The 72,089-nt window shown below is 41.5% G+C and overlaps 2 protein-coding genes across 3 annotated transcripts in view; one reads left to right on the top strand and one right to left on the bottom strand.

The window, feature by feature from the left end:
* LOC117541220 (activated RNA polymerase II transcriptional coactivator p15-like) overlaps positions 1–705 on the top strand; it is an 8,856-nt gene extending 8,151 nt beyond the window's left edge. For both annotated transcript variants that reach the window (XM_034208384.1, XM_034208383.1), the window contains exon 5: positions 366–705. In XM_034208384.1, the coding sequence (XP_034064275.1) occupies positions 366–445 (80 nt within the window). In that variant the 3' untranslated portion in view covers positions 446–705. The remainder of the gene's footprint in view (positions 1–365) is intronic.
* Positions 706–38,826: 38,121 nt separating this feature from the next.
* npr3 (natriuretic peptide receptor 3) lies at positions 38,827–69,237 on the bottom strand. Its single transcript, XM_034208388.1, has 8 exons — positions 68,237–69,237; positions 53,348–53,470; positions 52,443–52,618; positions 51,267–51,402; positions 40,840–40,934; positions 40,616–40,733; positions 40,435–40,519; positions 38,827–39,554 (listed from the first exon to the last, which is right to left on the bottom strand). The coding sequence occupies exons 1-8, from the start codon at positions 68,895–68,897 to the stop codon at positions 39,443–39,445; spliced, it is 1,506 nt and encodes a 501-aa protein (XP_034064279.1). The 5' UTR covers positions 68,898–69,237; the 3' UTR covers positions 38,827–39,442.
* Between the last annotated feature and the right edge of the window lie 2,852 nt (positions 69,238–72,089).

Raw genomic sequence — 72,089 nt, 5'->3', positions numbered from 1 at the left:
CCGCCCCCAAACATCGCATCGCGTCCGGTGTGAACGCAGCATTAGTAGTCTGATTTAGAAACTAGTCACCGTATTCACTGACGTATCTCATCTCGTAGGACCAAACATTCAAATCTCTCCAGCTTGTGTTAACCACACACCTTATTTCAGGCTTCTCTACAAATATACATTACAGCAATTGTTGACTCGGAGACAATAGAACAGGAAGTGGTGAAATGCTGACTCATTTCCAGGTTTAAGGAGGCATTCCTCCACCACTATAAACACCTAACCCAGTGATCTGACTTAAGCAGCACCCCTCTGGACCTGTTGATGTTTGAACGTGTTGCAGAGCAGGACTCGGTTTCACCCTCTGTTTCTCGTAGGTATCTCCCTGAATCCTGAACAGTGGAACCAACTGAAGGACCAGATTTCAGAAATTGATGACGCCATAAAGAGATCATAAGCATTCCTTTTGATGTTCTGTGTTAACTCATTATGTTAGTTTGCTAAGCGTTTTTGTAAATAGCCTGTTGATGTTTTCTAATGGGCTATAGTTTTGTAGATCTAGTGGTGTCTGGTTTCTGTGTGTATTTGTTTGTAAAGCAGCTGAAGTAGAGGGTGGGCGGCTGGGTAGGTGTGTGATCAATACTGGTGGGTAGAGTCTATGAGTACAGTGATGTTTTTGTATTGAATAAAGAAAGGAGGCACTAGCTACATGTGTAAGTTGCTGTTCAGTTTGAATATCATGAACATTTAATCATAAGATTTAGTTTTCACTGACCGTTGTCATATCTACCACACTATCAGTGCTTATATTTCCAAAAGCCGAGTCCAGTCATGGTGTCCCTGCAGCGGATATTGGTGGACCATGGGTTATGTTTTAAAATTAATGATTGTGATTATACAACAAGGTGACAAATGTATTTTTTTCAAGAATTGTATAACGCTTATATATACGTAATGACACGCCTTTAATAATTCCCATAGTGAAATTCACGTGTTATAGCAGCAACAGTAATACCAGTGAAACAGGAAAGAGTCCAAATGAAGATGTAAGTAAAAGTACAAATTAAAGTGGACCTATCATGCTATATTTGAAACATATATTGTCGGGCCATACCTATACAAAACATGTCTGTGAAATACCAAACAGATCACCCATTGTAGCCATGCCTCATACTGCTCAAACCCCTCTTTTGCAGCCCTGTTAGAGAAATACAGATTTTGGGTCCTTAGCTTGAAAAAAAGAAAGAAGAGGAGGCGGAGCTAATGCCTGATCAGAATATAGTATGGAGCTCAAATGCTTTTTCTCTTGCAGGAAGATTTTTTTTTAATGTTGAAGTTGAAAGCATCATTCTTGTGCACTTTGAGAACAACATTAAGAGATATGAATACATCTCTCGACACCCATAAATCAAAGAATCAGAAAAGTGTTTATTATTTAAAAACTCTTCATTTTCCAATTAAATCATAAAATGTCAAATTAATAGAAGTTGTTAGTAATCAGATTAAACAGAAAACAGGGATGAAAGGAGGAAATAATCCCTCATCTCTTGCTGCTTCCCTCATCTCTTGCTGTTTGCGGTTGAAATGATCTATTTTGCTGGCCAAACATGCTGGATGGAAAGCAGTGGTGTCTCACTTGCCTTGGCCCTGTATCTGCAGTCCCTAAATCAGTCATGTTACTCATTGACTCTTGTCTGTTCTGGTGTTCCTGTTCATTGTTGTCTCCATTGTCATTCTTGTCTGTTGTATCTCCTTCTTGTGTGTCCCTTTCTCCTGTTCTCCTTTCTTCATCCTCTACTCTGTTTGGCTCATCTGTGATGACTGTAGGTAAACACAAACAAGTATGTAAGTCAATCCGTTTCCAGCTCTGTCACACAAATGTGTCTTCATTAAAATGAGTGTCACCACACTGTCACAAAATGTAATTCTAACCAATTGAAAATAGTTACATTTACATCTCTTGTAGATATCACTGTTAGAGTAGTTATCTGCCAATAGGACAGAATCATTCCTATACAAATGCAGTTTGAGTAATTCACTTAATATATTCATTTAACACTTTAATATAGTCATTTTCACTTAATACTCTAATATAGTCATCTTTCTGATTTCAAAACTAAGGAAAGCTGTACAATTTGACATGATAATGAGGAAAAAAGGCCTCCGACAATGCAGATCATTTTTTGATTATATCAATTTTAAGATGGGGGTCAAGGCTTAATATTTGGGAGCATAGTGTCCCTTGCTCCCTTTCAGGAGCCCCACTGGATTGGCTTTGATCTGAAATATTTGTATAAAAAGCTTGTTAGCTGGCTGTCCATCTCATAATGTTCACACAGAAACTAGCTGTCAATAGGAATATCAATCAGAAGAATTATAATTTCATGCAAAGATCTGTCACAAAAAGAGGTTGCACATTTAAATTAAATAGCCTGGTTTACTCTGGCAATAACAAAGCATTTATTCAATGTTGGACGAGAGTGTTCAACACACTTATTGCAGTTTATTCCTTACTATATGATTTTAAACCAAAGCTAATATTGTGCAGTGATTTCAGCACATAAGGGAAGGTAGAGTTTGTTAAATAATCATTTTTATATTAGAATATTAAACAGGTCCAATCATGCCTTTGGGGATGTCCCTTTCCTGTAGTGTGTTATATATTTATTCTGAATATCAGCAGGAGAGGACTCTTTAAAGTAGAGACACTACATACTGATATACACCTGAACATCAGCAGGAGAGGACTCTTTAAAGTAGAGACACTACATACTGATATACACCTGAACATCAGCAGGAGAGGACTCTTTAAAGTAGAGACACTACATACTGATATACACCTGAACATCAGCAGGAGAGGACTCTTTAAAGTAGAGACACTACATACTGATATACACCTGGACATCAGCAGGAGAGGACTCTTTAAAGTAGAGACACTACATACTGATATACACCTGAACATCAGCAGGAGAGACTCTTTAAAGTAGAGACACTACATACTGATATACACCTGAACATCAGCAGGAGAGGACTCTTTAAAGTAGAGACACATACTGATATACACCTGGACATCAGCAGGAGAGGACTCTTTAAAGTAGAGAAACTACATACTGATATACACCTGGACATCAGCAGGAGAGGACTCTTTAAAGTAGAGACACTACATACTGATATACACCTGGACATCAGCAGGAGAGGACTCTTTAAAGTAGAGACACTACATACTGATATACACCTGAATCAGCAGGAGAGGACTCTTTAAAGTAGAGACACTACATACTGATATACACCTGACATCAGCAGGAGAGGACTCTTTAAAGTAGAGACACTACATACTGATATACACCTGAACATCAGCAGGAGAGGACTCTTTAAAGTAGAGACACTACATACTGATATACACCTGAACATCAGCAGGAGAGGGAATCTCTTAAAGTTAGAGACCACTACATCTGATATACACCTGAACATCAGCAGGAGAGGACTCTTTAAAGTAGAGACACTAAATACTGATATCCACCTGAAATCAGCAGGAGAGGACTCTTTAACGTAGAGACACTACATACTAATATACACCTGAACATCAGCAGGAGAGGACTCTTTAAAGTAGAGACACTACATACTGATATACACCTGAACATCAGCAGGAGAGGACTCTTAAAGTAGAGACACTACTATCTGATATACACCTGAACATCAGCAGGAGAGGACTCTTAAAGTAGAGACACTACCATACTGATATACACCTGAACATCAGCAGGAGAGGACTCTTTAAAGTAGAGACACTACATACTGATATACACCTGAACATCAGCAGGAGAGGACTCTTTAAGTAGAGACACTACACATACTGATATACACCTGAACATCAGCAGGAGAGGACTCTTTAAAGTAGAGGACACTACATACTGATATACCACCTGAACATCAGCAGGAGAGGACTCTTTAAAGTAGAGACACTACATACTGATATACACCTGAAACAAGCAGGAGAGGACTCTTTAAAGTAGAGACACTACATACTGATATACACCTGAACATCAGCAGGAGAGGACTCTTTAAAGTAGAGACACTACATACTGATATACACCTGAACATCAGCAGGAGAGGACTCTTAAAGTAGAGACACTACATACTGATATACACCTGCACATCAGCAGAATGTGTCCTCTTTAACATTGTTACAGCAGCAAAGTGGATAGAGCAACAAGAACAGGCGATAGTAAATACATGTAAGATATTGATAAAACAACAGCACAAAGCAAAATAAGATAAGTAGATTGACAGAATGGTTGACTTATTGCACAGAGAACAAAGACAGCTATAGTTATTTTTAAGATAATATCTGCTTTCCAGCAGATCAAAAATGATAAAGTAACAAATCAAGCAGAACTCTTTCCTGTTGGAGGGTTTTGTTTCACATCCTCTCCTCTCATGTGGCCTGTGCACTTTCTCTGAGCCATGCCTGTTTGTTAGATCAGTCTTTTCTTGTGCGGGGGGAGATGATTTCCCTGAACCATCAGCGTGTCCAGACTCTGGGTAAAGTTCACAGCATCTTGATGTCTGCAGAGAAGAAAAGGGTGATGGTAACTGTTTGAACAACTTTGACTGTTTACTGCTAACCCGTCAAGTATAAGAGCAGGGAGTCGGGAACTGTTGACATTTCCCAGGCACTTTCTACTGTGTGGTCAACAAGGAGGGACACCTAACAAAGCCCGGCTGAACAACATGCTCTTCAAACATTTCATCTCCTTGTTGACTCATGCAGACCTGCGCGGTCCACTCTTTGCTCTTTTGCCCAAAGTGACCTAAGAGTGAAAAGAAGTCCTGGCAGCCGCGGCCCAACGATGATCAGAATCAACGATGCTCTTCCTTCTGGCTCGGAGATGTGGAGGACATATTGCTTTCTCTTTATACTTCCATGTTATGTTGTTTAGGAATGATTGGCACAGATAAATCAAGTGCTTTGGGAACAACAGAGTGAAACTGTAGTGGCAATTTCTTATATTACTTTATATGGTAAAACCAAATGCAACGCTTATATGATAAAAACTGTCTTTAGTACATGTCTCCTTGCTCGCCTTATTGTTCACCCAGATGCTTCCTGCCAAGGTCACATTTGAACAGTACAGTTATTGTTCCTCAAAAGAGCATTGCAAGACAACAGTCAGAAGAAAGTGTTATCTCTCTTTGTCTGCACAGCAACAGTCCTCTATAAATCACACACACACACACACACACACACACACACACACACACACACACACACACACACACACACACACACACACACACACACACACACACACACACACACACACACACACACACACACACACACACACACACACACACACACACACACACACACACACACACACACACACACACACACACACACACACACACACACACACACACACACACACACACACACACACACACACACACACACACACACACACACACACACACACACACACACACACACACACACGTACCTCTGTGTGCACTCCTGCAGACTACTCTGTACTCTGTGGTAGGGGTTTCACCAACTAATCGACTAGTCGACTACCTTTACCACTAGTCGGCGCTGTAGGCCCTAGTCGACTAGTCGTGAAAAAAATGGAGATAAACGAGGTGCTGCAAAATGCTCCAAAACACGTCCGACATTCTTATGTATGGCAGTACTTCAACAAAGATGTAACCAACTCCACAGTGAAGTGTCAGTTGTGTACAGCTGTACTGAAGTACAACAAAAATACATCTGCTATGCGCAACCATCTGAAGATGAGACACCCGCTGCCGACAGCTAGCACTAGCAGTAATGCTAGCACCAGTGAGCAACGGACCGGCGTCAGCACAGGACAGAGGCAGACGAGCAGCAAGAAAAAACGGGTCTACAGTGATGCGGATGATGAGCTAGGGTTTACTGCCAGCGGACACCGCATATCCCCACAATGGATAACCCACTGGAGTGGTGGGCAGAAAACGTGCACCGCGTCCCCCGTTTAGCCAAGCTTTCGAGGAGCTATTCCAGCCACAGGCACCCCGAGTGAGAGGATTTTTTCCCTGGCAGGCAACACTGTCACCCGAAAGCGGTCAAGCCTCCTTCCCTCACATGCAGGGCCGCCTTAATGCACGGGCTGACCTGGGCTGAAGCCCAGGGGCCTACGGAGATCAGGGGCCTATCATGAGCCAATAAAAAAGTTTAAAAAAAAATGTAATTTAAAAAAAAAGTTTTTTATTTCGGATGTTTTTAAAAAACATTTAAATAAACAAAGTCTTGGCTTTCAGAATATGAAACTTGTATTTCCAAAATCACACGATAAATACATTCTTTAAGCTTGTAAAGGGAAGATGACAGGCACCTCTCACTCGCAATCTGCTCTTCAGCAGCGCCGCCCCCCTCCCTCCGGCTGAAATTATGAATGTAAGCGTAGAGTAATCATATAACACGGCAGGGTCCGTTACAGTTTGTTTTCATCTGGTTTCAAATAAACAAAGTCTTGGCTTTCAGAATATTAAACTTGTTTCGGCAAATTCAGATGATAAATACAACGTTGAAGCTTGTAACGGCATAATTACAAGCGGAGAACGGAGTAACTTGACGTCACAGCAGGCATAACAACAGCCGGTGTTTCTCGTGAGTGTTTTCACACACACACACACACACACACACACACACACACACACACACACACCACACACACACACACACACACACACACACACACACACACACACACACACACACACACACACACACACACACACACACACACACACACACACACACACACACACACACACACACACACACACACACACACACACACACACACACACACACACACACACACACACACACACACACACACACACACCACACACACACACACACACACACACACACACACACACACACACACACGAGCTTCCCCCAGACCAGTAATCCAAACGAAAATATCTTTCCTCCGTAGTATTTTGATCATTTGCTCCGCTAATCAATCAGATCGATGGATTCCAGAGATTTTTCTCACATATGATGACTCCGTAACAGTCAGTGGGCACCACTTCACAGCGAATCAGAATGAGAATATGTTTCACATGTGACTTATTCAAATTGCGAGTGATTGAGTGACAGATGAAGGTTGTTTAGGAGAAAAAGTTTGAGAAGAAAAAGTTTGAGAGTGGCGCTCGGGAAAGGAAATTGTTGAGGGAAAAGGAGTTTCGAGACAAGCAGCTATTACAAAAAATGCCGAAGCTTACAGGTTGTTTTAAACCTGTAGGTCAGGATGAGGAGGAAGGACAGATTAGTTCTGTACCGAGCGGGCCTCGGATCCAAGTAGGCCATCTGGTTCTGATAGCGATGGAGTAGCGGGAGAGGAAAAACAGACAGGAGGGATGTTGGAGGAGATGGAGAATACGACGAGGACTTGCTACGTCACTCATCTGGAGGAGAGGACCAGGCGCGCGTAGAGCAGAGTGGAGAAGTGCGATCACAGAGCCTGCCGAGGCTATAAATGACTTTGATTTGTTGTTTATATAGGGGGCCTACAAAACCTATCAGCCCCAGGGCCTGATGGCAGGTTAAGGCGGGCCTGCTCACATGTCGATGCGTTGGTGTTCCTCAACGCAAACCAAAAATCTGGAGAGGTGGACGTTATCGTGGAGGACAGCGAGTAAAGTGTTGCGCAATGCGCTGTTGCGCACTGGATTTACGTGGCATTTCAGTAAACAGAGTTTTTTGCTGTCGATTTTGGTGAGTCCAGTTACTGTTTGTTATTTACCCAGCCATGTAACACAAATTAAAATGTAGTGTTTAATGTAACTATGAGTTCCGATATAAAATACAGTTGTACACCTCTCTTTCTGTGTCTTTATGACGTATCGACTAGTCGACTGCTATTTTGAAAAACGTGTCGACTAGTAAATATTGGTAGTTGTGAAACCCCTACTCTGTGGGACATGTACCTTTGAAGCTTCAAATAAAGAACCACAAAGACAACTCTGTTTGCATCAGACCAGTTTTATTATTATTATTATTATTATTATTATTATTATTATTATTATTATTACTACTACTAGTACATCTCGAATCATTGACGAGGGAAAGTTTCCACAACTAAACCATAATGTAACTGTCGTTTTCTAACAAAAGAACAAGGGCATTACATTTGATAGTAAAACACATTTGGAATGTAGTTATTAGATAACATTCCTTGTTGCTGCCAAGATGTGGACTATTTCATCCCCCCCCCTCCTTAGTGTGGCAGCAATGGATTTAAACATTGAGTTATTTTGTCATTGGTCATGTGTATGACATTTAATGTGATTTGCTGCCTTTAATGTAATACAAAATGGTATTGGTTGTATGATTGTGTCCCACACATTGCAGTTATTGCAAATACACAAGGTTAAACCAGCTAGCAATAAGCAATGATTAAAGTGTGTTTAATAAACTCTATACTCCATGTTCTTATTTATCCTACTGTACCACTAAATTGTTAATCTTACATAATTATGTTTTCATATTCATCCTGCAACAATGTTATCCATTAGAGGGCAGCATTAACCAGCTAGTTGAATACATTCACAACTCTACCCAGTATGTGGATTTGGAGAGGCCAGGACTGTTTTACATCCCTTTAAAGTGTTGTTGGAAATCAGAGATCAGGAACTTGTCTTTCAGCTTCTCACTCAAACTGTACCTCTCTGTACCTCCCTCACCTCTGCCCCTTATCACCTGCTCATCATCAGTGGGCTGGTCTGTGATCAGGAGACCACTCCACAGCTCTGCATGTGTCCATAGCAACCGCTAGGCCATGTGACACTGGTTATCAGCCGGTATGTTCAAAACATCTATTCTAGGAGTGGAAGAGTTTGACCAAAGTACTGTAATTGAGTCCAATTTCAAGAGACTTTACTTTAATTTGTTCTACTTTGTACTTCTACTCCATTACAAGTCAGAGGTAAATCATGTACTTTTCCTCCACTACATGTATTTAATACCTTTAGTTACTTCACAGATGTGGATGAATGATGTGAAATCTAATCAAGTGTTGAATCAGACTTTAGTTCCACCTGGAGTAAATCCACAAGCTACCCTGCAGTATACAAAGTCATTCAAACTAGCTGCACCTTTACCAGCTTTGAGAACACTTTCATGATCAATCATTATTTACAAAACATTTGACATGAGTACTTTTACTTTTGGTACTTTTAGTATACTCTTAAAATGGACTGCATATATTTTATATACATTATTGGATTGTTAATATTTTGGCACCAAGTAGCATGTCAGTGTTGTAGACAAACAAAGTGCTGATACACAAATTATTCATGGTAATGACTTTCTTTTCATGACTTATTGTAATACATTGCATAATTTCACCTTTTTCAAACAGTTAGTTTAAGAGATGCATTATGTTAAAAGTGTATTATTCACATTTAATTAAAGTACTGATCTGAGAAGTAAATACAGTTGTAAAATAAATGTGGTGGAATATAAATAAGTTATTTCCCTTTTAAATGTAGTAGAGTAGAAGTTGACCTTAAGCACAGTACTTGAGAACAATGACTTAGTTACTTTCCACCACTACTCTACTTCAACTGAACCCAGACCTGCTAATGACCCCTCTACATGCTGCCCCAAATTCTACTTGTTTCAAAATCCTTCTTCTGACAGAGGGAACGTTTTTGGAGAGACTTCACCACATTCTACCGTAATCGATAGTTATAGTGCATATTATGTGTAAATATGTGTAATGTCTTTCATTTTTTGTAAAGCACTTTGAATTGCCTTGTGTTGAAAAGTGCTATATAAATAAACTTGCCTTGCCTTGCCTAAAGCTCCCCAGTTGTAGAGGCTGCTTTCTTATGAGCTGTTGACTTCTTAGTTTTGCTTTGAGAGTATGAGAGTAAAGTGAATTTCATATGCCACTTATTTATATTCATCCTCTTTGTTTGCACTTGTTAGTGTAGTTCTAAATTAGCCATGAACTGTGCTGTCGTCGACTTTCCTTCATGGTCCATTTTCTTTTGTAATTACTGTAGAGGAAATGGCTGTCCCCGAAACGTGTTTATTTAGAGACAGCACTTTATTTATTTTTGTTTGTTGTGATGGTAAGGATTCACTCATGTAATGCATAAGGCATGTCATGCATCTATTACCAGATGTGTACATGTTCTCTATTTAGGGTCTAGAGATGGAACAGGTTATTAGTTATACTGACAGAATTCAACCTATTTCTATATTTATTTGCTCCTGACCTGTTGCTTAGGTCAGGAGCAACAGAAAACACATCACTTTAACACAGTGTTAATACGGTTTAAAACAAAGATTTCACCTGAATATTCAATGTGAATCAGCTTGTTTGACAGTTAGTTAATGTTAGTTTATGGGTAAGTTAGTTAGTGATGGAGTGAGTTTTTGTTAGTTAGTAAGTCAGTACGTTGGTAGGTTAGTGAATGAGTGAGTTAGTGAATAAGCTAGAATTAGCTAGTGAAGGCTAGTTAGTAAGTAGTTAGTTAGTTAGTTGGTGAGTGGGTTAGTTTGCTAGTTAGCTAATTGTGAAGCAAATATGAGGACACAACAAAAAGGTCAAAAATGCAGATATAAGAACAATTAAGACAAAAAGGACTTATTACAGATGTATGTTGGCTCTTTATATTCTTTAAATAAATAGATTCATAGTAATAATAATAAAAAGGTAAAGTTGTTGCTATGGTTAAAAGATGTCTTATTTATTTGTTGCTGGTCTGTAAAATAAATGATACCCAGATAGATTCAGAGCCTTCACACTCCCTCCACACTGTTCTCAATACAGGAAGTCGTCTCAGACCAGAAGTCTTAGTTGCTGGCCGTCTTGTAGCGTGTATGATGTATCCATGGCCCACCTGTGGGCTCAGCATGCTGTGACTCATTGGTGCTGCAAGAAGTCAATGACAAGCCGTGAAAGGCAATTTTACAAAGGAATGTCACCTTATTAAGGAGAGTGGCATGTCAGGTCCCTAAGTGGTTAACAGTCTTCAGGTTTGAGTGAGTATCTGGAAATCCCAAAGAACTGTGTTTCATAAATCTCCTGAAGCATTCCCCCTGTGGTTTTAAAACGATACTTTGTTAAACCTCTGCATATGGCAGCTTTAACTATTTGACGAATAGATACATAGAACAGCTAGGAAAGTCACATAGCTGAAATCTCCATTTTGATGACACTAAGGCAACAAGGTTGGCTCAATTAGCAAAACCATTGAACAGATTGCAGATAAAGACATGCATGCAGGAGCCACATTACACATAAGCAGACATGTTGTCGCATCAAGTTGGAATGCATGTCTAAAGGGGGCGGTGTAACAGTGTTAATGAGAAACCATGTTGATTTACAGCAGCTGTTACTGCTTTTAGTTATAGCAGCTACAATCACCCTTACAAGAAGTGAGGTGGATGGGCAAACAAAGGCTGCTCAAACTTTTTCTTTGCAAGCACAGCTAATTGACATTCCTGTTGTCAAAGTAACAAGTCAAGAGGAAACTGCTAAGCTAGTAAGCATAATACACTGTTTCCTTGGTTACCATTGGTGTGGAGGCCGCTGTAGGAAATTCTCAACAATGGACATGTGACAACTCTCTCAAATGGTTATGAGAATGCTATGAGCTTTTAGAAAATTCCTGTGTGTGTGTGTACAGGCTTTGCTGACATCCTCCTAGATTATCATTGTTATGACTGATGCTGGGGTGTAGGGTGGATTGTATAGTAATAATAATAATAATAATAGGTAAAAGGGTAGTAATAAGGCAATGGGTACATGTCATTATGGTGTAGATCTAGACCACAGGAGAAAACTGTTGCATGCGCGTGACTGCGCGTCAGAGTGCTTAATCACTGTGCGCACGCGTTCCCAATGTCCGACTATTCTTTAAACTTTTTCCACTGTTCATTAATATGCGGCGAAAGAATGACTCCAGCACTCCAATAGTGAGGCCATTTTCCTATCAGCCACTGGAGATAATGTTCACATACCGCCCATGTTCCTGTGCCGTTGTTGAAGTCCGTCCAGAGCCCGGTGTGTCTTTTACAGTGAAATCCAATACTCCACTTCAAACGCGGGCAAATCCAAAATTCCACAAAAAAGAACTTAAAAAAACAAGTCCGCTTTGACGGCACGGTTTTTTACTTTGTAGCGGCCAAAATCATGTAGAAATAAAACAGATAATAAACTTAAAATAATATAGCCGCTGAGGCACTAGTTAACAGATCTTACGCAGGGCAATGACCCAGGTCCAGACAAGATTCTCCGTTGTGCATTTATTATGATCCAATATCATTGACAATGAACAGGTTTGGTTGGTTCCTTTAAGCCTTTCCTTTCTTGTGGTTGGAAAACCCTGTGGCTCGAAACACCCTGGTAAAAAACCGTTTGCCTACTAGTGCTCTGGCTCCCACCACCCACCTGTCTCCAATATATTCAATTACACCAGGTGCTCTAATCACCCAGTGCCCAAAACATGCCTTCAAAATAAAAGCATAGAAACTACTTTAACTTATGACGCTAACTAAGAATACATATAAATAAATGATAATAATAAACACTATAAACAGCAAGAAAATACATTTTAAACTAATAAATAATATAAAGAGATATATATAGCTCAAACACTCCTCTAGGAGGGTCTGGGGCAAGCGGCAAACTCTGGGGAACAGCCGGGACGCCAATACGGAAGTGCCACACACTGCGGTTCATACATGGGCCGCTAGGGACTGGCTGCAGAAAGGAGCAATTTCCATAGACCCCCATGTTAAAATGGCCAACTTTACAGCAGAAAAAAACATGTTTCTACCCATGGATGCAATAAATATTATTATCGATATAGTTAGATTCCACCTTCATGATTATGAATCTGTGAGTGAATTGTTTTCTAACACGACCCTTTTATTTATATTAGGTCTTAAAGTGTTTGCATAAATTAGGGCGTGGTCACATGGAGTGACGGCTCTGTCAAGTGACTGCTGCTGCTAGCTTCTTGTCTCTCTGCTAGCTGCTCCGTGAAGCTACAGGGTCTCTGCCTGCTCAGTTCATCCAGGGAACACAACTTGAAGCCGGCCGTGGTTGTTTGTTCTTCATGCTTATATATCGGACTATTGTGACTCGCTCTGCGGTTAAAACAGACGGTGCATGCATGCGGTTTTGCGGTAAGTGAAAATCGAGTACTTATTTATGTGTTAATAATTTTAATCAGCTACGTAGTGAATATTAAGGCTTGGTTTAGTGTGTAAGCGAGTGGTAGCTACATCGGTGCTAACGATGCTAATGGTAGCCTACAAGTTAAAATCATAGACTGTAGGAGAGTGGGGTAATTTGTGCCAAGGGGCAAGTAGTGCCACCCCTGTTATCTAGAAAACCATAGAAGAAGTTGGTCATGTGACCACATATTTTTGAAGAGGCATCCATTTCGATCATCCTGCAAAGAAGGGAGTCACATGGCTTGAGAGGTAAGCACATTTAAGTTAAAAAAACAATTTTTTGCCCTCCAAAGTAAAATTTCTATGATCAAGGTTTTTTGATTGCTGTGTTTGAACAATTTAGACAACTTTAAAAACAGTTCACACATGTTTTAGTGCTTTAGTAAGCTACGCCATGAGTCTATACAGTTAGCATGATGCTAGCTCAAAAAAGCTGGGGGATGCATTTTTTTCAAAATGGTGGGCTTGGGGTGATTTGTGCCAAAGGGCCTGGGGTAAGTTGTGCCAGTGGCACAACTTACCCCAATTTATGATTATTTACTATATATTACTTTATTGTATTTTATTGTTATTGTACATTGTATTCTTACATTTGATCACTAAAACTATGTGACATTCTTAATTTTAGACCAAAATCCATCATGCCATGCACATACAAAAGGAAGACAGACAGGGTTTCAACTCCTCTTGAGGAGTTGGAAAGAGCAGTGAAAGAGGTGCAACAGGGGAAGACCATACGTCAGGTTGGAAAGGAGATGAAGATCTGCAGGATGACCATAAAAAGACATATGGATAAGAAAAAAATAGGAGAAGTAACAAAGCCAGGCTATGAAAGAACAGCAGTCGCCAAACGAGTCTTCAATGAGAACATGGAGAAAGAGCTGGCTGACCATATTAAGACACTAGCAGCAATGTTTCATGGCATAGGTGTCATGAAATGCCGTGAACTGGCTTTTGAGTTCGCACAAAGAAATAGCATTGACATGCCTGCCAGCTGGACCAGAGACGAAAAAGCAGGTTAGATCAAGTATAGGCTATTGGATAGTTATTTGGAGCGGATAACTTCAACTTATCTGAATGTAAACTGCAATGTGCTGATAAACTTTTAACCTTTTCTAGGACCTGATTGGTTCAACGCCTTTAAAGCACGCTACCATTTGGCATGCCGCGTTCCTGAAGCAACCTCTCTTGGAAGAGCTACTGCCTTTAATAAGCACAACGTGGGGGAGTTCTTTGATAACCTCTCTAAAGTGAAGGACAGGTAACTTAATAATCATTTGACATGCTGATTCCTCTCTCTCTCTCTCTCTCTCTCTCTCTCTCTCTCTCTCTCTCTCTCTCTCTCTCTCTCTCTCTCTCTCTCCTCTCTCTCTCTCTCTCTCTCTCTCTCTCACCCACCCACCCACCCACCCACACCCTGACTAGGTAACCTGGCAGCCTGGCGAGAGGGCACAGCATCTCTAGAGGGTCTTCTGTCCTCTGACATTTACACACACAACCACATCCAAGTATGTTAAAACTGCTTTAAACGTCTCTGATCATCAGCACTACCTTTTATTTCATTTCAGGTACAGCTTCCCTCCACACATGATGTACAACATGGATGAAACTGGTGTGACGACAGTGCAGACACCCATTTAGAGAGAATGATGAAGGAGTCATCCCTAGAGGTGATGTGCTCAAGAAACTACCCACACCACAAAAACTTGGTGGTACAGCCAGAAGGGAGTATAAATTCACATTCCCCTGCAGCATTGACAAGTGGGATGTTCAGTAGTAGGCCGAATCTGTGAAGAGATTCAGATGCAGATGATTTGTTGCTCATTTTTAAAGTGGCCTTTGATGTTGTTAAAACTTTAAATAAACATTAAATAAATAATTTTGTATTGAATGTGTCTTGCTTTTATATAGCATTATTGTTTGTAAGATTAAAATGATCTGTTTTACTTCAATTATCAATGGCACAATTTACCCCAGTGTATTGTCTCTAATGGCACAACTTACCCCGCACCGGGGGCAAGTTGTGCCACAAAACCACTTTTTTTTCTAAAGCTATATTTCTCAAACAGTTTATTTAAGATCCGAAGTGATTGTTCCCAGGGATGCACAACATCCTAAACTATATGTACATATTTTAGTTGGAGGCATTACTGTAATCCCCTTGCTTTAAAGGCACTTTAAGTAAAAATTGGCACTACTTACCCCACTCTCCCCTATGTATAAAGGTTAAAACGAAATAGACAAGTGTTAAGCGTTAAGTGGGATAATACTGTAGAACAAACAGCTTCTGTTTGAGGTTGATAAAATAAGGTCATCCTTGTAACTTAGAGAGATATTTTATTATGTAGGTAGGAACTGTATGCATTGCTAAGGTTAATTTAAATTGGCTATGCTCAAGTATGTAAACAAGTTAACGTCGAAGTAGTGTATGTGAAATCAACCTCACAATAAGATGTGTGTATATTACAATTATTAATGTCATATTTCAAGATGATTACTTAGATATTACAATATGGTTGGTTGAGCTGGAGTTCATTATTGAGCTTACACGTTAACGTCAGTCATCTGAAGAACGAACCCAAACCTTGTTGTTTTTATTAATTGCATTACCAAATTGGTATCAAATAAACAGTAAGCATTGGTAACACAACTTCCAAAGTTACAGTAAAATAAAAAGGACCCTGACTCGGACAATACACAATCCAACATGTTCAACAGAAGAGAATCAGTTACATTGTTTGTACACATGGTACTTTACATATATATCTGTTTGTTTAAGGTGTCCAGGTGATGCAGACAGGCTGGACCAGAGAGTGAGAGACAGAACTGGACTCCTCACAGCAGTGAACTTCAGCACAGGTACAAAGACTATTTTTTTCATACTGTAGGCTACAAAGAATCAAGAAAGATATTGGTTTAAATAAATGAAGTATTGACTTTAATACACTGATATACATTCCATTAAACAATACTAAATACTAGATCACCTACACATCAGTTAAGTTGAGGGTTTTTTCCATGCAAAAAGTTACATTTAGATGTTAACAAGCAATATGACTTTGTCAGCTTTCTAATTTAATGTATTGAAGGCAAAGATATTTAACACATAGTGAGAACTGCTATTATTTATCTCTCAATATTGTCTGTAAAAAACGTGGTAAAAGTTATTCTTTCAGTGAGACAACAAAGCAAGCTTCTACAGTTGCACTACGTTTTGTAACAGTTCAATATTATTTTGATAATAACATATATTTCAATGTTGATGAACTTCATACTGTTCATTCATAATCTGATTGTCTTTGTAGCTCACTGTTGAAATAAAAAAAACATTACAATTACAAAATAATTATATCTACAGCCCCTAAACACACAAACACACCACTTTCATAAATAACACACTTGTTCTGCAATAATATGTTTTATGTTTCCTGTCATTTTTGTTAGGAAAGGACATGCCTGAAAGACACGACATGTTCTCCTTCTCTGAGGGTCAAGAAGAACATCCAAGAGGAACATTAAAAGCTGATGTTATGAGATTTTAAGACCAGTACAGGACATTCACTAAGAAACTACTTTTATTGTGAAAACACAGTCAGCTGATCGAATGCAGCTATTTCCACATCTACACTCCATCAGCTGATTATTTCTATTTGCCTCGTTTTATGAGCTTCACATCACTTGTGCCTTGTATCGCAGAGTTTGCAACGTCACAAATAAATGGGGCCAATCTTCAGTCAGATGTGAATGTGTAATCTAACATGTTCAGTAAGAATAATGGACGAAAGGAGTGCAAATACAAATACAATTTATTGAAATGTGAACCAAAAGTTAATCAAATGTTTTAAATAAAAAGCACATATGGACAGAAGGTGTAAACCTATTAAAAAACCGCCAACCAAACCGTACCCTGCAGGGGATTCAGTTCAATGTACAGTTGAAACGTCCCCACAAAAGTGATTAATCTACTTCTCTCTTCCAGGAAATGGTTGGAAACCGACTTCCAGGAGTTGGTGCGTTGTCAGCGTGCAGCTGTGGCTTCAAAGACCTGCCGTGCTGCTCCCATGTCGCTCGCTAATGGGATCCTTGAGGTCCTAAAGGCGTGGAATGGCATTTGTGGTCCAGATGAGATCTTCTCTTTGGGAGTGCTTTGCCCAGGTGACTATAATCTCCCAGATGGCATCGTCCTCTCAGTCCCGGTCATTTTCACAGACAGGAAGTGGTCCGTGCTGTCTGATGTGACACGTGAGGACAATTTGAAGAAGAGACTTGAGATTGTGGCGAGTGAACTCCGGCAGGAGAAAGAACTGATCGGTTGCGAGCGATACATAAAAAAGAGTTGATGGACGATTAAAACAACAGACTAAAACATGATGAAGTAATCCAGAAGAATCTCACTGCCACATCTTATTTTTTTTTCAGTTTGTTCTTTTATTCTCAAACTTTCACATGTGGTGTTGCAGTTTTATTTGACCAGTTTCATGACAATAAAGTGTTTTCCGCTTTGTGAAAAAAAAAAAAAAGTAAACCTATTAAATGTATAAGTAAACACATTTAGTAAAATAAAGTGACAGACTAGGCCTGTGCAGTTGGTATCAGCTGTGCCCAGCATGGGCTCCTCCATCAGGCCTGGTCCTCATCCATCAGGCCTGGTCCTCCTCCATCAGGCCTGGTCCTCCTCGCAGAGGAAAGACCCTCAGTCCTCTCCAAACCAACAGACAGGACGTCCATCACACGGAGGTTTCTCCCTGAAGTCTCTGCAGCTCTCTGGACACCACGCTGTCTCAATCCGTCCACACTGAATATGAGATTGGGAAAATGAAAATAATAAATGCTTTAGACAATAAGAAATATAAAGTTGACTGTTGAGTTGCTCAGTTTTTTTAGATTGTCAATACTATTACTGTATAACTAATATCTCAGGTTAAGAAGCACATTCAAATAAATATTGGTCTTTAAATACATGTTGTCTTTTGAATTGTTTGTCTAAAGTCAAGGATCTAGAACTGGTACTTAGTTTTAATGATACAGTCTGGTTATTATGCTGTTTGGAGGAGGCCTCACAGGTAAGAGCACTAACTAGCTACCATCACATGTACCTTAGCTTGACTTAAATGTATTAAACGTATAGTTAAGTACGGAGCCCTGGAGGGTTCATTGAGAGAAAAATAAATAAAACGTGGCCACGTTTTACTTTCTCGTTCGCACGAGTTAATAAAGTGTGCGCACGAGTTAATAAAGCGTGCGCACGAGTTAATAAAGCGTGGCCTCGTTTTATTTAAATTGAGGGATTCCTGTCCGTGACTCACAGTATCTGCTGCCCACAGCTGTTTTATAGAAGGAAAACCTCCTTCACTTTATGAAATCTCTGTGGCACCAGTGGCCTGTACTACGAAGCAGGATTTACACTATTCATTCATGAAGTATGACGCTGCGCTGTCAGCACGCGTCTCCATGTTTGTGATTGGTCAAATGTTGGTAACCCAGTCCCTTTCACGTGAATGCGCTCTCAGCCGGACAGAGAAACCCTGGTTGATTTGCTGAGTTGATAACCAGCTTCGTAGGACCGCTTAGCGACATCGCGTTTGTTAGGGTTAGTTAAGCCGGGTAAATCAAACATATCCAGGGTCTCTTGAACTGGCTTCGTCGTACAGGGCACTGGAGGCAGTAACGTGTAACCCAGCAGAATCTGAGAAGAGCAGCACCAGCTGCAAAGAGCTGTGCCGTTTACTGTTTACTTCACTGCGTTTCCCTTCATTAGAACCGCTGAATAGAGATCGAGGCTGCTACGTTTAACCACACACACCTCTACACACATCGAACTACCAGAGTATTCCCCCTCGTTTTATGAAGAAGATGTCCTGTCACCGGGGCGCATAGAACCGTCCTTCGGGCAGCAGAGCGTAAACGGTGGAAATCCAAACACCGTGACGACCTCCTAACCTATCAGGCTCTCCTCTCCTCTTTCTCTGCTTCGATCTCTCAGGCAAAAAGCACTTTCTTTCAAAATAAGATCCAATCTTCCTATTCCAATCCCAAAAAACTATTTTCCATCTTCTCCTCCCTCCTGGACCCCCCCAAAGCCCCTCCCCCCTCCTCACTTCTGTCAAGCGACTTTGTTAACCACTTTGAAAAAAAGGTTGATGATATTCGCTCTTCTTTTTCTGACTCACCTCTACTCACCGCTGGGTCACCAGACCCTCCTTTCACCCACACACTGACCTCCTTTTCCCCTCTCTCTCCAAGTGAGGTTCTTACCCTCATTACCTCTGCCCGCCCTACCACCTGTCCTCTGGACCCTATCCCTTCAAACCTCCTTCAGACTATCGCTCCTGATATTCTACCGTTTCTCACCCATTTCATCAACACTTCTCTAACTTCTGGTCACTTTCCAAACAGTCTCAAGGGGGCAAGAGTAAACCCTCTCCTAAAGAAACCCACTCTCAACCCGTCAGATGTTATAAACTACAGGCCTGTCTCTCTCCTCCCGTTCCTGTCTAAAACACTTGAACGCGCTGTCTTTAAACAACTCTCCTGTTATCTCAATCAGAACAACCTTCTGGATCCGCACCAGTCTGGTTTCAAGGCAGGTCACTCCACAGAAACTGCTCTCATTGCTGTCACGGAGGAACTGCACACTGCCAAAACTGCATCCCTCTCCTCTGTCATCATCCTATTGGACCTGTCTGCTGCATTCGACACGGTGAATCATCAGATCCTCCTTCGCACTCTCCAAAAACTTGGAGTTTCAGGCTCTGCACTTTCCCTCCTCACCTCATACCTGAAAGACCGTACCTACAGGGTGACTTGGAGAGGGTCTGAGTCCGACCCTTGTCAATTAACTACGGGGGTCCCTCAGGGCTCTGTTCTTGGTCCCCTCCTCTTCTCCCTGTACACAAACTCGCTCGGATCAGTCATTAGCCCGCATGGTTTTTCTTACCACTGCTACGCTGATGACACCCAATTAATTCTGTCCTTTCCCCACTCAGAGACCCAGGTCGTTGCACGCATCTCTGCTTGTCTAGCTGACATCTCTCAGTGGATGTCTGCTCACCACCTCAAGCTCAACCTTGACAAGACTGAGCTGCTCTTCCTCCCGGGAAAAGATTGTCCCACTCTTGACCTAACAATCAACATCGGCACCTCAGTTGTTTCCCCGACTCAGACTGCAAGGAATCTGGGTGTGACCCTAGATAACAACCTGTCCTTCACTGCAAACATCGCTGCTACAACCCGTTGCTGCAGATACACGCTTTACAACATCAGGAAGATACGTCCCCAGCTGACTCAGAAAGCGACTCAGGTTCTGGTCCAGGCTCTTGTCATCTCACGCCTAGACTACTGCAACTCCCTCCTGGCTGGTCTACCTGCATGTGCCATCCGACCTCTGCAGCTCATCCAGAATGCAGCGGCTCGTCTGGTCTTCAACCTTCCTAAATTCTCCCACACCACTCCGCCCCTCCGCTCCCTTCACTGGCTTCCGGTAACTGCTAGAATCCACTTCAAGACACTGGTACTTGCTTACCATGCTGCGAATGGATCTGGCCCTTCCTACATCCAGGACATGGTTAAACCGTGCACCCCAGCGCGTGCACTACACTCTGCATCAGCCAAACGACTCGTTGCGCCCTCGCTGCGAGGGGGACCCAAGTTCCCATCGGCGAAAACACGTGGGTTTGCTGTCCTGGCTCCAAGATGGTGGAATGAGCTCCCCATTGACATCAGGACGGCAGATAGCTTGCACATCTTCCGGCGCAAACTGAAAACTCATCTCTTTCGACTCCACTTCGAGCGTTAGAACTATTAACGAAGCACTTTTATACTAATAAAGGACTGGCTTACCTAAAGCCAGTTGAGTAGCACTTGAAATGTTTGGCTCTATGAAACCTGATGTACTTATATGATTCTGTTTTCTTCAAGGTTGTGTCTTCCTGGTCGAATGTACTTATTGTAAGTCGCTTTGGATAAAAGCGTCAGCTAAATGCAATGTAATGTAATGTAATGTAATGTAACTTAGGAGCTGATTTTTAAACTATCCGACCGCATGCACAGTCTATGGTTACTGTCCTATAGAGTGGCGAAGTCACGCCCATCTACTACCGGTCCATGGGACCTTATTTCGGAAAAATAATGTATTGAAGTCAATGGAGAGAGAAATGTGAATGAGAATTGTGCCATGAATTACACATATGATGTTTGTCAATCTTAAAAAATAATTTCCACGTCAAAAAGTCACAGTTTGTCGTAAAACTGTTGAAATATAAGACTATGAAAAGTACGCAACTAGAAAGACTACAAATCCCAGAGTCACGTAAGTGATGTCACTCATAACTGATGTCACAATTGTTTTCCTCCACTAAAATAGAGATAGCTAAGATAAGATAACTTTAACAAGATGCCTGTGTGCTTAGTACCAGGTTGTTATCATACCAGCAATGGGTCTTGCTCGTTCTTTCGCTTCCCGTCTGATGAAAGGACCAGGAGTGGCTGCATCAAGTTAGCTACCTAGCTAGTAGCTAGCACGTTAGTTAGCATTACAGCCTTGTCATTTTTATTAGGCTTAACATGAAGTAACATTAAGTAACCCAAAATGTTAAACAGTAAGAGTAGTCATATTTCATGAACCCTTTGAAGAGTACTTTCACCGGTGTGATCATTCTATAATACACCATTTAAGCCCGGGGGATAAATGCTAACACTAACGCTACATTAGCATCGCCGATCTTTTCTACTTCACGCTATCTGCACAAATGGTTGACATTAAACATTAAAAGACCAGGCAGTTCAGAGAGAATCAAAGGAAGGCAGGCAGGCAGCTTTGCATGACATTCTTCTGGACGTGTTTCATTGTGGTGATAGTGAGGGTAGTCAATCGTTTTGTTGACAAGACAATAGTGACGGCCATCTTGGTGACGTGTGTTGTTGTGCGAGACCAGCGATGTAGTTCATTGAGCGTTTCACACAAACAAATGTGTTACTTCACAGTTTTACGACACTTTTTTTTTTTGACTTGCAAAATTATCTTTTAAATTGATAAACATCATATGCGTAATTCGTGGCACAATTCAAACGGGATCGAAAGATAATCTTTCTCTCTCCATTGACTTCAATACATATTTTTTCCGAAATAAGGTCCCATGGAGGTCCCCCGGAAGGGGAGGGACTTCGCCACTCTATAGTATTTCATACCCGTTTTTCATTTATTCTCTTATTCTTTAATAACTATATTAATGATCATATAAAGGTGTTCCTCGCAAATACTTGTTTACATAAATGGTGACCAAACCGTTTGAGACCGACTGCGATAACTTACACTAAAGTTAACTATCTAAACACTGAGAGTCCTTTACCTCACTGAGCTGAGGTTATAAGATTCTCTCAGTCTGACAGGAGAGGACTCTCCTCCACCTTGGTGTAGAAACAGCTCTTTATATCCGTTAGCATAGCTAGCTAACCAGATGCTAACAACAACATTCCACGTTTTCGCTCGCGCACTCACAAAATGCGCTCGTGCCACACACACAGAGCCGAGCTTGAATGAAACACAGAGACCCAGAAGTACTTGTACTGTCTGTATCATATTATTTTCGATGGCTTTACTGTATAATCAGTATAACAGATGAACAGATCGCCACTGACTGGGCTTTCATCTAAACACAGCCACGTAATGATAACAAAACAAAGGTCGGGGGTCATTGGTCAAGCAACACACCAATCAGAGAGCAGCAGTGAGCACACCTCAGGCTGTGTTTTATATTTGTATTCTTTATTTCTGATTTATTTCACACAAAAAACTTTTAGTGGAAACGTTTTCACTTATATGCAAAGTGGCAAGGCTTGCCCACCCTGCGTTGTGGGGGCACAGTGACTCATTTGGGGGGGCCGCGAATTACCCCCCATGACGCCGACCCTGGCCAGGAGTCTTTGTGCAGGGTCCAGGGTATTGCTTTAACACAACAAAAAGCTCCCATGTACATATATTTAGTTACCACCAAGTGACGTTTCCAGCCTCAAGCTCTTCTGACACTCGACACTTGACCTGGTAGTAATGTACATGGAAGCATTGTCTTGTGTGAGGATTGTTGTTTCTGTCTGTTACATGTTCTTCTGTCCAGCACCACCATTTGTTGCCTGGATGTGCATGCTTTTGTAAAATAGATTCCAGGGCATTGTTCCCCTGGTGGGGGCTACAACATGGTGGTTCAATTAGGTCTTAACTTAATATCTCAGCATTAAACATTGAATATACTGGGAGCAATGTTCAGCAACAAGTTGAGTCCCCCTCTCCTCGTCCATCTAGAATCTTGCATTCTGAGGGCATGGAACATAAGCTACCAGTCAAGGTCCAAAGCTTGACCTGGGATATTGAGGTTCTGATTTCCTGTTGCTGGGTTACTCTGAGCCTTATTTAATCAATTTTACTTTCCTCAACCGCAAGGCTGGGTAGTGGAATACCGTACAACCTGGTTCACGATTGAACCCCCAGGAGACCAGCAGGGAGAATGAATGTAATCTTTTATAAAGTCCTTAAACCTTGAATGATTTGTATCTTTAATGTTGTCATGGAATACAAACAGTTAAGATCCTGTAGGGCTCCTTAAGGATCAATACTGTAATCCCAGGATGTTGTCTATTATTTTGTGAATGACAACTTTTTTTTTAACATTGATAGAAGTGTTAAATATCTAGAACATGTGAAAAAACACCATGGTATGCAGGAGAAAAGTAATACAACCATAAATCCTGAAAGGGACTAATGAGAGAGGAAGTATGAAGTAGAGGGGAAGGAAGCCATTTCTCCCAAAGCTGAGAGGAGATGCATTCCACTGCAAATTGTCAGCTTGTCCATGTATAGTGTGAGAATTCTATCTGATAACAGTTTTTTTGACGTCATACAAGTCAACAGATGATTGCCAAATGGATATTGTCCAAATCAACATCTTTCTGATAGGGTTATAGGGAAATGGCCAACATGTGCTTTCTTTGTTGAGGCTAACGCTGAGTGGCTCCTTCTGTGATGTTTACAACATCGATACCAATCAAACTTCAAGCATCGTTCCAAACATCCCTCCTGTTTTACAGCCCCACATGCAATTGCATAATGTCAACACAGAGTTTTATCTTTCCCTCCAAAATCTAAACACCATGTGAACTCTGCAAATGAATGACAAACAGTGCTCACAGAGAAACATTAGATGGATCTTGAATTCATTAGATGTAGTTAGTGCTGTATGATCCTGTCATTCCATGATATCTGAAGCTGGCAGCAGCCCTAGTGGATCCAGTCATGTACATTTTGAAGTCTGGGGACCATAAAGAAAATGCTAGGTCGGGAACTCTTGGACTAACTGCCAACCTAGACCATCATAAAAACATGAAATGCTTCTTCTAACTATCAAATAATGTCACATTAATAAACCAGGGTCATTTTTCTGGAAAACAAGTACTTTGACTTGTATCTTTAGTGAAATAATATTTTAAACAAAGGGCTGGAGCATTTTTAGATTGTTATGTAAGAACTTTCTGAATATTTCTCTCCCCGCTTTTCAAAGCACAGGAATGTAGCAGCTGATTCTTGGCCACGTTAATTTATTAAGTCAACTATTACTTTTTTAATGTTATACTAGAAACACAATCTTTCCCTAACAGTTAACCAAGAGCTATGTGTGTCTAAACAGAAGCACTATCATTCTTGACTTGCTCAAGAGACATGACATTTAACACATGGTCAGTGAACGTTTTTCAAATACATTCAGGATCAACATCATGCAAGATACATTTGTTATTAAAATATTTCTTCATAATGTTGATAACAATCTGTATGGCATTAGGTTTCTTACAAAAGTATCTGCTGCATCCAAATAATAGTATATAATACTTTCTGGTAGTTTACATATGAAAATCAGCTCTTGTCCTTCTCAGTTTGCAAAACAGGCATAGAAGATAGCAAAGTGCTTTCTGCATGCAACAAATGCAACTTCAACAATTTTTGTTACAAATATTAACATAGATTTTACTTGGAGTAGTTAGGCTGATTTATAGCATTCTAAGTCTTAGAGTATACAAAGGTAATCTTTATATTGTGAATTGTATTCCACGGCTATATTTCTCTTTCTTCTAGTGTTGATATATTTATTCAATTTATACTGTGTTTTTCAGTCAGTCGACTCCACGAGTGACAGACTGAAATGTCAGTCGTGGACTAGATTACACAAATTATGAACTTTACCTGGGGCTTAGTCAACTGTGTGTTGAGTGTGGCGCTGGGGGATGTAGACCATCATTGCTGTGGTTGAATTTGAGCTAACTTGCTAACTGAAGCTACTCCGTTTCACCGGTCTGCCAACAGCTCCACGCCCGAAATACGGCCTTCCTGCGGCACTGAGGACGAGTGAAGGGTGCTGGTCGTTTTCTTCTTTCTGCCACTTGAAATGTTATCCAATAAACACACAGACACAGATCATTGCTGTAATAAAGTGGTCTTACCCCATCCGTTAATATAAAAAACATCAGAAATACCCCACTTGTAAATGTCCAAAGCTTCTATGTGTCATGATAACAAGAGTTGCTAACAAGTGTCTAAATGAGTTAACCAAACATCATTACACCGAACATTAGCTGCCTTTAGCTTAGCGGTGGTGATGCGCCAACCCAGTCTCACGGCATTTCGTGTTATAGTCACAAAATTAATTGTATCTATTGATTCGTGTTCACCAACACGATTTCCCCCTTTTTTTCGTGTCACACAGAACGATTTTAAAAGCAATGTATTTCTATTGGTAGTGTGTTTCGTGCCTGCAACACGTCTTTTTGTCCGGTCCGGTCGTGGAAGACCGGAAGCTGTGGGGTTCATAAAAACATATTCTTACTCAATATCAAGCCGCGATTATTGTTTTTATTGTAAATCGTATAATGTCGGACTTTTCTTGCCGTCCACGAGGAAAATAAATGGGGCTCAGAGCCTCAGAATACTGAAATCTGTATTTTTTAAATATTTTTTTCCTTATAATTTGTTATTATTTGATGCAGGCACGAAACATACTACCAATATAAATATATTGCTTCTAAAATCGTTCTGTGTCAGAATACTGAAATCTGTATTTTTTAAAATCTTTTTTTTCTTCTAATTTGTTATTATTCACATTGCTTTTAAAATCGTTCTGTGCAACACGAAAAAAAGGGGGAAATCGTGTTGGTGAACACGAATCAATAGATTCATTTTGTGACTATAACACAAAATGCCGTGAGACTGGGTTGGATGCGCAGCCATGTGACCGAGATGTAGTTCCTTAGCCTAACATAGCTTTTCACTTCTTGTGATTGCATTTACACTTTAAAAAAACATAAAAGTGGTGTTTATATTTAGAGATTAACCAGCTGAAATAAACGTGTGAATATCATAAACATGTGTTTGACACAGGTTTTATTTTCTGTAATATTCTGAAAAGCAATGGAAAAATCCTATTGCTTTTTGTCAAAGGACCCCTTGCAAGGCTAACTTTCGGGGTTGGCCTCCACAAAATGCAAGTTTTGGACATTAAGGAGTAGGGTATTAATTGCCATATTTTACATCTTAGAACAAAACCTGAACATCTGTTAAGCATGTGTTTAACTACAGATAGCATCTAACCCAACACATTTTTAAAAAGCTGACTTTGAGTGGTGAAGCTTTCAACGCACGCCGCCTTGTGGACGGGCCGTTACGGCCCCTACACACGGCGGCGTGCGTTGACTCTTCAACGCTTCTGTCCATTCACTTTGAATGGGGTGACGTCACATTTCGCCGAACTGCATTGTGGGAGCAAAGCGTAGCTTCTCTCGCGGTGCTCGCTGCAAAAGTAGAGCAATATTCTACTTTTGACGCTTCGACGGAGGCGTCAGCCAATTAAATCCCGCTTATGCAAATCTGCCAGTACAAGCGCTAGCCAATCAAACCGCGTGTATGCTGGGATAACCAGACCACAGTTAATTTCCTCATATGCCAAAAAATGGAGGAGAAAATAATCGTAGCGGTAAGGAATCACCCGGTGCTTTATGATCAGTCCCTGTTCATCTACCGGGATAAAAACCGGAGGAGCCAGGCATGGAGGGAGGTGGCAGAGACAGTGGGTGAAACTGGTAGGTTTTCGCCTGTTTGGGGAGTTTATATCCAGTGTACTTCATTTGACAGCTAGCAGGCATAGACAGTATTTAGCCAGCATGGAATGTTGCGTAAAATAGCACCATAGACATTAATGTCATAAATGTTCATCATATAAAGTGTGACATGTAAAACCTTTTATGCAATTGACAGGAGAGATTCATGTGATTGGTTGTTGGTCACGTTGGTCGTTGTTGCGTCCCCAAGCTCAAGACACGCCCACTGCCAAGCGGCAACGCACGCCGCCGTGTGCAGGGGCCGTTACTGTGGCAGACAGGGGCTAGTCAGTTAGCATGCTAATTTCAGTTGATATCTCTAGTACAACACATCACTTTGATATCAACAACACTGTTGTTGCAGGTCTCCCTTGAAAAAGAGATCATTGATCTCAATGGGATTTTACCTGGATAAATAAAGGTTTTGAATTTGAATTTGTTATCTTTTCACATTTTATTGATCATGTTAGTTCTTTTTTTATGTATGTTCTGGCAAATTTTACACAATGTACCTTTAAAGACCTTTCCTTAAACTGCTTTCCCTCACTGGCACTTAACTAGGGAATATCTCTTCACATGAAACTACTGCCACAGCGGTGGATTGTTAGGCAGGAGGTATAAATAAACAAGTCAATTGTGGGATATTCTCACAGCTCTCAGGAAACATCCATTACCGCGGATACTGATAGACGCCTTGCTTCTGTTCCTGTCAGCTCCTGAGACCAGCTGTTGTGTAATAGGTTGTTTTTGCTGTTTCCCGGCAAATGAAAAAGATGAACAATGAAAAATCACTGGAGCCTTTATTAAAGGCATGAATGCATATCACATCAAGATTCAAAACATAGTTCATTGTTATTTTACCTGCATAAATAAAAAATGCAATTGACACGACTCATTTAAGCTGTTGCACCATGGAGCCTGACTATCACTACATGCACTCCCTGAAGATATGTTATCTAATTTTGGTGGGAAAAAACCCATTTTCTAAGAGCAGACAGAATTGTCTGCAATATGCCTGGGAAGGATATATATGTCTATGTTTCAGAACAATTCTGACAAGAAAATATCAAAAATACCAGTTAAAGGTCCCATGACATGCTTTTCTGGTTATCACCCATCCCCTTGTGTGTTATGTAGCTTGTTCTGCATGTAAACGGTCTGCAGAGTCACAAACCCTCAAAGTACACCCTGTAGCGAGTAAAACTCTAACACAGAAAATACCTGTCTATGCTGCTCCAGAATGCCTCGTTGGACATTTGTCTTTTTCTTCCTGGGTACAGTGACGTATTGGGTATATTGCCGTTACGTTAGGTGCGCGGAGCCGTTACGTTTGGACCAATCTGCGGACTTCCTCACACACACACACACATACACACACACACACACACACACACACACACACACCACACACACACACACACACACACACACACACACACACACACACACACACACACACACACACACACACACACACACACACACACACACACACACTCAATCTTTTCTCAGCTTCAGCTCCGCGGATTTCTCAGCCAGGGTGTGTGGGTGTGCTCCAACAAGCCGTTTAGGACAGAGAGTGAATACACATACTATACAGAGATGCTGTATGAGAAACCAATGTGATTTTGGAACATTGAACAATGTAAATCTATTCTAGTAGACCTCAACAATGGAATTATGATCAGTAGGGGAGACCAGGGGACAGTTGCAACACGGGTCGGTTGCAGTGGCGAACCGTCAGGACCTTCAAGGTATTCAGAGAATACCCTGGAACACTCAGATAAAACAAACAAAAAATCGATTTAATTATATAAATACACTGTAATAAAATGTATATAAAATTAATAAATGTGAATGGTATCCGTGTTGTTGATCTGTAATATTACAGTGTTACGTTGATTTGTTTGTCCTTCTCGGACCATGCACTACGCATTTCAGTGGTTTTGTGTTCGAAAAGAAAGCAACCAATCAGATCTTGTTCTGGGTCTGGGTAGAATATCCTTCAACCAAGGTATTCTACATCCTTGATCGAATGCCCTGGCCTTTGCACTGAATCAGAGCGTACGTTTGGACTGACAGTTTGATCCAGGGGCGGACTGGCCCGGGACTCTCGACCTACCCACTTTGGGTACCGCCGGCCCACCGCGGTACCGCAAGTAAATACCGCTAGTGAATTGTTGACGGGCCGGTGGACTTGTATTATCACTGGCCCCACCATTGTAACCTGGCCCGGAGCTTTCGTCCAAAAATAAAAATCGACTGATAATGACATTTGTTGCAATAGTAATTTATGCACTAACTACATTACTACTTGTACTACAACATTTGAATCATCAGTTCTTCCTCATTTTCCTCAATTGTTCATATTTGGTTTATTAAAAATAATGATATTGTGATCATTGTTAAACAATGTCTGCTATTATTATGAGTATTATTATTTGTATAATGCACTTTCTGCCTTCCTGTCATTAGGAGTTAGAAATGTAATGGCTATGTAATTGATTTGATTAGAACCTTCATTATCCTAAACTGCTGGGACATTTCGCCAATACCTTTATATTGTCTACTCTTCACTTAAGTTACTTGTCAGCATAGGTCGGCTTTGATGTACAGAGCCGACAGAAGACCTTGTTTATATTGTCATTAGGGGTGTAACAGTATCCGTATTCGTCCCGTACCGTCACGGTTCGGACGTCACGGTTCGGCACATGCAGTCACACGACGAATACGCCTTTTTTTTACGAGTGGGAAAAAGGTCTGTCATTCAGGGCAGTATCCACTACACTATTTATAATCCAGGGGGCGGTATTGTATGGGCTCAGAACTGTCACGATCTGTCTGTGTTGTGTTTTGTCTTGTTTAGATCTGTCTTTGGTTTTCTGTCTGCGATGTGTTTTGTCTTGTTTAGATCTGTCTTTGGTTTCCTGTCTGTGTGTGTTCCCTCCTACCTGTTCCCTCCTACCTGTTTACTTGATTGTGTTCACCTGATGCCCCTCTGTTTTCTCCTCCCTCCTCACCTGTCTCTTGTTTCGTTGATTAGTCTTGTGTGTATTTAAGTTCTGTTTTTGCTGTCTGTCATTGTTGGTTCGTCGTTTGTCTGTGACTGTGTTCACCGGGGAGTGTTCTGGTTTTTGATGGTAGCCTTGAAATAAAGGATTTTTTCAGTGTTATCTGCGTGTGGGTCCTGCTTGCTTCACTCACCGTAACAGAACGAACCAACCAAGAATGGACTCAGCAAACAGTTTGTACGAGGTGAAGTACAATTTAACATGCTTGAGGAATGACTTTAGATATGCCTCCAGTACTGAAGAGAGGCAGTCAGTTATTTCTGCGGCACTCCAGGAGGTAACCTCAAGGCCCTGGTTGAGGGAGTTACTACCCGAGTGGGTGGAGGACTTTTTGGGCAGCCTTGAGGTCAAACCTGTTTCCCGGCCTGCTAGCTCCAGGCATGCTAGCCCCCTGCCTCCCAATTCCCAACCTGACACCATAGGTCTCTGCGTGTTCCGTCTGGAGTCAACCTCTGCTTCTTCCCCAGTTCCTGCTCCTGTCCAGGAGCCGTTCTCTGGAACTCGTCTGGCTTTTGGAGGTCCACGGTGCCTCCAAAAGGCTCCTAAGAGAGGGAGTCGCAAGTCCAGACTAGCAGCCCGAGCCCCAAGAGTCATGGTTCCGGCCCCAGCAGCCACTTTTCCGGCCCCAGTTCTGGCCCCAGCAGCCACGGTTCCGGCTCCAGCAGCCACGGTACCGGCCCCAGTTCTGGCCCCAGCAGCCACGGTTCCGGCCCCAGTTCTGGCCCCAGCAGCCAGGATTCCGGCCCCAGTTCTGGCCCCAGCAGCCATGGTTCTGGCCCTGGTTCCGGCCCCAGCAGCCATTGTCCCTCCTCGAGTCCCTTCTCAAGACCCCCCTCTAGTCCCTTCCCAAGTCCCTTCCCTAGTCCCTTCTCTAGTCCCTTCCCAAGTCCCCTACCCAGTCCCTCCTCTAGTCCCTCCTCTAGTCCCCTCTCCAGTTTCCTTTCAAGTCCCCTCTCGAGTTCCCTCTCGAGTCCCCTCTCGAGCCCCCTCTCCAGTTTCCTTTCGAGTCACCTCTCGAGTCACCTCTCGAGTCCCCTCTCGAGCCCCCTCTCCAGTTTCCTTTCAAGTCACCTCTCGAGTCCCCTCTCCAGTCCCCTCTCCAGTCCCCTCTCCAGTTCCATCTCAAGTCCCCTCTCCAGTCTCCACTCAAGTCCCTACTCAAGTGCTGTTGGAGGTTCCACTGGGGGTCCTGCCAACTCTGTGTCTTGTCCCGTTGGGGCTCCCGCCGACAGCTCTCCTGCCGGGGGTTCTGCCAACTCCATGTCCTGTCCCGTTGGAGGTCCTGCCGACTACTCCTCTGCCGGGGGCCCTGCCAATCTTATGTCCTGCGCCGTTGGAGGTCCCGCCGACTACTCTTCTGCCGGGGGTCCTGCCAACCCTGTGTCCTGTGCCTCTGGGGGTCCCGCCGACAACTCTTCTGCCGGAGGTCCTGCCAACCCCTTGTCCTGTTCCGTTGGAGGTCCCGCCGCCACCTGTCTCGCCGGGGGTCCTGCCAACTCCTGGTCCTCTTCCGTGGGGGATCATGCCGAAGCCTGTCCCACCGGCTCCGGTTCCTGCCCGGCCTCTGGAGCTGTCCCGTCAGCGCCATCCTGCCCGTCCTCCGGAGTTGTTCCGTCGCCGCCTGCTTCGCCCTCGAGCCCGGCCCCCTGAGAGCCGCAGTCTTTGCCCTCGAGCCCGGCCCCCTGAGAGCCGCGGTCTTCGCCCTCGAGCCCGGCCCCCTGACTCTTCCTGTCGCTGCCTTCGCCCTCGGGCCCGGCCCCCTGACTCTTCCTGTCGCTGCCTTCGCCCTCATGCTCGGCCCCCTGAGTTCGCCCACTGTGGTCTTCGTCCCTCCATGGTCTCTGCCTTGCCCCCGGGTCCTCCGCCCCAGACCCCCTCCATGGTCTCTGCCTTGCTCCCAGGCCGTCCGCCCGAGACCCCCACCATGGACTCTGCCTTGCCCCCGGGCCGTCCGCCCGAGACCCCCACCATGGTCTCTGCCTTGCCCCCGGGCCGTCTGCCCGAGATCCCTTCCGGGCCCTCCGCTGTGCTCCTGGGCTGTCAGCCCAGGCCCGTCCTCCTGACCCCCTCCACCCACCCTGGTGGTCCTAGTTTTGTGTTAACAACCTCATGATAACCTCATATGTTTTTAACTTAGGATCATACCTGTGTTTAGTCTAGAAAAAGGTAAATGTGTGCATTTTATTATAAAGTTGTGTATATTTACAGACCGTTGCAAAAACTAAGAAGCTTATAAACATCAGGTTTAAAACTAAAAGAGCTTTGAAACACAATGAAAGTTTTATTTGAGTTATTCATTTAAACTTTTTGTCTAAGAGATGCTGAAACCGTTGTTACATACAGTTACGGCATTTCCTGTTTCTGCCGGAGAGAGGGGAGGCCGTCCCAAAGCTTGCTGCTGTATTTACTCCCTCCATCTGACAGGAAAGAGCCTCGTTGAGCTGCGAGTGTGGCTACAGACAGAGTTCACTGCATCACAGAGGGGTAGGGTCGAGGGAGTGGTTTGGGATTGGGCCTACGTTATGCTGGCCCGGGGTATCTAAATAGTGCTTCCGGGCCAGCGGGCCATTTATAATGTCGAGCCCTGGCCGGTTACCGGCCGGCCCACATCGTACGACCGGCCCACTTCAGTACCGGCCCATCGGGATTAGTCCCGAACGTCCTGATGGCCAGTCCGCCCCTGGTTTGATCTACCAATCATATATTGATTTGTAGCCACTGGGCGTATTCTTTCAGAGTTCCCCTCGGTTTCAGGGTACTCTAGAAGGCCCGCTAGTTAACTGGCTCGAGACAAAGGATCTAGATGAATGCGACGAAGCAATTCATGCCGTTTTATTGTTTTTAACGTTGAAATGACAAGTGCAACAGGTGAAGATGAAATTGTTACGGAATTGTTGTGAGTACCCTTTTCAAGACGACAATTCAGTGAAAATACGGACATTATAATGCCGCTGAGGGGGGACGGGGACGGGCGGCTGCGGGGGGTGTGTGTGTCTACAGAAGGTCCAGTTGTGATAGACACGGTTCGCCACTGGTCGGTTGTAACCAAGCGGCAAACTCTGGGGAAGAGCTGGGACGCCAATACGGAAGTGCCACACACTGCAGTTCATATATTGGCCGATAGGGACTGACTGCAGAAAGGAGCAATTTCCATAGACCCCCATGTTAAAATGCCCAACTTTACAGCAGAAAAAAACATGTTTCTACCCATGGATGCAATACATATTATTATGAATATAGTTAGATTCCACCTTCATGATTATGGATCTGTGAGTGAATTGTTTTCTAACACGACCCTTTTATTTATATTAGGTCTTAAAGTGTTTGCATAAATTAGGGCGTGGTCACATTGAGTGACAGCTCTGTAAAGTGACTGCTGCTGCTAGCTTCTTGTCTCTCTGCTAGCAGCTCCGTGAAGCTACAGGGACTCTGCCTGCTCAGTTCATCCAGGAAACACAACTTGAAGCCGGCCTTGGCTGTTTGTTCTTCATGCTTATATATCGGACCATTGTGACTCGCTCTGCGGTTAAAACAGACGGTGCATGAATGCGGTTTTGCGGTAAGTGAAATTCGAGTGCTTTATTTATGTGTTAATGATTTTAATCAGCTACGTGATGAACGTTAAGGCTTGGTTTAGCGTGTAAGCGAGTGGTAGCTACATCGGTGCTAACGATGCTAATCGTAGCCTCCAAGTTCAAATAATAGACTGTATATATAAAGGTTAAAACGAAATAGACAAGCGTTAAGTGGGATAATACTGTACAACAAACGGCTTCTGTTTGAGGTTATAAAATAAGGTTACATCCTTGTAACTTAGAGAGATATTTTATTATGTAGGTAGGAACTGTATGCATCGCTAAGGTTAATTTAAATTGGCTATGCTCAAGTATGTAGACAAGCTAATGTCGAAGTAGTGTAGTGAAATCAACCTCACAATAAGATGTGTATATTACAATTATTAATGTCATATTTCAAGATGATTACTTAGATATTACAATATGGTTGGTTGAGCTGGAGTTCATTATTGAGCTTACACGTTAACGTAGGGGTGGGCGATATTGAAAAATATATTATCACGATATTTTTCAAGCAGTATCACGATAGACGATATATATCACAATATTTTTTCATGTCGGTTATTATGGTTATTTTTCAAGTTACTTAACAGTACAAGCACCTACAAGGTAACAGAAACTAAAACAAAAAGGAGTAACAGACCAAAATAGCATTTCAAGCTGGTTTTATTTCTGAAATGAATCCCTGAATGAACAATTCAACATTTTGATATGGCTTCAAGGCACAGTTTCTCAGTATAAAAATGAACTTTCTGAGGTAGCACTAGCACTAGCGTGTCAAACAACTCTGACTGAACTACCAACACGAAAGCAGAGGTGCGCTGACATTGTGAAATCGATCGGGCTTGATATATGGTGAAATTAAAATCAGTAGGTGAGGCTGGGGGAGCGGGAGGGGTCCGCTGTCATAGCCTCCTGCGCCGCGCACGGAGAGCCTCTTCCCCTCCCGCTCCCCCAGCCGTTCAAATCCAGTTTTGGACAGTCTGCCGTGGTTCCATCCCATTTCAAGTGCTGTTCGAGGCTCGGCGTAACCCTCGGAACACACTCTCCAATCACAGAGCTTGAGGACTATCACGGGGTTTGTCAAACAGAGCACATGGTGTAGTCCAAATGATAGCTGGGGATTCTGGGTAGTGTAGTGTCTTCTGCCATCCTTTACTCCGAAAAAATATTTGTGTCTCCGAATCGAAGGGGAAAAATACAAAAGCATTGCACACAATTTAAACCAATCAATGTTGTGTAATTAACAAGGATAATCTGGTGTTTTTTAGTCGATGAGTAGTGCAGATATCACTGTAAAATCAATCGACAGTAAGGGGAATACTTACTTCCGGGTGTACAATTATCCGTTATCCAATGAGAATGGACGCTCACATTGCCTTTAAGGGCAGCCGACACAAACGAATGCCGTGCTTCTATGAGCGTCAAATCCTGCCGCAGATGTGAATACATTGCAATCAGTTGAAAGCTATTTGCGTCCCTTTATGAAGCTGAAGGAGCCTCGGAGCGTCACAACTGCACGCCACGGACACTGACCAAACGTCGCTCCTGGACGATTATGGAGTGAGAGTGTGTTGGCTAACCCTAACCCTAGCCGGACAGGGGATCGTGTCCGTCTCTGTGGCTTCAGGCTTGATCGCCGTTCAAATGACAGTTTTAATGATCTCAATGGGAATGGTTAGCGTTTCATATGCACGCAAATAAAATAAAATATAAGCCAACAGAATCAACCAAGACAATAAATGAAGTGCAATACTGTCTGAATCCTAACTAGACAGCTTTAGAGCATGTCTTTCACATCAGTTTTTTTTTCAAGTTTTTTTTTTTTTTTCAAGTTTAAGAATAAGTCCAATTCCAGTTTTGGAAAGTCTGCTGTGGTTCCATTCCATTTCCTAGAGCTGTTTGACGCTCGGCGTAACCTTGTCGCACTTCCACTCCCACATCCAATCACAGGGCTTGATGACTAATCACGGGGTTTGTAAAGCAAGGCGGATGTTGTAGTCCCAAACAATAGCTGGGGATTCTGGGTAGTGTAGTGTCTTCGGAAACTGTAGTGTCTTAACTCTGTAGTGTCTTTGTTTCTCTGAATCGAAGGTTAAAAACACAAAAGCATTGTACACAATTTAAACCAATCAATATTGTGTAATTAACAAGGATAAACTGATGTTTTTTAGTGGATGAGTAATGCAGATATCACTGTGTAATCATTTGACATACATCCGGTTTTATTATGAAAACTTCGAGACCGGAAAAACTGTTTTCACCCACGCTAACTTTACATGGAAGCTGCATACACGTTCTCCTGGCGAGACCTCAAATCATCTTCGTAATGTCTATCAAACTATAGATCCTACACATCGACTGGACGTGGATTCTAAGAGTACAATATACACTTCTCGCCAGAAATCGAATCAAAAAGCATTTTAATGGCTAAACTAACCCACAATTTAGGATTTTCCAGAGAGGGTTATTTGTGAATAAACGTCCCTCCGGAGCGTTTGCAATGAACGGACCGGGAGCATGTTGTTTCTTACACGACCACTAGAGCACCTCTAGTGGTCGTGTAAGAAACAACATACACTTTAAAACGGGTCGTAATAAGGGCACGAACAATCGGCCTATATGGTCGTTTTTTGTAGGAGGACAGGCTGTTCAATACTCTCATTAATAACATGATAGGCAGGAAAGGTAACACCTAACATCGAAATGATCTACACAGTTCACCTTGTGTTCCTCCCATCTCTTATGCTGACAATCAACTCCTGTAATTGTAACCTTTGCAATTGGAAATATACATGTTTTATTCTTTATTATTAAATCCTTGATTAGTGTATGGAGTCCTAGTATTTGTTCAGTGTTGCTTCTCAAATTCCTGACATTATCATGAAACTAATGAATAGGGTAATTTGCATGTTTACTGGTCTAGTTAAAAAATGTAGTAGAGAAACCCCCACATGTCACTATCAAGATGACACCCTGTAGCCATCACTGCTTTCATGTATTACTCCCAGTAATACCTCCTTTTTATTCATTCTTTTTGTGGCAGGACACTTCTTTAAGGGACTCAAACACCTCTTCCTAAATTCTTCCAAAGTGTGTATGCAATATGGTTGCCAATTTGCTTACCCCCAACAGTTATTTGAGTATGCGAGCAGATTTTTGCCACAAAGTTCATGTGTCCAAAAAATGGCACATTTACTTTTCATTTGAATTCCCAAGAAGTAGGTCAATGAGTGTGATTTAGTGCATATTTGTTGCCATATGTCCTGTGGTATGTCTTTGTCTAATTCAGTTTCACATCTCCCTTTTACGTGTGCAGTGTATTACTTAAATCAGGGGTGTCAAACTCAAGGCCCGGGAGCCAAATCCGGCCCGTGACTTCATTTTCTGTGGCCCCACAAGAGCTTGCAAAGAATATAATATGTTTAGGTTAAGTGCCGCTTTACAGAAGCACGTTGCCCATAAACTACATGTCCCACAATGCATCTCAGATATGCCTTTTTTCTCAGAATGTTGCTGTTCTTTCTTCAAAATGTGCCTTTTTTTTCAGAATTGTTTTTTTTTTCAAAATGTTACTTTTTTTTCAAAATGTCACTTTTTTTTTTTACCTTTTTTTCAGAATTTGGCTTTTCTTTTTAAATCATGTTGTGACATTCTCACTGAAGATACTTGCAATTATTTGCCCTCGACTTCTTCTTTCAGATGTAGTTAATTATGAAGTTATTATATATATATATGCACTTATTGTAAGTCGCTTTGGATAAAAGCGTCAGCTAAATGCAATGTAATGTACTATATTTAAAATAATGTATTATATTACATGATTGCCTCTGCATTGGATTAATATCAGATATATATATAGTATATATATGAATGTTGACAGCTTAGGAAGATATAACCATGATGTCATTGAGAACAACTGAAGTGTTGGTGAAATTGAATATATGAAGGAGAAATCATAATATAGAAACCAAATGATGTTTATTAACATATCTACTTGCACAATATCGAGATATACACTTTTTAAAATGTTTATGTTAAATAACAAAAATAATTTAAATACATTATACCCTATCAGATACTAAAAGTTATCATGTAATATACAGAGTTATAAAATAAAGCACGTGAATGTGGTCCTCCTGAATAAAAATGTTTTTTTTAAGCTGTAATAAAGAAATCAGCTTATTTCCCCAACACACAAACTGAACCAGCAAGTTCTTTATTTTGCGTGTATAAGAAACTCCCCTAAGTCCTGCCTGAGTAATGTAAAGACAGACTGAGCTATAATGCAGACTGAAATGATTCTTACATGCAGTCAGTAAAGTTGAAATAAATCATTGAAAGAGCATCAAACTGCAGAAATGTATTTATGATTTCAGATTCTCTTTCTGATAGGGGAATACCAATTGGAACGTATGTCTTTGGTAGTGTTGCTTAATCCTTTATTAATGTATGTCAGCAATAAGCATCTTTGAGTTTATGCTCTTTCACTTGAAAACTGGCTTCATGCTTTTAGCTAGCTCTTTCAAAAAGAGTCTTTCAAACTATTTACTATGGTTTCTTGGTTATGCAACATTTACTGGAGAAGGTAATCGGTAAGATCTCAGAACAAACATGAGCAGGTGAGCAAACCATAGCAAGATCAGACAGGTCACATGATCAAAGAACACTACGAACGAAAAACCAAGTAGCCAGAATGACCACAAGTCATTCTTACTACTTATGTGTTACTGATCTAGAAAGCACGAGTAAATGATTTAACAATTTAAAAAGCTTTGTGAAGTATGCCTTATCAGAAAGTAGCACCACAGTCTTTTAAACAGGTAGCAATTTCAATTTATTAGACACATTTAAAAACACTGTAAATTAGCTCATTTCAAAAGTAAAAGAGGTTAAATAGGACCCAGTGTTTCTGATTTTAGGAGCAATGTGCTCAGGTAGGAAGGATTTGCACGGAGGCTGCTGGAGTTATGGTACACTGAAAACCTTATAATATCAGTAGCTTAATATCAGTAGCTAATTTCCTATCCATATAGGTCCAACCTTAAACATGAGGCCTGTACAATTCCTGTCAACCTGAGAGCCAAAAGCAGACCTCCCCCCATCATTAATGTATGCAAGTGTAGTGTTAGATACACTCAATCGTTCACAGTCATGCTAACACCATCTGAATATTTAAACAACAAATTCTTTAAAAATCTTTAAAAAATATGATGGCCAAAGCTTTCTATACAATCATATACCTTTTGTATGCAGGACGATCCGAGTAAGTGGTGCTTTGTGATTGTTACAACTGTCCTGAGTTACAATAAGTCAAAAAAATATTAAAGGATACAAACACACAATGTCTCATTTTTAACAGCATGGCTCCACTGACAACCACTGCAAAGTCTTTGGTCACATCCAGGAGTGATTCTCTGCTGCTGGCATCACGCTGCTGAGAAGTTGGATCTGATGGAGTCCTCTCGTAGCTGACGGTGCTTCCCAGTGTCACACTCTTCACTCTGTGTGCGACGCTCAATAGTAATCCTGTAGTTTTTTCTGCAGAACAATGAATCATATTAAAAGGAACAATCTCGTTTGACCCTGTTTTTGGAAACAAAGCGACCTTGAAAGCATGAGTCTAAAACTGTCAGCATTGTACAACGATTCTGTGTCTACAGTAAAAGTAAAATTACTTATTTGTATTTCTGGCAGATTGGGCTTTTATTGCAGTTTGCACTGTACAACAAACATAATACGTTTTTCTGAAGTGTTTTAAACAGCATTTTGTTTTTTTTAACTATTTTTTGACATGTGCCACCATACTGTGCTGCCAGAATCCATGTGGAAATTACAGATAGTATATATACGTATCTGTTTTATACCATATACAGTATCTATAGGCCTTTGAGTCAGGTGGAGTTGTTTAAAGGGGCCATATCCTGCTCATTTTCAGATTCATATGTGTATGTTGTGCCTGGGACATGTCTCCATGCTGTTATGTTCAAAAAGCTCTTTATCTCTCGAATACTGCCTGTGCTGCAGCACCTCTTTTCACCCTCTGTCTGAAACCAGAGCCCAGTCTGCTCTGATTGGTTAGCTGGTCTGTTCTGTTGTGATTGGTCAACCACTTAGAGATGTCCCTCCCCCTTTAGCCTATCATGTACAAAGTGAGCGCTAGCCAATAGAGTGTTACATAGTGATGTCACTTAGCAAACAAAGGAGTCCAATGGAAGTGTTTCAGGCATGGGGGGGGGGGGGAGGGGAGTGTGTTGGACAGAAACTTCCTCTGGAGGGATCACAGGGATTTGACATGCACAAAACCCTATAGAACACACTACAGGAGAGGGAGAACCTCAAAAGGCAGAATAGGGCCTCTTTCATTGACAGCTGACTGTAGCTGCCTGGACAGATTAGAGCGTATACATAGATACAGTACCTGAAAAAGTAGAATGCTATAAGCAATGCAGTTCCCAGAACAGCTCCCACTATGACTCCAGTCAAAGCTGATACTCCTAGTCCGCCTGTTTGGGAGAGCAGTTATTGTTAAAAACATGAACTCCATCATGCTTAGCGCACATTCTGGCTCACATTTCAAAGTAACAGTTGTTTTCATTTACATGATTTGTCTGGGATCTCTGGCTGTGCTTTATGTCTTCCTCTCAGGGTGAAATGCTCAGAGTTGAATGCAGGCAGCAGCTGGAAAGTTCCATTTTCACCAAAGTAGTTGGCAACCACCTGTAAATTAGCATTCAATATGATCATCCAGTTGGATTCTGACAAGCACACGTACCATCTGCTACCTGTTAGAGAAGATTTCAGAAGGAATTTAGTTTCTTCTTACCTCATATGTTCCTGCGTCAACATTCGTCATCGCCATCAGAGAGAAATCACCATTTCTGTCACCATTGACATCCATGGATACCTGCCCAGCAATTCCTGTTCATCACCACAAAGACAATAAGAATATCAGTGAACAAATCTCCCATGATATAGAGGACTAAATATTCCTGCCACTATAAACGATAATTACATTTTCATACTCAAAATCAGTACTTTCCTAAATAAAGGCCAGTTGTCAAATAAAAGCCACATCAAAAGCTTTCCATATCATTTGAAAAGAAATGACACGTAATGTAATAACCCTATATTCAACATATTGTTGCTGTGGGGTCCTTATCTAAGGTGCTATTGTCCTATTTCAGTCGCTGGGGGCATATTTGTGTTAATGTCCCAGCCAAACAGTGTTTTGTAGTAACGTGGAATTGGAACCATGCAAGTCACTTCATTTCCCAAAAAACCTTCCTGCAAATATTTTACAACTAAAGGGATTATTTTTATTAGAAGTTAAACAGGGCTTTTAATATCAAAATGGATGTAGGAAATATGGGGAAACATATCAGGAAAGTTATACACTCAAAGTTAAAGTATATATACACCAACATAAATATAAAGGGGTAAATGAGGCATGTATACACATATGTTTTTATACTGAAGTTTGTTAGCAGTAGCAAACGTAGTGTAAGGAATAGCACAGTGTTTATGTGAGAGTGGTTGAGAGAGAGAAAGAAAGAAGAGAGGGCTTGTGTGTGTGAGACGTTCATTGAGTAACACTATATCTGTGAAGGTATGTGGTGTGTGCACACTTTATTTGTCAGTAAATACATCTAAAAGTCCTTAAGACCCGAGCCAAGCTCTCGACGTTCTTTCCTGCCACCTGCTGATTAAAGTGTGTGTGTGTGTGTGTGTGTGTGTGTGTGTGTGTGTGTGTGTGTGTGTGTTGTGTGTGTGGGGGGGGGGGGGGGTGACCTGGTGTGTCCTGTGTGAGCAGAATCTGATCTCTGTTTCTTATCCAATATCTAATAGAACTGCTCGGGTCTTGATAGATTGAGTGGGGAAGTTCATGAGATCTTTCTAGAGGGTTATCAAGAATAACTTGTATCCAATAACCTTTCCCCTCTCTGTCTGTGTCTGTGTATTATCTTGTTCCGATTAACCCAGCCAAATCTTTGTTCTTGTTTTGTATCTATATCTACGCCGGGATCCGGAGTCGAGGCTGATCCTCTTGCTGTAGTCCTGTGTCTTGGATCCTCTATCCTGAGTTCTGGATTACGTCGTGGACTTCGGGTCGTGGCTGAACCTGTCTCTGCGGTCCTGCCTTGGGTCTCGTCATGCTGCTTCCCTGATGGCTTCCACAGGATTGAAGCTGACATCCTCGTGGATTCATCTTCTTATTACAGACACATGCATTTCCTAACATTCGGTCTATATGCTGTAAAATGTATTATCTCTTCGATTTACACACGGCATCTATTGCACGTCTGTCCGTCCTGGGAGAGGGATCCCTCCTCTGTGGCTCTCCCTGAGGTTTCTCCCATGTTCCCTTTAAACTGTGGGTTTTCTCTGGAAGTTTTTCCTTGTACGATGTGAGGGTCTAAGGACAGAGGGTCTAAGGACAGAGGGTGTCGTTTTTCTCATACTGATATTCTGAACAATCTGTGCTGTTGTATTTGCTGTAAAGTGTCTCTACTGTAGGCTATTTTTATTATATGTACAGCACTTTGGCTCGACCAAAAATCGTTTATAAATGTGCTATATAAATAAAACTTGATTTGATTTGATTACATTTGTCTGTAACGCAGTAATGTAACGCAAATACATTACATTCAGCATTACAGTTACTAGGCAGGAAATGATCTCGTTACTTGCGTGACTTTAAGGTTTTTGACTATCTGTATAAAGGAGGACAGAAAATAAATCAAACAACCCTTTTGGTTTGCGCTAGACTCGTGACTTCAAGGATGAGGAGACGGAGCACAAATGTCTCTTAGCAGAGATAAACAGTCGCAGTAAACATCATGGAGGACATGTTGCTGTTTCCACGGTGGAATCGCCGTCTTCTGAGCTCCAGAAAACATGATGTTCAAACAAAGAGCAGAAACAGAGGTCTGTGAAGAGAAGGCTGAAACTCAGCTAAATGCTGTGGTGATTAAACACCATATTATATTCCAAACCACATCAAGCATTATTTCTGAAACAGTATGGAGCTCTCTTCTGGGTTTACCACAAGGTGAGAACCTTATTATTTCCTGCTTTTTTACACATGCTCTCTCTCCAGTACAGGTTAGCTCTGAGTGTTAGCGATGCTTGCTAATGTAAACACAGACCATGGCCCTTTCTCATTTCTCTAACTCCTATCCTCGATACTTAGTCCCTCCCGCAGGAGATGCGAGCGGAGGAGCCGAGGAGGGGAGTCGAGGAGAGAGGAGGGGAAGCAGCAGGCGGTTAGAGAAATGAGAACTCCTCTCCTCTGAGCGGTCATTTTAAAGAGACGTCCATTAATGATGAAAGGAGACACAGCAGCCCTCTGTCTGATGGACAGATGTGTTCATGATGACTTATATATTTACTTTGATTCATTGACAGTGCAGTATAATGAGACAATAACAGGCTACAGATGCAGACACACACACACATATTTATATTTATATAGGCTATATATTTATATAAATATATACAATTTCAGAATCAAACAGAGCACTCTCATAATAACGTAACACTATCAGAGACTGGATATATCCCCCCCCCTCTCTGGTCGCTACAATGAGGAAATTAAATTACAGGCCAAAGGTTTTATTTACAAGTATTGAAAGTAAGCAGAGGACACCAAACCAACTGAGACCTGTCTGTCCGCTGCATCTACGCGCGCGCGCACGCGCGCGCGCACGCACGCACGCACGCACGCACGCACGCACGCACGCACGCACGCACGCACGCACGCACGCACGCACGCACGCACGCACACACACACACACACACACACACACACACACACACACACACACCACACACACACCACACACACACACACACACACACACACACACACACACACACACACACACACACACACACACACACACACACACACACACACACACACACACACACCACACAACACACACACCCACACACACCACACACACACACCACACACACACACACACACACCATATCTCACACACACCTACACACTGTACCACACGCACATTTACAGCTCCTAAAGCATAATCAGGCTACAGCCGTTGTGTATTTTATTATGTGAAGCACTAAATGGTCTTAGAAAAATATCGACTCTTTGTTTGTAGATATCTACTAAACTACAGCATACAAATACAGAGAGTAATGTAGGCCTGTTATACTGAGTGATATATATTTTACACACTGCTCTGCTTTCTGCACGGACCTCACAGCTGTTCTCACTGTAAACATCGGGTCGCGATGAAAGCAGTTAATAAAATAATATCCAGGGGATGCATGCAGAGCTGTCATTGGCTGAGATAAGTCCGGCCGTGCGTCACGACTCTTTGAAACATCTCTGTTCCCGGAAATGCATCCACGAAGGAGCCGTGGAGGACCCATCAGTGTCTCCTCGGTTATAGCTCCTTCAGAGAGCCTCCTCGACGCTCGATCCTCGGTCCTCGAAGTGCATTTAGAGAAATGAGATGTCCTTCAACATGACACGCTGAAATTAATTTCCGGGTCACTACCGGAGGACCGAGGAGTCGAGGAGTCGAGGAGGGGGATTTGATGAAATGAGAAAGGGCCCATATTACGAACATTTCAGAGTGGCCTTTTATTGTGGCCAGCCTAAGGCACACCTGTGCAATAATCAGTGCTTGAATTGGAATGAAAAAGGTGCCAGTACTCTAAAATCAGCAACTTTTTCAAGTCAATTTTATATATACAGCCCACAAACAAGAATTTGGCTACTATAATGCTGGTGGGTTTGTCTCTTTACTACTGTATATTTTAGAAAGGTTCACTGTACTTAACATTTTTTATGATAGGCAGCGGATATGGCTAAAGCTCAGTAAGGTCAATATTAACTGAAAATATAGCAATCAAAGTCTAGATCTTCTGCTGAAGACACATGAAGCAGAGACCTTTCAGGTGAGAGCCCCTCTGGTGGTGTTCAACATTAATTACAAGGAAACAAAGCTCTGGTCAGAAGCATTTTTTATAAAAAGCTTTAACAAAATTAAGTATTTCTGTACATTTTGAATGCAATCTAACTTTCCAACTCAGAAAACGAAAACGAAAAAGTGCCAAAAGTCTTCTCACATGGCTGAGCTGCTTTGCAATATACTTCACCACTGAAGAATACAAATATGTATAAAGTAAACTATGATGCAATCTAACTTTCCAACTCAGAAAAATGATAAAGAGCATGAACAAAGAACATGTAAAAACAAATACAAAATTTGCACAATCTAAAATGAGAAACTGTAACTGCAAGTAACAAAGTCTGAGCCATGGTAAAGAGTTACATTGAACACCAAGCTGATCAGATAACTCCCTGGTTGGTCTGAAGTCCTTCTATCTCCAGGATCTGTACAAATCGGCACATTATGCCAAAAGTCTTCTCACTGGGTGAGCTGCTTTGCAATATACTTCACATTGTTAGAAAAGGCTCCAGAAGGCCTTGGGGACATCAGTATCAGGGGCTGGAGCTGGACAGGCTCTTTCATCAGCACTTCTCCTTCCCTTTGCCAGCCAGGACCTCACATACTGTTCCGGATTGAACTGTCCTAGTGATGGTCCATTACATTTAATGAAAACCAGGCTGGACAGTCGGCTGACAGAGAGAGCATTCCTTTTTGCAGTAAGGATATCGTTCATGCAGCTGAATACCCGCTCACACTCACTAGTGGAGACAGCGATGGTTCGGACTGCTTTCAGTAGAGGCTCCATGGCAGCAGGTGTACGGGATGCCCTGGTTTCCTTGTATTCGCGAAAGCCCTGAACAGTCTCTCTTCTGTCCACTTTCAGCACTTCGCACAAACGTAGCACCTCTACCTCCCCATACTGTACGTCTAACTCCTCTTCAGGCCAACTTCCAGGATGGATAACTTTCATGTCCTGGATTAGCTGATTGTCCCGGGCCTCCCGGCCATGTAATGGGATTTCTCTTGTGCTGACATGAGAGGAGGTTGTGGAAGTCATTCTGTGTCTCAGATTCTCTACCATACTGCGGAAAAACTGACCTGCATGAATCTGTACAAGCCTGCCATTCTCACGCAGGGCAACACCCTTGAAGGACTTCTCAGCTAGAGCTGTATGAACTGTAGTCATGTGTGGGCCAGGCATGGTGACCATGGATTCAAAAACTCGTATTTCTCGAGTTAAGAGCCTATCTGCTGTAGGCAGTGTCATCTCTCTTTTTTGGAGTTGCCGAGAGAGGTCGCTGAGCTCTGTGAGCGCATCGTACATCAGTCCCAGATTGCTGACAAACGTTGCAGATGTGAGCACATCATCCAGGCCCTTGTACTTTGCTCTGTCTCTGGAATCCCTGCTCGTGTCGTTTGCAGCATTTGTGAAGTGATCATGAAGCACTCGGTAGTTTTCCCAGACTGCTCTGACGCTCCTTTCACTTGAAGCCACCCAGCGGATGGACAAAACACGCCCTATCACCAGGAGACGCTGTCCGACTGCTTGCGCACACTGCGCTAACTGCCTCTGATTTTTGGGGGAGGCTTGGAACAAGGAATAGAGTTTGTCAAAAAAGATCTGGAAATGATTGAGCCCTGAGACCTCCTTGACCACATCCCCAATTGCCAGCTCTAGACGATGATTGGAGCAGTGCCACACAAACAGGCTTGGGAATTTACTACACAACTGGGTAGCAACGCCTGTTCTCTTCCCTAGCATGACTGAAGCCCCATCACATGCAAAAGAAACGAAACACTGACCTAAAAAGTCCTCGTTAAAATCTCTTCCAAGACACTCCATTAACGCCTTTGTGATGTCATCAGCCGTTGTTCCATCCAACTCGATCAGCTCCCAAAAAAACGTTTCGGGCTCAGCATCAGCTAATGCTGAGCGTAGACACACAACAAGCACCGTTTTACCACTAATAGTGGTAGATTCATCGACCAAAACACAGAGTTTTCTTTGGTTTTCTGTAATGTCTTTTGCCATTTTTTTCTTCAGCTCATGAGCTATGTGGTCGATGATTTCGCCACAGGTTTTATTGGAGTGCAAAACCCTGCCCACGTTCAGCCCATTCAGTTTCTGTACATTCAAATCAATTGGCATGTCTGTGAATGGCCGGCTATGTTTGCCAATTTTATATGCCGTTCGAAAAACTCTGATAGTGGTGTCTAATTCAGATTTATGCATAGACTGCACTTGATGTTGAATAGTTTCACGTGAAGCAGATGTAAGCATGTCAGCAGCTTTTACATGGGCTTGTGATTCTTTATGTTCTTTGATTTGTTTTCTCAGGCTAGCTTGTTTGTTTACTCACCCCATTCAGTTGACAGTTTCAGTCCTTGTCCAGTGTGTATTTCCAAAGATTTGACATCTCTGCATATCCGACATCCTAGCTTCTTATCTTTAAGAAGGAGCCATGCATTGGTCTTGCAAAAATATTGCACCTGGTCCGTTGTCCAGCAGTCAGGTGCATCGCTTTGCCCGGTGTTGGTGGTGGCAGTTGCGCCAGCAGCAGCTAACGTTAGAGGCTCTGGAGGAGGCGGCGGAGCTAGTGCTAATGCTAATGCACTAGAACTTGGAGCAGGAGGATCAACCAAAGAAAGCTCCCCATCAGACACAATTTCCAACACAGGCACAGCATTCTCTGTATTTGAAGTTTCTTCCGGCGACAACCGCTGTCTTTTTGCACTTTTATTAATCCACGCTAACATTTTAGAAATGCAAATTTGTGACGTGACTTGCTTTCCTTCTCTCGGGGGCGTGCCTGCTCTGTTCTATCACTCTACATAGCCACCCACTGGGTGGGAGTTGCACTGCATAAACACAACACACGTGCATCTAGGTATGTAAATTGTAAAGCATTAAAACATGGTTTTACTAACAGTTTTCAGTATGTTGTTACTTCGGCATTATTATTATTATTATTATTTTGAAACGTGTATTACTATTAAATCACGGTCAAATAAGTTAATTTTGACATAGTCGTTTCCACCACAGTATTTATATGGAGAATATAAGCCCCGCCCCCTCTCCAGCACGTTCTGTTTGAATGACAGGAGTAAACAGCTGACAGCCGCTGTGAAACTCCAGCGGTTAGAGCGATGAGAATGTCCGTTCGGCACCTCATGACGCATCTACTGAGTACCGGGCGGCTGTATATATATATATATGGATGTATAATAAGAACGGCGGGAGAGTGTTGAGTACTGGCACGGTGCATGAGTACCGGAGTACCGCCAGCATGCCGGTACTGAGCAAGAAGTGCCGGTACTCCATGGGTCAGAACCAGAAGTGCCGGTACTGCGTACCGGTGAGTACCGGCCCAATTCCAGCACTGGCAATAATCATGCTGTCTAATCAGCATCTTGATATGCCACACCTGTGAGGTGGGATGGATTATCTCGGCAAAGGAGAAGTGCTCACTATCACAGATTTTTTCAGATTTGTGAACAATATTTGAGAGAAATGGTTATTTTGTGTATATAGAAAATGTTTTAGATCTTTGAGTTCATCTCATGAAAAATGGGAGCAAAAACAAAAGTGTTGCATTTATATTTTTGTTCAGTGTAGTTGCTTGTAAAGGGGGTAACACAAGCAACTTAATGAAGCATTTGCAAACGAGACACTCATTGAATCTAAAACGGTGCAGCGTATTTGACAGCCTAAACAATGTGGCTGCTAGCGATACTGCTAGTGCTAATAGTGCTAGCGGGCTTCAGCCGCGCCGTGTATAAAGGTGACCTGAGTGAAGGCTCGCAGGCAGGTTAGCTGCTGTGCACGGGTAATATGTTTGGTTTACCTGAGTGAAGTCTTGCAGGCACATCGCCTTGTCTTTTTTTAATTTATAACACTGACAGTGTATTAATGTGAGCAGGGGCGCCGTAAGGGGGTGAAAAGTTAGGACGATTCTAAGGGGCTCTGAGAGGGGCCCCAAATATTTTTAGAACATTAAGAAAAAATGTTTAAGTAACCTTTCATCAATCATCAATAATTAACATTGATATAATGTCATATTGATAATGTACTCACTATACTTACGATTCATTGAACTTATTTTCTTCCAAAAGTTAATTAGCCAAAGCATCGAACACCCCCATCTATTTACATGTAATGGTTTGGTCCTGCCTGCAAACGCTGTGCAGCACCGCACTTTCTAGCAGCAGAGAGTGAGAGCATGTGAGGAGGGATGCTAGTACTTACGTGTGTACGATGTCTCAACGACTAACAAAGTCAGGCTTTCAAAAAAGAAAAGAAAGGAGAGAAAGACAAGAGAGAGGGACTAAAGGGCGACAGTATGTCACCCAGTTTTTCAAAAGAAAAGGTGGGTGTGGTCTATGAGTGGTGGAAATTAGTCTGTTAGCTAAGCGTAGTCCATTGTAAATAATAATTGTAATGTTTTGCTGATATTAAGTACTGTTAATATCTTCACAGAAAATTCAGAGGTTTTTCATTTCACTCCTCTTTTAGCTGACATTTAATAAATGCAGGTACATTTTTAGCAGCTATTCATACTAAATCAGTTGTCCCTCCCCCTGGTGCCAGGACCAACAGATCCATCTTTAGGCTCCGCAGCCCTGTCCCCCCATAATGCTTTGCAGTCTTGCCATGCTGTCCATTGAAAGCCAGTTGGCTAGAAAGCTGGACTTCAAGGACTTGATCAGTGACTTTGCCTGTAAGAAGGCTAGACACTGGGCTCTTGGTGAGTAAGGCTGAGCCAGGGCTCGTAATAACTGTTAAAGGGCAAGGCTATGGTAACGATATTAGATCACTACACACAAGATGCATGATGAGAAAAAGACTGAGAACAGTTAATAGGCTCTGATGTAGCGCCACCATCAGGCCTTTTCACTTCCATTTCCGTTTTGTTGTCCGTTTACACTTTAATACCCGCTTATTTTGTAGTTGGTATGTATATTTAATTAAAAAATCTGCTGCTTATGTTATTCTTTTTGTTATAGCATTTTATAAATGATAATATTGGTGTTAATGTTCACTTTATTTTTATTTAAGAGGTCATGTATATTTAAGTTATATTTATTTAGATTCATTCAAAAATGTTATTAAAAAGGCATGTACACCATAAAAGATGACTATTGAAGTCTATTGTCAGGAATGTTATTCTTATATCAAATAGTGAATTCTACTGCAGCAGAATGTTGCACGTCTGCACAGTGTTATATGTTCACCGCTCAGTGTCAGTACATATTGTGCAGTTAGTATTGGACTACAAGATAGATGCAAGCCTGTACAGGTAGAGTTATTTAAAGCATGAATGAGTGGGTTGGGTTCTGGAGGTGTGGTTACAGCATTGTGCTTGGTTGGCGTGGCCTGGACCTGGTGGAGGGGCCCAATGTGATATCTTTTCATGGGGCCCAAAATCCCTGGCGGCGCCCCTGAATGTGAGCTCCTACTGTACACCTATAATAATTTGGCCTTTCATTGAATGCTTTATAAACCAGTTAAACTTACAGATGTCATTGTGAATTGGACAACTGCATTTAAATGTTGTTAAAGGTCAACGTTTCAATGTATGGTTCAGCAATTGTTGGTCGTTTTCTTGGAATTGACATATTTTAAGCTCAAATACTTTGTTCTATGTTTAAACCTTCAGACACATTTTGACGTGTTTCAGTTCAGCACATCATTTATTTTGTGATGATTTAAAAGTACAATCCAGAATAATATACGTAGGCCTACTCGCCTTTATCTTGTTGCCATCTTAGCCTTTTTACCAATTTCTTCATATCACAGCTTTGCATGATGTCACTGTTGGACAATGTTTTAAGGATCTCTTGTCGAGATAGGTTGTCAGTTTCAAATGTCTGGATGAAGATGTAACTGATTTAAAAATGTTAAAAAATGCCTCTTTTCATCCTCTGTCTGAGGGAAAACCCCAACAAGCATGACAGGGCGAGCCAGGCCCCTTTAAGTTATTTTATTTATTTGTGTCTGCTTCTGAGAAGCTAATGTATAAGTTATACAGTTATTCTGCAAGAAAATGACTGTTTAATCTTCACATCTTGTATTCATGTCTATCATTTTGAGCAACAAATTATTGAAAAGTATCGATAAGAGTATCGAAAAATACCGATACCGATAAGCAGTACCGGTATCGATAAAATCTTAACGATACCCATCCCTACCGGGGACACATATTTATGTATAAAAGACATAAAAAAGTGCGTTTTGCATGATAGGAGACCTTTAAAGTAACCAGTAATGTGTAATGCATTACTCTGAGTGTCTACCCAAACACTGGTGAGCAGTGTGTCTGACCTTCAAAAGTTCTGTTCCACATGTGAGAGGTGATCTCCGTTCCATTCTTCTTACTGTATCCATTCTTCATGGCTTCATGCAAGGCGATGGCGTACAGCAGCATGGCATCATGGAACCCCTCCACAAACATGTTGACCTGAAATGGAACAAACAGTCTGATTGAAACGACACTGCATACATTCTTTCTGTTATAAGAAAATAAAAAATGCGGAGGTGGGAGAAGTACTCAGACCGTGTACTAAAGTAAAAGTAGAACTACAAGAGTCAAGTAATACTCTGTTACAGTAAAAGTCATGCATTAAAAATTGTTACTCAAGTAAAATTAGAAAAGTATTCATCATCAAAATATAGTTGAAGTACCACAAGTGCCACAGTAGTCATTGTGCAGATTGGTCCATTTCAGAATAATATATATGATATGTTTTATAATGATTGATCATGAAAGTGTTCTCAAAGCTGGTAAAGGTGCAGCTAGTTTGAATGACTTTGTATACTGCAGGGTAGCTTGTGAATTTACTCCAGGTGGAACTAAAGTCTGATTCAACACTTGGTTATATTTCACATCATTCATCCACATCTGTGAAGTAACTAAAGGGATAAATACATGTAGTGGAGGAAAAGTACACCAGATACCTCTGAATTGTAGTGAAGTAGAATATTAGTAGTATTTTACACCACTGAAAACATGGAGTGGTTTCTAAGCTGAAATTAAATGAGAATGAGAAAACAAACTGTGACCAAGGCAGTTCATCCTGTACCTCCTGACTCTGTATCCGCCATTTTTCTTTTCTTTTGCAGGCTCAGAACAGAGTGATGATAAGGCAGTCAGGATGAAGACAGATTAAATCATATTTGGCAAAAGGTTTTTGAGGTGACAGACTGTAAGTTAGGAGTCTGTGTATGATTAAAGGTCATTCATTCAGAAACTATCATTTATTCATGTACATTTAGGATTTTGTTGATTATTAATATTGTTTTATAAAGTCATAGTTGCAGCCTTATTGATATATATTGAGATAATTTAAGTTTATATACTGTTTACTGTATATATATATATATCTACATATATATACATATATATATATACTATATTAGGTTATCACTTATCAGCATCTGCAAATGCATCATACTTTGGTCACTTCAGAGAGATACCAAAAGAGAAACAGTCATACGTACACTCCCACAGTCTTTGCAGTCATGAAACCCAGATTTTTCCACGGACTTCTTCATTTCCATGGAGAACTTTTCAAACTCAGGCTTGATGGTCCTGAGCAGAGTCACAGTGTTCAGGGAGGCATAGGCCTGCCTCGCATCGCTGTCATATTTATCTCCACGCTTCCACGAGCCATTTCCTAGAATTGAAATAACAGGGACAGAACATTTTCCAGAGAATACTGTTAAATATTAAAGTTTGGTCAAAATCATATTGTGAATACTGATTTAATAAGTCAGGGCATGGCTCTCTGAGCTGAGAGGCTAACTGGACACAGGTTATACAATAATACAAATGAAAATAAACACAATAGCACAGCCGAATCCAAAACATATTACACAACGAAAAATAGCTGCTTTTAAATAATCAAACTGTTTCTATCAGGTTTACTTTCATTAAAATGTTGCTTTGCACAAATGGCATGTTAACTAGCATTGTGTAAAATAGAAGCTTGGAGGGTCCATGGGCATGTAACATGTCTCCTTTCCATTCCTTGTAGAAATACAGAGCATGTAACGCTATGTTGCATGATGAAAAAGCAATATTATCATTGATTTCAAAATTCCTACTTGGTGAATGTCTTATTTATAAATCCACTCTACTTTTAGCTCTGGTTTGGTTTCTAGCAACTCTTGAAGAAATGACTACCTTTTACCCCATATCTGTGACACCCTCACATTGATACTCATGATTCAAATCTAAACCCTTCAAATCTAATGTAAAAAAATTACAAATATTCTGCACAGTAGATAAATAGAGAGCTGATTCACATATTTAGACTTTAGAACGTTTTAAATAAATCAGTTGGATATTTATCATTATATTAGTTTTTAAAAACACATTTAAAGTGATGGGATGTGAACTTTACCATAAGAGGAGGCATTGAAGAGTTCCACATTGAAGAACATGTAGCTGCCGTTGGTGAGCCGGCGCCTGTGAGCAGCCAGCATGACCTCTCTGATCCGGTCCGCCCCCATGCACATGATCACCACTGCAGGAGGAACACACACAGTTATCTAACACACAGTTTGCCTTAAAATACCATCTCAATAAAAATGTTCATTCAATTACATTATCCCAAGCGACTACAATAAGTGCCCTAACACCATGAAGATTCAAACTCCGAACAACAAGGAAAGTGCAGATATATTCACTCCAAGCAATTCATACCATAGGAAGTGCTGGTGAATTAGCTAGAGGCCCTAAATTAACGTTTTAAAGTGCTACATTTTTTTAATAGCCTACATTTTTTGCCCATGTACAATTAAAATAGATGCGTTTTCAGTTTCTGACAGAAGATATGCATTTTTTCTGCTGTCCTGATGTCAATGGGGAGCTCATTCCACCATTTAAGAGCCAGGATAGCAAACAGGCGTGTTTTTGAGGTAGCAAGCCGATTGGCTGACGCAGAGCAACGTTTTCACATTATCATTGAGGGAATATTTTCAGAATTTTCTTCTGTTCATTACTGACGTCTCCGGATATGAATAGTTCTCAGGGTTATTTTAACATGACTTTGGCTGGTTAGGGATTTAATCCCCCTCCACACCGTTTGAAGATCATGTCTATAGTGCACTATGTACATGCATTAATAAGGCTTAATATTTCTAATGTCATCATTGTATCTGGCAGTGCTCTGTAAACCCTAGTTGACCCCCGGAGAGTGTTACAGCTAGGCAGTCAATATGATTTTTATTAAACTGCCAATCCGTGTTCAGCCCATGGTGAGTGAGTGGCAAGCAACAGAAGTGTGTTGTTATCGCTGCTACCTTCCATAAAGGAAGTGATAATAATGGCTCACGCTAGGGAGACTGACTTTAAGGTGGGCCAGCACGTGTGTCACGCTGATCCTCACAGTTTTTTTGTACCATATTTATCTAAGCAAGATGTGGGAGGAGTACTCACTTCAGTAAAAGAAGAAGTACCAGAGTGTAGTAATACGGCTGCAGTTCTTTCATCGCTATTTCGTTTTAATAAATCCTTAGACCTTTTAAGCCAATTTCTGATGTCCATTTTGTAATTCAAACAGAAATGGGAGTCTACAGAATGCACAATAAACAAATCCAGAATAGGCGGCAGAGTGTGACGCTGTGATTGGTCTAACACAGACACACAGACACATGCATTTATTTGACGTAGCCTGCGATTTTTTAGTTACTATCTACATCGTAGCATAAAAGTTCACAGTTTATTTATAATTAAAAATTGTAAAAAATATCTATTTTTTAAATGTTATAAATAATAAAAAACGTGTTTATTGGGGGAGGGCAGGAATGTCAAATGGGAGGGCCCTCCCTGGCCCTCCCACGGCGCCGGGCATGGTTACTGGTGCATCTGCCCTGGTTGCTTCTCCCGTCTTTTTGGTTGGTCAGACAACACCGAAACGCAACGTGTGTCAATATGAATCGATACATCAAAGCGTACAGTTATTTTACTAGACCATTTAGAAAAGGTGGCGAATAATTTATCGTCACATCATTACAGCTTGTTTACAATGATTGAGCTATATTTTTCTTTTAGGTGTTCTACATTCAATTTGGCATTGCTTTATTACCTGTTATCTCTTGCATAGATCACCTACAGTGTTGTACTTAAGAGTATTCAATTATTTTGTGTGACATCTTACATTTTTAGGTGCTGTCTTTTGTATAAAAATAACAAAAGCTTGTTTGTGTCTAAGGTTGCTTTTGAAAACGGCAGATTAATTTATATCTTCTCTTCGCAATTCTTGTGGTAAGATTTATATGTGATATAAATTATGTGATGTCTAACAAGGATTGTTCATTTATTCATTTTAATTACATACAATTGTGTAGAAAGCTACTTCTCATTAGCTTACTAAAATGTATACAGAAAATGCTGGCAAAGGTGGGATATGGAGGAGTCCAGAAATACATTAAAGTTCCACAAATTGATGAAAACTTTGATTTTCTCCGGTTTCTTCAAGAAGGTTTGTATCTATATTATAATTGTAAACGTAAGTCACTAAAAAAGGTCAATTTGGAAGTCTAAATGACATGGTATTGTTATTTATTTTGTATATCTCCCAGTTACAGACAAATGTAGTCTGGAGTCTCAACTTCTAACTGAAGGCCTGCTCAATCTGACTGATACATCAGATACTGAGGTTGATTCAGACATATTTGATGAACTGATTAAATCCGGGGTCCGAAACTTCAAGGTTGGATACCGCCAGTATCCAGTAACAGGTACGGTTGTTAAATAAAGGTTTGGAAGATTTGACTCAGTCTTGGTTTAATATGCATGCATCAACATGTTTGCATGTATACAACTGATACTTTCTCATACTGTACCAATTGATTTTTAGGAAATAGTTTTCTTTCTTTTTTTAATCACATGATAACACCTTAACACTTTTTTTTATTCTTCTTTTATTCTCCTGTGTCAATTTTTATATCTCGAGATAAATTTGGTAGCAGACTCATCAGTGTTGCAGAACCTAACAGCATCACCAGCTTCAATAGGCGCTTTCACACCGCAGTACTTTTCCCACTTTAGTTCCGATATAGTTCCGAAATGTTGCGTTCACACCTTTATATATACAGTCTATGGTTCACACCTTTATATATACAGTCTATGGTTCACACCTTTATATATACAGTCTATGGTTCACACCTTTATATATACAGTCTATGGTTCACACCTTTATATATACAGTCTATGGTTCACACCTTTATATATACAGTCTATGGTTCACACCTTTATATATACAGTCTATGGTTCACACCTTTATATATACAGTCTATGGTTCACACCAAAAAGAGACGGAACTAAAATTAGTTCATGAGAACCTTTTCACCCCCTTTTCCGTCCCTGCTAGAGAGCAGGGACTTTCGTGGGAGAAAAAGGTTCCTATTTCTGATTGGCTGGGCGGATTGCAAACCACGCCCCGTAAAAGTTTTGTGAAGCCGCCATTTTATTTTCCTCGCATTAGCATTATTAGCATTAGCATTAGCCCAGCGCAGAAACGCAGAGAGACTAACTTATGGCAACACAAAATAAAACATGGGAGCGGAGGAGATGAGGAGGTGTCGGCGTTTCTGGCGATTTACTCGGAAGGCTTCAGTAGAAGCTGCTGGGAGTCCCAGCAGCTTCTACTGAAGCCAGTCCCCAACTCCGGGGACTTCCGGCCGGGGACTTTGGGCGGCAGTATACGCCGTGAAGTTGTTTGCGGCCTGCCAGTAAACCCAAAGCAGAAGAAGAAGTGACGTCAGCGGCTTCATTTGCCTAACGGCCCGTCTACACTACAGGCATAAACAAATCTTGAAGCTGGGCGTGTCTGAAGCTTGGCGATTTTTTGCGAGCAACGCCACCAACAACCAATCACATGAATCTCCCGCAATAGCAATAGCAATGTTAAAACGAAGTAAACTGGATATAAACTCCCCAAACAGGCGAAAACCTACCAGTTTCACCCACTGTCTCTGCCACCTCCCTCCATGCCTGGTTCCTCCGGTTTGTATCCCGGTAAATAGTTCTGGTTGGAAAGAACCGGGTGATTTGCTACCGTAATTTCTCGTTTGGAATATGAGGAAATGAACTGCGGTCTGGCTATCCCAGCTTGCACGCGGTTTGATTGGCTAGCGCTTGTACTGGCGGGAATTGCAAAAACGGGATTTGATTGGCTGACGCCAGCTTCGAGCAAGCATCGAGCCTCAAAAGTTGAACATTGTTCAACTTTTGACGCCGATAGATGCTCGTGATGCTTGCAACGCCTTGCCATGCTACCCACAATGCAGTTCGGCGAAGTTTGAAAATATCCTACGTCACCCCATTCAAATGAATGGGCGAAGCGTTGAAAGCATTTTTTGACGCCTGTAGTGTAGACGGGCCGTAATCCTCCCTCAGGGACTTTCCGGTGTGAACGCGATCTGTACTTAGTTCATGAGAACTAAAGGGTTCTCATGAACTAAGTTCTGATTAACCTTTGTGGTAAAAGTACTGCGGTGTGAAAGCGCCTAATGCTCGATCTTACAGCATCACCAGCTTCATTGCCGAACCTACACCATCACCATCTTCCTCCATTTCATCAGATTCAACTGTTATCCTCTCATCGAATGAAATGAGAGAGCATACATTGTTCCATATTGCTGTGTATTTTTTGGTGCGAATGTTTGAAAATAAATCTTGTTTCAAACAACTTTAGCCTACTTTATTTTTTAGTAATTTTTATACTTTATTAGAGCTTTATTTACACCTAATAGTGTTAATATATGAGTAACACTTTCATAGTTAATAAACTATTCTGTGAGAGAGTTAATATTTAACACCATGCAAGTGTTGAGAAAAACTAACTGGTTAGTGTTAGCCTACGAAGAGTTACATTTTAACTCCAAATAGAGTTAATAATTACTCTGAATAGTGTTAAGAAACCAACTCTTTAAAAATAGTGAAATTAACTCGATGTGGTGTGGACCCATAATAGACACTGTCAAAGTGTTGAAATCAAATCTGACAGTGTTCATTTGCAGATGCTTATTTTCCTGTGTATAGATGCAGTGCTTCTCAAAGTGTGGTGGACCACTGGTGGTCCGTGAGCGCCCCCCTTGGTAATATTTCACATTTGAAATAAATAAATACATTTCAGTTTTCCGCACTCTCGCGGGAATATCTCCGCAATGGAGTGAGGTTAAGTTTCACTTTCAATTGCATGATATAGCCCAGCGCAACACCTTCATCACACATGTTGCCACTTGTTTGTAGGCTACCATTTTCAAGCGATTTGTAATCTGTTCAAGAAAAACGATGTGTTTTTTGATATTTGTGGAGTTAGGTGGTCCGCGAGTGTTTTTTTATTGGTTAAGTGGTCCTTGGTATGAAAAAGTTTGAGAAACACTGAATGGTATAGATGCAATCCCCTAAAGATGGCCACGCTGACCCACATTGCAATTCACATTTTCTATATGCAGCGTTTTTCCCAAAATGATGCTGTGTCATATTTCCTGAATGTGCTATGTTTTGTCTATGCACATGTGTTTTTCCTTTCAGTTGAATGGTTTGTGTGTATCAGAAGATCTTTAAACCGGCATTGATTTTCACACTTTTTCCCATCGTGCAAACAAATGGACTTTGAGCAACCAGTCATTTTACTATAATTTGAAATGTTAGTTTTAGGGAATTGTAGAACTATATGTAATTATTATTATGTATTTAATATGTTTTATGTGTTAGTGTGATAGGCATTATGAAATTAAATGATGTATTTAATGTGTGTTGATTGTTATGTGTACCTGCAGTCGGAAATGAGCTTTTAGCTATAATGTGGCATAAAGCATCTCTTCTCTTTGAGATTAATGTATTTTTATGCATGGTCCTTGGTCAGTAAAGATATATAATAACAATCTGTCTGCAATATGGGTTAATAAAACGGTTAAGAATAGACTGCACTTATTCCCTCCGTATAATTCTCCCTTTATTCAGCCATGTGCTTCAGGCAGAGTGAGCAGAGCCTGATGCCCTGCCAACTGTCTGCCCAGTGATGACATCCCAGCAGAGCGCAAGCTATTCTTATTGGAGCTCGATGTGTGTGAATCTTAACACATATAATCATTGAAGGTTATGTAGTGAGCAACGGTTAGCCAAAAATATTAAATGTACAGAAATGTTTCCCTGGGTATATATAAACTTTTCCTTTGGTGTCCCAGTGATTAAAAATGAATAAACCAACAAACAAGTAGCTACACAAACAAGGGTTGCAATTGAAAACACAGTAACCCCAGCGTCCCTGTTAATAAGGAAGATTCAGAGTCTTGCTGGAACATTCCTCACAACTCTGTCACTTAAACACACCTCCTGAAATATCCCTTGAGTCAGTGGGACAAACTTCACCTCAGTCCTGCCAGCACTATAGCACCCTTTAATTACACTGGGCTCTACACACACTACTGGCCCTGTGTGTGCTCTGCAGGCCATTCCATGGGGCAGTGCTTGCAGCCAGCAATATTTAAAAACTTCTGGATTTTCCTTTTTGCTAGGGCACTGATGCTAGTTACAAATTAACTCAGTGTATTTCAAGTGCCCTGTGTTGGCAGTCAACTTCTAAAGCCAGAGCGTATGCAAATAGGGGTCTGTTGTGCATATTTGTAATGCCATTACTCTAAAGACAAGGATTTATGTTATCGGATCCCTGTGTCGGAGAGAGTATTCATTCTCAAATCCATCTGTCTCAGTAGCACAGACAGAATATTCTTTATGAACAAAGTGACTGCTGGATAAGGTGGCTGCTGTTGTTCTTGTTGTTGTTGTTATTTACAGTATTGTCCTTTGCCCTTGCAGGCTAAGACATTTGTGGTCGTACAGTAAAAGTGAGTCACTGCCTTACAACTATGCTGGAGTCCAAGGGGAGTTCTCTCCAAACACAAAGACTTCATAGAGACTCAGGATGGGAGTGCGTGTCTCGGGAGGATTAACATCAGGAATGGACCAATCACGACAGATGCGCTCCGTTTCTCTCTCTCATGTGTTTGTTAAACGTTGTAATATTTTGCAGCTAATGGCACAGAAACCTGAAGCAAGTTGATGAGGGGATTTTTACAAGCACAGCATGACATGCAGGAGACAAATTTATAAGGCCATCAACACAGATAATATAACCAAGCTGAACTCTCACTCGTAAAAGGGGTGTTACCATGGCTACAAACCAAATGCATGACAACTGCCTCTTCTCCTGTTGTAAATGTCCACGGCGTGAATGTGATAATCCACCAAGAGTTGTCCTGATTTGAAAAATAATTATTTTGTGTATGAAATGTATTCTTGTTCTTTAACTTGTCTGCTATTTTTGTTGGCAGAACACCTTGTATTACAGTGTATTACAGCTTGTATAGAATTAGATGATATGGCAAGATATCAGTGGCCTGTACTACAAAGCAGGGTTTAGTGTTACCCTGAAGTTACTTCCATGTTTGTGATTTGTCAAATGCTGCAAACGACGTCCCTTTTATTTGAACGCGTTCATATCCAGACTGAGAAACCCTGGGTTGACTTACAGAGTTTATCAGCACTGTTGTAGGACGTTTAGCGGGATCGCGTTTGTTAGGGTTAGCTAAGCCAGATGGCACAAAGATATCCAAGGTAAGTTGAACTGGCTGCGTACTACAGGCCTTTGGTCACTATAAATTATAATTCTCTGTAAATAAACAGCTGTGAGTGCATTACAAAGGGATCATTGCGCCGCTTATGTTATGGTAAGCATCATATGTTTCCTTTTCTCAGACTTCACGTTTCTTTAGTTAGATTGAGCACAATAGTTGCAGATGGTAGAGATGTGTGGTTATAATAACTGAAACTTATGTCCAGCTTATGTTCTCTACAGAGTAGATACTGAAATAAATGGCAGCAGTTATTTAATTGTTTACAAATTCTGTGTATTTTGTAAGATGATTTCAATTGGCAGTCTTATCAATGAATGGCAAACACTAGGTTAAATGCTAGCAGTGCCAGTTGTACGTGTCGCCTGGGAAGAGGTTCCATCGTCTTGTGAGCTTCTTGTGATGTATTTTCAAATTGGTTTAAATGTTTCCTTAATTTGCCGATACGTTGCCAAATGATGGGACCACAAATAGTGATCTTGGTACAATCCAAGGAGTTGTGTGATGATTGTCGGCAGGGCTGAATAGATTTTTTGGGATTCTGTTGCTTCAATAAATGCAATCACAGTTATTACTTGAGAAATGAAATGAGGTTTGGTCTCTACATGCAGTCCCTATTTACATGCATGTTAAGAGAAGCCTATATTTGGTCATTTTATTAGAGCCTCACAGGGCTTTACAATTTGTACAGTATATAAGAATATCTAGCTTTAGACCCTCGGTTCAGATATATAACCCCCCGCCCCACCAACATCTTTTAACGGGAAAACGTCTTTTTTTTCAATAACAAACTATTGTTTCCAGTTGCAGCACAGCCCAATGTAACTGAAACAGACTGTGCTCACACATCATGGTGTTCCTGTCCACCCAGGTCTACCTGTAATGTGATAATAATGCCCAGCCTCAGGCGCTGCCTCCGCCAGACCTGTCAGACAGCAGCTGATGATGACCAGCAGACGCCTCTGGCAAACTTTGTTTTTCCAGTGGGGATTCATAGAAATGAGAAAGTGCTGAGGAGGTTTACTGTTATAAAGAAATGAGAGGTATTCAACCTTAAATAACAGATCTGCAGGGTCATCACACACACACAAAATAAAAGGTCTGACGGGTAAAGACACATGCTCAAACATTTTGGAAACAGACCAAAAATGTATCAGGATGATCTAAAAACATTAATATGTCAAGCTGAAGAAGGAGTCTGATGGATGTTACAAAAGGCAGTTCACAGTTGTAGTTATCTTCTCTGTGCAGAGGAGTAATGATCTGAGATGTGCAGAGAGCTGGTAGATCTAATTATACGTTGATAACAAACTATCTGTATATTTTATGCAAACTGCTCTTAGACTAAATACAGAGAGAGAAGTTGCACTCCAAGAATGGTACTCCTTGTTTAAAGACAACTTGAGATATGAGCCAAAATGAGATATGGATATAATGCTAACCCACAAGCCCTTATCACGCAGCAGTCAAGCAGCAAATCATTCAAACTAGCTGCACCTTTACCAGCTTTGATAACACTTTCATGATCAATCATTTACATGAACATGGGGGTGAGGTTGATCGAGAGCAACCCTTTATTTTCACTTTCCTTCTCTTATTTGGATTCAAACCTTGGTAAAGAAGCCTGCATGAAACAACATGATAAGAATGCACGGGGCAAATAATCGTAATGAGAATTTAGTTAATCTATGGAACATTTTATTTTCCCCCATAGCAATAACGTCCGCTGATGCATCATTATGACGTCGCAGCATCAGCGCTGTCAGATCCTCTTGGGACCGAGGTTGTGTGTTCTTAAGTCCTGATGAATTCTCCTCACATCTTTCCTTACCCCGTGGAGTTTCTCACTGATGTTAAGGACAAGAGGTTAGGAAAAGAAATAAGACATAAAATCAGATTTTTCTGATATTTGACGGCAACCAAGAAATCTAAGACTTAGGACATTTATTGACTGATGGCAGCCAAGTTTTTGGGTCCGTCCAAATTAAAGTGTGCTCCGTTCCGCATGGCACATCATTTTGATGTTTTACAAAGGTAGATGTTAATTGATCATGGCTGACTTTTACGGTCCAGGTTTCATGAGAAAGTCAAGTTGGATTTGTGTGTCAAATTTTGAGTAAACACTTCCCAATCAGGCAAATTGGATTACACTTGCTGTAACATATTTGCACAAATGTCCAGCTAGGGGGAAATGTCTCTTGTTGGTTCCAGGACAGGTCAAGGCAATTCGAGTGACGGCATAAAACAAACAAGATATTGATGCACTGAAAACAGTAATAAAACACACAGACTGCACAGAGATCCCCTGCTATTTTGGGTCAAACGTGCAGCAGTGCTAAGTGGTTCATTTGGACAATTAATCAGAAGGCGATTAAGAAATACATTTCATGCAGACCAACACTGGTCTCGTAGCTCTGATGCATGATGAAAACATTGACCACTGAACACACAGCACAACAAAGTGCCTCCAAAGGCCAATGTGTGAGCTTTAAACGGCAAAGTAATACAATCAATTGTTAATCAATCTGCAATTTAATTGTTATTCACACTGGTTTTATGTGGTAAAAGGTCTGCGTTTTCACTGTTATGTATCTGCAGAATGAAACATAAATGCTGCTTGCAAAGACGTTCGTAAGAAACGAGGCGGAACAGGATCATCCCGTCCAAGTCATCCAAAACTCTGCATTATAACAGACCATCCTGATGTGTGTGCGTGTGTGTGTGTGTGTGTGTGTGTGTGTGTGTGTGTGTGTGTGTGTGTGTGTGTGTGTGTGTGTGTGTGTGTGGGTGCTTTAGACTGGTTTTATATGCATGAGATTTGATGACGGTAATCAGGGTGGACAGCCGTGCGTAATGCCCTCAGCCCTTGTGACGGCTCTTCTCCTATCAGAGGACTGACCTATCACCTGACCAGCTGCCTCAGGGTGCCTGCAGGAATTAAAGGAACCAGGTAGGCCAGTTTTCCTCATAGACTTCAAATCAGATAGTGTATTTACTTTTCATGATGTAAATGTGAGGAAAACAACATGATAAGCCGGGCGGGGCACGTTGCATCGACAGCTTTGAAAATGGGAGAAAGAGGGGATGCAAACATAGTCCCCAGTTGGGAATCAAAACCAGGTTCGCCACAGCTGGGCCGGGGCCGCCCAATTCCAGACATTTTTCAACCTTATTTTTCAAAGATGTAATTCAAGATGTTTTAAGACTTCCTAAAGGCTCCATGGGGACCTCGCTGCTTCAACAGAGGCCAACAAAAGCTGGGCCGATCCATCCCAAAGAAGAGGTTATGCTGGCACCATTTATTACTGTTGTATTTTGAAGTAAGGAATACATTTTAATTATTAAACCTTGGTAATTTAAGCATGAAAAACATTACAATGTATGCATTTATGGTAATCATGACTTAAGGCAGAGTTTGTTCACATTTTTGAGACGAACTGTCACGGAGTCTCTGCCACTTGGTTTTATGGCAGAGGACTGGAACCAAGGAATGCCTTTGAAGTCCAACTCTTGATGGAACAATCAATGAAAAGAGGTGTGTGTGTGTTATCAGATGTTGTTTTCATCTTTAACACACCAACAACATCCTGTGGGTAGCACTCAATGTATGCGAAGAATAACAGAGGTCAAGAGATCTGAACTTCCATGTAGGCCTTTATCCTGCATGGGTCTTGTTTTCAAACCAGTTCCCACCCGGCACCCTCTAGGCTTGATGCAAGAACCAACATGTAGCTTCAATAATCTTGAAATGTATTCTGGATCCGACCCGACCATACACAGTTTAGGAGGTGGATCTAATGGTTTGTGAACCAAAGTGTTAAAGCCTTGAGTTTGGCTGTTAACATCTTCTTTATTTGGAACCGGAAGATTTTAATTAACTTTTATTTTTCTAAGTTAAAAACTATGTGAAAGAAACACAGAGAGAACCCACACATGACAACACCATGTCAGTGACCCGTCAATCACAAGGTAGCCCCGCCCTGAAGCATACGGCTCTTTATCACCTATTTCCATGGGAGCCTGCCTGCAGACCTCCTCTCTCAGGACAGTTCCGGTGCAGACCTCCACTCTCAGGACACCTCCACTGTCAGTACAGGAAGTGATGATTCTGACGCGTTTTTTTTCCCGCCCACCGAAGGACTCGTTTGATGGAAGTTTTCAAATCACAATGGAGGCTCATCACAGAGGTGATGAGTCCGCCCACCGTGCACTTTGGGTCGGCCTTGGTCAAGCCCTTTTGACCCCCCCGCTCAAATGACACCATGGAGGAATGTAACGGGAGTTGACAGGGGACTCTGCCCGCCTCACGAGTGCCTATTTTCCTATTTACTTTTTTCACTTTCCCCCGGTTTTATTATTTATTTATTTTTTGGCTATTTCACCCGGTTTCTACATATATTGTTGTGTCAGTACGATTTTATTTTGTATTTCCGTGCATTTCCTGTTCGGAAAGTGGCGCTGCGGCTGTACTGATAGTAACAACAATACAAGGTGTCCGTATATATCTATATATATATATACATATGTATATAATAAGTGTCACGATCCGTCACGAATCTCACGATCCGATTTTATTTTGTATTTGCGTGAATTTCTTGTTTGGAAAGTTGCACTGTACTGATAGTGGTGATTTTATTTTGGAATTCTTAGCGTGCACTTCCTGTCCTGAGAGTGGAGGTGTCCTGAGAGTGGAGGTCTGCAACGGAACTGTCCTGAGAGTGGAGGTCTGCAGGCAGACCCCTCTCCCTATTTCGCTCTCAATGGGACCATCATTTACAACATGAACATCACATTATGTTGAAGAGGACTTACAAGTAGCAGCATAATTAGAAAACACATTTACTGAGGTGATTAATTAAGGGAGAAGTAGTCTCATTTTCTCATAGACTTCTATACAATTTGGCTTCTTTTTGCAACTAGTGGAGTGGCCCCCTGCTGGCCATTAGAATGAATGCAGGTTTAAGTTCATCTTGCTTCACTTTTAAGTCCCTAAGATTGCCGCTTTGACTCGACCCTCACAGTAGCTGAGACAAACAACCAATAAACAGACGGCTGCTGCTGTGCACAAGGAAGAGTTCAGGACGCCAGTATGCTGTAGAGACACACTCAAGTGAGTTGAAATAAATAAATAAAAAACACAACATGGTTATGTGCAGATTGTGGAGGATTTCAAAGGCTTTGACGGTGAAGACAGAACTAAAGTAGCCCTTCAGAATGGCGTAGTATAAAATGTCTGTTCTGATGATGTTGCAGACCAAGGACATTGTTTACAAGATCCTTTTGGCAGTCACACTTGGCTCATGCACACAATTGTTGTGTTCATGGCAACCCAGCAGTCTGGTCTTGAATCAATGTATTCTGAATATATGCGTGTGAGTGTGACAGCATGATTGACAGCACTGTGCAGCATGGTCACATCTCATCTAAAGTGCTGTGTGCCTGATTACCGCTGGCAAAGCTGAGAAATGCAACAGCATCAATATGAAGTCTTAAATCATGTTTTATCTGTGAGTAAGAATTGATTCACAGTCACATTCACATGTGCTGAAACAAGCTAACAACGACCTGCCTCCCCTCCAGCAGCTGAAACCCTTCGCACCTCTCAGTCAGGCACATGCCGGGAATACTAATTCCTCACCATCAGGTGCACTTTGTGGCTCAGCAGCATTTAGAGTGTATAATATATGCTAATTAAATTTATACAACAGCCACTTTTGTGATATGAGGTGATGTAATCAGGATCGTAGCCAACGAGCTGCCTATCAGAGCTGAAACTGCTGGAGCATACACACATCCTCATTCTACACCAGTCCCATAGCGCTTATGCCTTCTGTGGAATAAGATACACCTGCTTCTAATTCATGTTGACTGGTTCCATATTCAAAATTGGTGTATGTTTATTGTTAGCCTGGGTCTCACTTGTTTCCCATAATAATTATACAATTTGTTTTAAGGGTCCTGTGGATATAATTGCAATATGTCAGGGATTCTCATTACTCAATTTAAAGTGGCTTATTTTATACCCAACCGTACCTCATTATTATCATCTCACTAGACAATCTGAGAGCCTTCTCTGCTGTAATGCTGAGAATAAGACGATGACAGAGTTCAGATATGACTGTACGAGATATAGTCCCTCATCTCTGAGGGTCGGAGACTGCAGTGAAGGTTAGAACAGATAAAGCCACAGATTCCCAACCTAACGGCTTCACTCTGCAGTCGGGATGCAGATAAGGATTATTTGTAATCTATCAAATATTAATTTAGTCTAAAGCTATGATGCATGTCCTATCTCTATCATTATCCAAAGTCACATATCACATTATGAACAAAATATACATTCCATTACAGTTTTGTCTTCTCAAGTTGTCTATCACAAATACGTTTTGTTTTTTTATATATTTAGGCGTTGCACTTTTTTAGGTCTTATAATCCCATTTATTTAATATTAATTTTACATATATCAAATTGCCATTGTTAGATGAATCACTAACTCTGACATTTTCATTGCCAGGAACTCCTTCTCTGTAATTATTGTGCAAATGACATATAATGTTGCTTATTAAAGCTTTAATTCATTCATTGATTATCCACTCACATGACTAATCGGTAACTATTCTGACAATTCACATTTCTGAATAGACCTTCATACGTTAATATGAGTACAATATTCGGTCCGAAAGTCTAATACAATATGTTCCTGTAGAGTGTAGACAGTGTAATGAGCTGCAGTCGAGGTAAAGTAACACAAAACAGGAATTTACCTTAAAAACTGAACCTAGAAAGATATTCACTTCATTTGTCTAACTGAAACATTTGAAAACGTGTCTGCTATCATAAAATCAACTAGTTAATTAAACTAGTTTATTGTAAATATTTCCTCTTTTTTTACAGAGTTTTCGTCTTCATCTCTTTAAGTTTTGGGTCTGTTGATTTCACACACTAGCAATATAAAGAACACTTTGGCTAAGGAATTAGTTTCTTACTATCAGGAAAGTGACCAAGTACATTTATTCTACTACTGCACTTAAGTACAATGTTGAGATACTTGTACTTTACTTCAGTATTTCCATTTTATACTACTTTCTTCTTCTACTCCACTACAGTTCAGAGGTAAATGGTGTACTTTTACTCCACTACATGTACTTAATAGCTTTAGTTACTTCACAGATCTGGATGAATGATGTGAAATCTAATCAAGTGTTGAATCAGACTTTAGTTCCACCTGGAGTAAATCCACCAGCTACCCTGCAGTATACAAAGTCATTCAGACTAGCTGCACCTTTACCAGCTTTGAGAACACTTTAATTATCAATCATTATAAAACATATCATATATATTATTCTGAAATGGACCAATCTGCACAATGACTACTTTGACATGTCGCTACTTTCACTATATTTTGATGAGAATACTTTTCTACTTTTACTTCAGGAACATTTTGAATGCAGGACTTTTACTTATAACAGAGTATTCCTACACTCTGGTACTTCTACTTTTTCTCAAGTACAAGATCTGAGTACTTCTCCTTTTACTCAAACACAAGATCAGAGTACTTCTACTTTTACTCAAGTACAATATCTGAGTATAGCCTACTTCTCCCACCTCTGTCTTACGGAGAATTTAAGAAGGGGAAAGTGCTTTACCTTCAGTGTCATGGATGTTTTGGAGGATGTCGTCAGTGTCCAAACGTTCCTCCATAGAAACAGCGTATGATTTGATGTTAAAGTCCGCCATCAGATGGTAGACCCCCTCCAGGGTGAAGTAGCAGTTGCGCTCCTGCTTGTCGTCCTCGAACAGCAGCAGCGCGCTCCTCCAGGTGAAGTGCTCGAACATCGCGGTGAACGTCTCTGCCATCTTCACGTAGGACGGGGCGATGCGGGTCAGCTGGGAGAATTCGGTGTTCTTGTTGCTGAAGCCGGCGGCCAGGGCACCTGCCGAGATCACCGGGATGTCCCAGTGCGACGCCAGCCGGACCACCGCGGCCGCCTCGTACTCACACACCGGACCCAGGATCAGATCCGGCTTCTGCCCGCACGACCTGTCCAGCAGCAGGAACAGAGCCCCATTCACACAGTCGGAGTTCTCAAAGTGTATGTTGAAGTGGATCCCGGAGTACTGCCCCCCCTCCGCCTGCAGCCGCTGCTGTGCGTAAAGGATGGCCGGTGCGACCCTCGCGTGTGAGAACGGGTAGGAGTTATTTTGTGGCAGAAACACCAACACGTCTATGTCCTCGGTGATGTTGTTTGTCTTAACTGGCCTCAGGACGATCAGAAAGTACACACACAGTGCGCCGAGGAATGGCATGGTGCCCCTCTCCAAGTCCCGCTGCAGGAAAGGACAAAGTGTTGGAGAGGTGTTCTTCAGATGTTTCTTTCCTCAAGTTTTTGGCAGTGCACATACAGCTGCACACAGAAAGCCCTCCGCCGGGAGTAAATGTCTTAATGGTAAATAACTGTGTATTAAAAAAGCGAATCTGCCTGAATGTGTGTGTTTTCTCTACATTGAGAGTTTCTTCGAAGGATCTTAACCTGCTCTAAATATTGTCCAGCAGAGCTCTGATCTGCCGGGTCGGCGGTCCAAACAGCTCAGCCTGCAGCTCCACACACGCTGGCTCCTGCCTGGAGTTTTGAAGCATCTTTCCAGGATTATTCCTGCGTCATCGAGCGCTGCCCACCTCCTTCTTAAAGCTACACCGTCGCCCGCTCACAATGAGCCACTTCAACACAGCCGGGTTAATGCACTTAATGGGAATTATGGTTCTGGGAGCCTGAAACAACAAACAGCACACAACGCTTCTCTCTGTGTTTTGAAGTGAAGTGCATGATGCACTTCGGCTGGTGCCACAGCCAACTCATGTCCATGTGTTAAACCAGCTGTGGTGCAAAGCAGGGACGGACTGGGGGGAAAAAGTGGCCCGGGAATTAATTGACTGACAGGCCCACTTAATGCGCGGCATGTATCGGCCGGCCTGCGACGAAAGTATGTTACTTAACAAAAAACCCTATGCATTTAATGTTATTTTGGACCATTATTCATATAGTAATCACATTACTTGAGCCCTTGAGTTGCCTAGAGCAAAATAGTTACAGCATATATTTAGTGATTTTAATGTTAACAGATCATTGATGCAATAACATTTTGACCCAATTTGCCTGACTTGACGCATGGAATAAAACATGGGCGTAGGAAGCATCCTCAATGTGGGTGAGACAATTTATCAGGGGGTGGTCACCTCCTCTAGGGGGGTCCGGGGGCATGCTCCCCCGGGAAGATTTTTTTTTTAAATGTTGAAGTTAAATGCATCAATCTGGTGCACTTTGAGAGCAAAATTAGGGACTAAATCTATGGATACATCTCTCAACACCCATATGAAACAGAACTGTAAACAGATTTACTTTTTCTTTCAACATTTATTTTGAACAGCAAGTGGAGGCAAAAGTGACTGCACCCAAAATATAGCTAACTAGCCTAAACTCAGTAACAGAATGTGGGCAACACGTTCTTCTCCACAGCCGCACGACCTCTGAGTCAGACGTCACTTCCCCCTTTTCTATCCTACGGGTACAGCCACTCCCCCTGAACCCCGTTTCCCTGCCACCCCCCCCCCCCCCACCTCCCATATGCAAGCCCCTCCCTCTGAACCCAGGGCTCGCTACAATACTGTATACTGTATACACAGTGGTGTAGTGGGCGTTGGACGCGGGGGTACGCCGTACCCCCACTTATTTGGAGCATGATCTTTTTTTTAATAGTCTAATAAATATAAAATCATTGCCAGTGTTATCAGTTGCAAGTGTGTATTTGTTGGCGGCGAGCTGGGGGTGTGTCACTGACACACCCACGGCGAGCCAGCACGCCGCCTGACGATTTTGCGGCAGCTCTTTCCCTCAAGAACACTAACGAAAAAGCTCTATAATGGCAGGCAAACATTTTTTACTTGACTTATTTTCTAAAAAGAATATAATTCACAAGAAGAAAGAGGCTAGCAGCACCGAAGCTACAAGTGAAGCTGCTAGTAATACAGTGCTGTCTGCTTATTTGCAATGTAGGCTAGGCCTAATCAGAATAATTTCAAGTACAGATTCAATGGTGTTTGCATAAGTAGGCTATATTTTTCGTTTCGTTTATTTAATAAGTTAATTTCAGGACAACTTTGGGAATTTTGTTTGTTTATGAGAGAGAGAGAGAGAGAGAGAGAGAGAGAGAGAGAGAGAGAGAGAGAGAGAGAGAGAGAGAGAGAGAGAGAGAGAGAGAGAGAGATTATGCAATTTAGGACTATACATTGTTTATGTAATTTATGTGCCAGTGTGTCCATGGTTTTGAGTCTGTGTGTGTGTTGAGCGCCTAACTAAAGTAGGACTAAGCATACCGGTAGTTTCTGTGGACCTGTCTGCCCGTTTTGTGAGTGCACTGTGCGCATGCGCACTTGTGTGGCATTGTTTGGGATTACCTAATTAAAATAGCGTCCCCCCAGTAAAAAAATCCCCACTACACCACTGTGTATACACAAAAACGCTTTTACGCTTTGGAGCTTCAATGGACAGCTTCCCCCCCCATCTATGTATATACTCGCATTTTAGACTCTGTTACTAACTGTATATCTGTAGACTTGGTATGTCTTAAATGTCCGGTTAGGATGTATTAGAACGAAATCTAAAATGAAAATTGTAAATAAGCAATCTGTATGTAAAAAAACCACCTGTATGTAAATTGTAAATAAGCCATCTGTATGTCAAATATGTCTTATATGTCTTAAATGACATGATGAATTGGAAATGGGGGACCCTGATGTAAACAAGACGAAAGTCTTTCTCTGGTCTGCATCCCCTTAACAATTGTATGTTTTGAGCTGTACTGTACTGTACCCAATATACAAGCTGTTAATAATCTTTTCAATCAATCAATCAATCAAAGCTTGTTTATCTGGCTATCTGTAAGCAACTGCCAGCTAGGTCTCTCAGTCACTCACTCCTGATCATTCACTGCACAGTGACAGCTGCTATGGGCCTGATGTGTGAAAGTGAAACTATCTGATAGATAGAACAGTAACCCTATCAAAACGCCTATCAAACACCCCTCCAGGGAGTGGGCGGAACACTTACAAATGTGGGCCTGTAGGATTTAGGTAAGCAAAAAAAAGAAAGAAAAAGGGAGTGGCCGGAACACTTTTTTTTGTTTACATTTTCTTTTTGGCCCACCGGCCCACGCACAGCACCGGCCCACCGGGAAAACTCCCGGTATTCCCAATGGCCAGTCCGCCCCTGGTGCAAAGTAACTACATTTTAATCAAGTACTGTAATTAAGTACCATTTTGAAGTAGGCTACTTATACTTTGCTTGAGTAGGCTATTTACATTATTTGCTACTTTGTACTTCTACTCCACTACAGTTCAGAGAGTGTACTTTTACTCCACTACATGTATTTGATACCTTTAGTTACTTTCAGATCTGGATGAATGATGTGAAATCTAACCAAGTGTTGAATCAGACTTTAGTT

The sequence above is a fragment of the Gymnodraco acuticeps genome, unplaced genomic scaffold (assembly GCF_902827175.1).
Source record: "Gymnodraco acuticeps unplaced genomic scaffold, fGymAcu1.1, whole genome shotgun sequence".
In the NCBI taxonomy this organism is placed as follows: Eukaryota; Metazoa; Chordata; class Actinopteri; order Perciformes; family Bathydraconidae; genus Gymnodraco; species Gymnodraco acuticeps.
This window is presented reverse-complemented; position numbering and strand designations above follow the sequence as displayed.

What these genes read in the sequence shown, in the direction of transcription:
- npr3 (XM_034208388.1), bottom strand. Translation starts at nt 68,897, where the DNA reads ATGCCATTCCTCGGCGCACTGTGTGTGTACTTTCTGATCGTCCTGAGG. An exon ending in GTGGAACAGAACTTTTGAAG is followed by an intron (nt 40,935 to 51,266) that starts GTCAGACACACT and finishes GGTGATGAACAG; the next exon opens with GAATTGCTGGGCAGGTATCC. An exon ending in TTGACGCAGGAACATATGAG is followed by an intron (nt 40,734 to 40,839) that starts GTAAGAAGAAAC and finishes GCTAATTTACAG; the next exon opens with GTGGTTGCCAACTACTTTGG.